This window comes from Mytilus californianus, unplaced genomic scaffold, assembly GCF_021869535.1.
Source record: "Mytilus californianus isolate M0D057914Y unplaced genomic scaffold, xbMytCali1.0.p SCAF_15, whole genome shotgun sequence".
Taxonomy (NCBI): Eukaryota; Metazoa; Mollusca; class Bivalvia; order Mytilida; family Mytilidae; genus Mytilus; species Mytilus californianus.
Window position 1 is genome coordinate 2,706,223 of NW_026262637.1, and position 72,089 is coordinate 2,778,311.

Here is a 72,089-nt window from a genome sequence, read left to right on the forward strand (position 1 = left end):
ATTTCTTTCTGCAGAGGATGATGATTAATTCTGATTAAATGGTACATAATCACTTGACTATACATGTATTATTTATAATAAACAAATAATTTAAAAATTGTATGTTTTCGAATATCATAAATATAGTTGTGAAAATGAATAATCAGTCCCTTGCTTTAATGAAAATGAAAAATCTTGCTTTAATGAAAATGAAAAATCTTGCTTTAATGAAAATGAAAAATCTTGCTTTAATAGTGCAGAAAATGAATAATCTGTCCATCTGTCCTCTTAGTTTACAAAAATAAATAACCGATCATAAACAAATCCTCCTCCCCCCCCCCCCCCCCAGAATACCAAATGGTCTTCCCCTAACAGGTCGAACAACTTATGTTCTTAAACCCTGCTGACTGCCATTGACGATTGCCAAATAAATGGATTACAAGATGTAACAAAGACATAAGTGGATCTTTATATACTAGTAATTAATTTAATACAAAATGGAAAACAATAAACTAGCGGCAAAGATGGTAAACCACAAACATGAGGGGCTAAAATTTGTACACCATATCCGGATTTCGACCTTCACAATATAAATACCTGCTTAACTCGTTGATAGATCTTTTAGCGGGAGTACAACTATATTTATTGTATGGAATGATTGTAACCTATAATCAAAGCAATGAAGTACTGAACATCGGATGACCGCAAGTTCTTGTGTATGGTCTGACAAGCACTTGTCTCAGAAAAAAATTCACATCTCTATACCAGAATGTGAGGTTAATGTACAGATATCATTTTTTTCTCAGACAAGTATAAGTGTGTATGATAAATTAATGACAGGGAATTCAACCTCACCATAATAACTATTATATTGTAGCGATACAAATCAGTATACTCAGGTTTTATGATTTCTGCGTATTTATCATGTTTATAGATCGGTTAAAAACTCAACACGAAAGTTACGTAATGGAAATCTAGGCGACTGCAATACACTGGAATGCCCTCACGGTCATCCGCTGTAAAAATCACTGACTGAGACATTAATTGATCTTTTATCAATACAGAAGAGTTGTCAAATTGTCAATCATACCACGTCTTCTTTTTTGTAAATGGAATGATTGTAAGCTGCATGTATATATGTCTTTCTGGCAGCCAGCATATGATCTTGGCTTCATGTACAATGTTCAAATGTCAGTGTCAAGTTTCCGTAGTTCAGTCATTTTCCAAGATACTATAAGCAACATTTACTATGTATACATATCTGTCTGGGAGGGTTAATCTCATTTTCAAGGTTGATTGGTCAATGTCGAGTATTCCTGGTTAAGTTTGTTTCTCAGATATTGTAAGCAATATATTAACTACTTTTGATATATGGAATGACTGTAAGATGTACATTTATGTCAAGCAGATATTTTTTTTACCCCGATCCCATCTTCATGCATGGTTCTTGGGCCGAAGTTAAGTTTGCATGGTCTGGTTAGTTTTCCCCCAATACTATAAGCAATAAGAAAACTAAAGTTAGTCTATAGAACGACTTTAAAGCGTAATGTCTGTCCGGGAGGTATCCATTTCGTGGTTCATTGGTCAATCGGTTAAGTTTTCGTGGATAGGTTCACAACTATATTTATTGTATGGAATGATTGTAACCTATAAAATCACTGACAGACACATTAATTTTTTGGGTGTACATAAACTAATCATAGACGTGTACGTCTGAGATATCATTTGACCTTGACCTCATTTACATGGGTCATTGCAAATGTTTAACGCATATGATTATTGTAGTAAAATCTTTCAACTTGTAACATAAAAACAACCACGACCAGTTAAGCAGGTAAAAGTTGTCAGCCTGTGCGCACTTGTTTTACACTTCATACATGTAGATTTAAAATGTCCATTCATATATATTGTTTACATTCAATCTTTAAAAACAGCTTTATTTACAATTCATTTGTCATAATAAACATTCAAGTGTGTGAATTTTTTTTAACTGTAAGCTATATGTTAACTACATATCTGTCTGGGAGGGTTAATCTGATCGTGACCTTATTTTCAAAGTTTATTGGTCAATGTCGAGTATTGTCAGTATTCCTGGTTAAGTCTGTTACTCAGATATTGTAAGCAATATGTTAACTACTTTTGATATATGGAATGACTGTAAGATGTACATTTATGTCAAGCAGGTATTTTGTGACCTCGATCTAATGTTCATGCATTGTTCTTTGGCAAAAGTTAAGTGTCAATGGTTGGGCTAGTGATTTCCCGATACTATTGTCAATAGGTCAACTACTTTTGATATATGGAATGACTGTTAGATGTACATTTATGTCAAGCAGGTATTTTGTGACCTCGGTCTAATGTTCATGCATTGTTCTTTGGCCAAAGTTAAGTTTAAATGGTTGGGCTAGTGATTTCTCAATACTATTATCAATAGGTCAACTACTTTTGGTATATGGAATGACTGTAAGATGTACATTTATGTCTAGCAGGTATTTTCTGACCTCAATCTAATGTTCATGTATGGTTCTTTGTCTAAAGTTAAGTTTGAATGGTTGGGCTAGTTATTCCCAATACTATTATCAATAGGTCAACTACTTTTGATATATGGAATGACTGTAAGATGTACATTTATGTCAAGCAGGTATTTTATGACCTCGATCAAATGTTTATGCAAGGTTCTTTGGTCAAAGTTAAGTTTAAATGGTTGGGCTAGTGGTTTCCAAATTAAATTATCTATAGGTCAACTATTTTTGATATATGGAATGAATGTAAGATGTACATTATGTCTAGCAGGTATTTTCTGACCACGATCTAATGTTTATAGATATAGGAAGATGTGGTGTGAGTGCCAATGAGACAACTCTCCATCCAAATAACAATTTATAAAAGTAAACCAATATAGGTCAATGTATGGCCTTCAACACGGAGCCTTGGCATAGTTCTTTGGCCAAAGTTAAGTTTGAATGGTTGGGGTAATGATTTCCAAATACTATTATCAATAAATCAACTACTTTGATATATGGAATGACTGTACATTTATGTCAAACAGGTATTTTCTGACTTCGAACTCATGTTCATGCATGGTTCTTTAACCAAAGTATAGTTTGAAAATTGGGCTAGTGATTTCCCAATACTATTATCAATAGGTCAACTACTTTTGATATATGGAATGACTATAAGATGTACATTTATGTCAAGCGGGTATTTTCTGACCTAGGAAATGTTCATTCATGGTACCTTGGCCAAAAATAAGTTTGAATGGTTGGGCTAGTGGTTTCCAAATACTATAAGCAGTTGGTCAACTATATAGTTAGGGAGCTACCATTTGATTTGTAGGGGGCTAGCGCTAGCTAGGATGACAAATTTTGTACTGCTTTTTTTCAGTTGTTATCTCTGTTCTGCCTTTTTATTTTTTACTTGTTTATCCTGACCTTTTTTACACAAATTGTCATCGTGACTTTTTTTTAACAAGTTGCCCATCCTGCTTTTTTTTTTTACTCAAACTCCTGTTCTGCCTATTTTTTCCAAAATTCATTCTTCAATTTTATTGTATGGAATGATTGTCGGATGGATATGTCCGTCTGTAACATTGCTTTTGACCTTGACCTCATTTACATTGGGTCAATGTTAATGTTTAGTGTATGTGATTATTTTAGGTAAGCATTTAACTTTCAACTTCGAACAGAAAAACAACCATGGTCAGTTAACTAGGTAACAATTGTCAGCCTGTGCACTCTTGTTTTACACTTCATACATGTAGATATAAAATTCCTTTCATATATATTGTTAACATTAAATCTTTCCATACAGCTTTATTTACAATTCATGTTTAACAACAAACATTCAAGTGTGTGAAAGGTTTTTTTACTGTAAGCAATATTTTTACTACATATCTGTCTGGGAGGGTTAATCTAACCTTGACCTCATTTTCAAGGATTAATGCTCAATGTCGAGTATTCCTGGTTAAGTCTGTTTCGCAGATATTGTAAGCAATATGTTGGCGGCTACTTTTGGTATATGGAATGACTGTAAGATGTACATTTATGTCAAGCAGGTATTTTCTGACCTCGATCTAAGATCATCTAATGTTCATGCATGGTTCTTTGGTCAAAGTTAAGTTTGAATGGTTGGGCTAGTGATTTCCCGATACTATTATCAATAGGTCAACTACTTTTGATATATGGAATGACTATAAGATGTACATTTATGTCTAGCAGGTATTTTCTTACCTCGATCTAATGTGCATGCATGGTTCTTTGGCCAAAGTTAAGTTTAAATGGTTGGGCTAGTGGTTTCCCAATTAAATAATATATATAGGTCAACCACTTTTCATATATGGAATGACTGTAAGGTGTACATTTATTTCAAGCAGGTATTTTCTGGCCTCGATCTAATGTTCATGCATGGTTCTTTGGCCAAAGTTAAGTTTGAATGTTTGGGCTAGTGATTTCCCAATACTATTTTCAATAGGTAAACTGCTTTTGATATTTGGAACGACTGTAAGATGTACATTTATGTCAAGCAGGTATTTTCTGACCTCGATCAAATGTTCATGCAAGGTTCTTTGGCCAAAGTTAAGTTGAAATGGTTGGGCTAGTGGTTTCCCAATACTATTATATATAGGTCGACCACTTTTCATCTATGGAATGACTTTAAGGTGAACATTTATGTCAAGCAGGTAATTTCTGACCTCGATCTAATGTCCATGCATGGTTCTTTGGCAAAAGTTAAGTTTAAATGGTTGGACTAGTGGTTTCTCAATTAAATTATCTATAGGTCAACTACTTTTGATATATGGAATTACTGTAAGGTGTACATTTATGTCAAGCAGGTATTTTCTGACCTCGTTCCAATGTTCATGCATGTTTCTTTGGCCAAAGTTAAGTTTGAATGGTTGGGCTAGTAATTTTCCCAATACTATTATCAATAGGTCAACTACTTTTGATATTTGGAACGACTGTAAATAAAGGCAACAGTAGTAGTATACCGCTGTTTGAAATTCATAAATCGATAGAGAAAAAACAAATCCGGGCCACAAACCAAAACCGAGAGAAACGTATCAAATATAAGAAAACTACGACACAACAGAAACACAACATTAAAATGTAACACACACAGAAACGAACTATAATATAACAATGGCCATTTTCCTGACTTGGTACAGTGCATTTTAAGAAAAAAAATGGTGGGTTGAACCTGGTTTTGTGGCATGCCAAACCTCCCGCTTTAATGGCAATGTTAATTATAACATTAAAATGACAACATTACATGACAGGACTACAATACAAATAAATGGGAGAAAATATAGGACAGAGAAACAAACGAATAAAAGCCAACAAAAGGTACCAGGTTAAAAATTCAATATGCCAGACGCGCGCCACGTCCACACAAGACTTACCAGCGACGCTCAGATGAAAAAAGTTTGAAAGCCAAAACAAGTACAAAGCTGAAGACCACCGAGGACCAAAAGTTCCAAAAAGTTGTGACCAATACGGCCAGGGTGTAATGTTCATAAATGGTCCCTGGGCCAAATATAAGTTTGAATGGTTGGGCTAGTGCTTTACCACTACTATAAGCAATTGGTAAACTACATAGTAAGGGAGCTACCATTTGATTTTAGGGGGCTAGCTAGGATGACAAATTTGGTCCTGCTTTTTTTGATTGTTATCTCTGTTCTGCCTTTTTATTTTTTACTCTATTCGGTCCTGCCTTTTTTACTTGTTTATCCTGACTTTTTTTACACAAATTGTCATCTTGACTTTTTTTTACCAAGTTGCTCATCCTGCTTTTTTTTAACTCAAACTCCTGTTCTGCCTTTTATTTTTCAAAATTCATCCTTCAATTTTATTGTATGGAATGATTGTCGGATGGATATGTCCGTCTGTAACATTGCTTTTGACCTTGACCTCATTTAAAATTTCCTTTCATGTATATTGTTAACATTAAATCTTTCCATACAGTTTTATTTACAATTCATGTGTAACAATAAACATTCAAGTGAGTGAAAAGTTTTTTTTTACTTTTTTACTGTAAGTAATATTTTTACTACATATCTGTCTGGAAGGGTTAATCTAACCTTGACATCATTTTCAAGGTTTATTGGCCAATGTCGAGTATTTTGAATGGTTGGGCTAGTGCTTTACCAATACTATAAGCAATTGGTCAACTATATAGTTAGGTAGCTATCATTTGATTTTGTAGGGAGGTTAGCAAGGATGACATATTTTGTCCTGCTTTTTTTTTAGTACTGTTGTAATCTCTGTTCTGCCTTTTTATTTTTTACTCTATTCGGTCCTGCCTTTTTTTAATTGTTTATCCTGACTTGTTTACCCAAATTGTCATCCTGACTTCAATCTTATTAAAATTAAATCTCTCACTCGCTCATTTTGTTATGCTTGGTCGCTGTGTGCCAAATGAGCGAGTGAGAGATTTAATTTTAATTAGATTGATAGAACCTCGATACTGAGAACCCCCTGATCTCCCTCCCCCAACTCAATCACTGGCTACAGTTGTATATGATATTTTATATATGATTTTACTTGAGCGATATATATGTTTATATTTCTAATAACGAAGTAAGTCATTAAGGATAACAAAGATCAACAAAGGTTAGATTTTTACATTTCCGGAAATTTTTACACATTGCTCGTTTCAGTTTCATTTTTAGAAAATTAACTTCCGGTACCAATAATAGTTTAGTGCACTATTGTTTTTCAAAATAGAATTTTTGCAAAACAATTAACTCAAGGAGACCTTTATATAAAACAAATAAGTATTATTCTTACGAAAGAGTCGGGGATTGTATTCAAGTGCATGCATGAGAATCTTCTATAGCAGAAAAGGATTTCGGTAATTCATTTTAATGGTGAAGGAGGCAGAGTCTGCATGAAGTAATTTGCTGATTTTGGCTAGTACAAATAATTATGACGTCTGGCAAGGCTTGTCACTAGAAAGGCGTCCCAGAAAAAAATTAAAATAGCCTTGCCTGACGTCATAATTATTTGGACTAGATTTTGGCATGCATTGATCTGATACTGCAGAGTGCAGACCCAAAATCCCCCAAAAGAACTTGGTATCAAAATTAAGAGTGTGAATAATTTCATCTTCTATCCAGATGATATTGGTTTATAAAGTTGGTCTGTTTCTAGAAAGAAAAAAAAATTCTTGTCATCACAAAAGAGTCATTTTCTTATCCCAGTAATAGATTACCTAAGCCGTATTTGGCACAACTTTTTGGAATTTGGGTCCTCCATGCTCTTCAACTTTGTACTTGTTTGGCTTTATAACTATTTTGATCTGAGCGTCACTGATGAGTCTTACATGTATGTAGACGAAACGCGCTTCTGGCGTATTAAATTATAATGATGGTACCTTTGATTATTAAAGGCCAAATAAAAATATATGTGTGGGTCCAGTTACCCGACCGACCCTAGTCTAAACCCCCCGACCCTAGAACCTTTTTTTTCATTTCTAAAAAATAAATTTTCAAAACGATCAAATTTTGAGGATTGTGAATTTATATAATTAAATTCATAGATTTCTGTCATCCAGAATGCAACAAAATCAACTAAAACATGATATGACTGTTTATTTTACAACCAAACACATGTAAAAATGGCGAACTTCCAGTAGGGGCGTGTATAATACTACAATCAATTTCGGTAAACACACAATTTTTTTCCGAAATTTGGAAATCCAAAATAAAAATTAAAAAAAAAAAAAAAAATTGCCGCCCTACCGACCCTTGTTTTTTTAAGTATGTAACTGGAACCACACATATATTTTCACTTGGCCTAACTATTGTAACATGATTTAAATTGTCTCATTTTATTGCCAGTCAATAATTAAGATATCCCCTTGAGCCATCGTTATAAATGAACTAATATATTTTCCCCAAATCCAACATTTCACGAACTTTTATTCCCAATTGCATGGGCCCTGGCTGGGATATGGGCCCCTTCCCCTAAATACTAGGAAAATCACTGATTTTTTTATAAAAACTGGATTCATTATTATTCATTGGACAACAATTTCGTTGGTATATACTGCAGGTAAACCACGAAATTAACTGATCAATGAGGAAGAAATTTTAAATTGGCATTTATACAGACTTTGTCAAAACCATGAAAACAAATATCCACAAAAATGCAATTTTAGCTCAATTCACAAAAAAATTGATATTCACGAAAATAAATGAATCCACTGTAAATGATCAATGAAAGAAAATAAAATTGCTACCAATAAACAAACATACACACATGATTTTAATGGTTCCTATCTCCTGGCAGAAAAAAGAGGTAATGGCAGGTAAAATCGTTTTATTTTTTAACACTATATAACATGTACAATTCATGGAGAATTTTGGGACTTAATCATTGTAAATTGTGCTCAAACAATAGAATGTTCATAATATCTGTTAGGGTCAGCATCAAAATTAAGGGAAGGGATAGCGAGGCAGATAATATAACTATATTTTGATTTTTGTTCCGGCCTTATCAGGATTTTAACCAGAAATGCAAAATGTATATCTTCTATGACTTGTAATAACTCAAGACTAGATGAATCTGATTTATTTATTAAAGCTATTTGCTACATTTTTAATTGCAGATAGACACAAAAGATAGCTACAATGTAAATAATGGCTTAAAAGAACGGAATGGAGATGTTGATGTAAATGTTGACGAAGATACTGAAGATAGAGGACAATGGGGCTCCAAATGGGAGTTTATTCTGTCATGCATTGGACTTTCTGTAGGATTAGGAAATGTATGGCGTTTTCCTTACCTGGCCTATGAAAATGGAGGAGGTATTACTGTTATTCATGTTTATAGCTGTTAAAGCTTATGTTAATTAAATGATAAATAGAACTATACCATTGAATGATACATTAATGCGTGATTTAAATTAACATAGTTAAGTGAAATATATCTGAGCGCTTATTTTACAATACTAGTTGATAATCAATGATCTAGATAGTAAGATATTGCATGGCCACTAGGCTGACTAGCCCAATGTTCATTTTTACGAACAAGTTACCACAGTTGACTGAAGGTCAATCAGGGTAAATTGTCATTGTCAATTTGAAGAATCTACTCCTACCTAATAATTACAATCATTTTAACAGCTGAAATGTATGGGAAAAATTAATGAATGCAATAATAGTTTATCACTGCATGTATATCATATACATGTAAGGACAAATTAAAGGAGTTGAATATTTTAAAGAATAAATGTACTGACAATAACTGGTATAACAGGTTTTGTTTGACTAAATCATTTAAGTTCATTGGTTTTTATGGCGTTGTTTTTTAAAAGACAATCATGTTTTACCCAAATATTTAAAATCTGATCGATCTTTACTGCTTCTTAACTGGGTGTATATTTGTACATTGTATAGTTATGACTCACTGAAAGAAATCTTTGGAAATGATTTGTAAATTGAAACGTAGACAACTTAATGACATGTCTTTCAAGTACATGTGTTACCAATGTGAAAACTGATTGAATTTAAACATGTATTAAAATTATTTCATATGTTATAGTGTAAAGATTAATTTTAATCTGAAATTTAGCATAATATTAAATGATTTGACAAGAAAACAGTAAGAACATGTAGACTAGATACATGTATGTAAATTATGGTTAACACCTTCACACTGCAGGTTTTTCATTAAATTTCTAGCTTGTAATAGATACATCTAGACAGAATCAAGTTATTCTAACCAAAAGTCTGACTTAAAAGTTTTTATTGTTCTGAATTAGTTAATTGCAAATTTACATTGTCTGACATAACTCTTTTTAACCCTTTCACAAAGCCAAAATTTATAGAAGAAAAGATTTACTGTTAGTCTGCAGAGATGGGTCCGATTACTTTCAATGTAATTGATTAAATTACAATTACTTTGTCATTTGTACGATTAAATTAAATTAATGATTACATCATTTCTGAAAGTGTTCGATTAAATTAATGATTACATTGGCAAAGTAATCATGATTACATCTGATTACAATGAATTTAAAAAAAAAACATTTTGAATGAAGTGAATGAATTACCGTTTAATATATCAAGAGCATATTAGAAAGGATTTTGTTTGATATATTATAAAATGATAACTTCAAACTTCATCTATTTAATAAACCACAAAAGTTCACTTCATACATACATGAACATTGTGCCACTGGTTATGACCCATTACACTTTATCATCATTGATCTCTGAATTATTTTGACTTCAATTGAATATAGCTTTATAAAGAGTTTGCTGTTTACCTTCTGACCTCTTCCAGACTTTATATGTATTTCAAGGTGCTGTTTATGGAAGTTAAAATATGGATGAAATAAAGTTGCCAGATAAAAACTATGTAAAATGTTAATAGAATTGTTAAATCAAATTGTAAACATAAACAAGTACTAAAATCATTGAATTTTACATGTCCAGTCCAAATACATACAAAAATTTGCTTATTTTAAACAAAATATTTGTCTAACTTTTAATTTAGTTTGTGCTAATTAGATAAATTTCCACCATGTCCACATGTCTGATTAATCTCTTATCATATATATTGTCCTATAGCTATTCTCAATTGGTAATTGCAATAAAAACAAACCTGAAATGGTTTCCTACCTGTCAATTCAAAGGTGACAAAAATCACAATATTAACAAAAGATTATAATTCAGGGTTAAAGAAAAGTATACTTAATTTATAACAGTTATTATCAAATATATATATGTACATCTTTAAATTGTGAATATATGTACAATATCTTTTACTAAGGCCAGAGACATATAATTGTATTATATGTCTGTTCTTAGGCTTATGATGACTTTTCAATACTGTAACAGTTTATTTTTTACTGAAGTATAATAATCAATTAACATGATTTATAAAGTAAACCAAACTATTTAAACATATTTTGAAAAGTAATTGATTAAATTAAATTACATGTAATCATATTTTTGGCTGATTAATGATTACAATGATTACTTGAAAAATTGTAATCAATTACAGCTGATTAATGATTACAATTGCAATTACCCCAAGTCTGTTAGTCTGTAAGGAAACTAAACATGTTAAATGATTAAAGTGTCATTAGCTGCCAGATTCATGTTAAAAAAATAGAGATTTATACTCTAAAATTTTTATTTATTGAGTATTTTATGTTTTTTCTATAGGCAACAATGCATAATGCATGGAATCATTATAAAGTATCAGCATCTCCTGTTTATCATGGTATTGTATGCCATTCACATATTAAATGTCTAATTAACCATCATCACAAGTCGCATCACACCTAAATATTTCTAATGAGAATGTGACACAAATATAAATAGAGACAAGTTCTAGTTTTGGATTTCATATCATAGATAAAACTATATTGTAAATTGTTTTATTGTTTTATAAGTAAAAAGATATTGGTGGAAGAACTCAATCAGTCAACGAAAAAATCTTCCAACTGCTTTAACTGTTGCAGATGACAATCTTTTCAATATTTGATCTGTGTACAAAGGGTCCACAACTGTAGCAGCAGGGTCCACAACTGTGGCAGCAAGATGTGTTACTTGCATACAAATTTTCAGTCCAATAAACCAACAAACAATCATATATCTTAATATTTGAGAATTTTATTCACATTTTTTTTCTTAATTTCAGCTGCCTTCCTGATTGCTTATTTAGTCCTACAGTTCCTGATAGGAATGCCTGCATGGAGTTAGTAATGGGTCAATTCTCTGGTTTAGGACCAACAGGGGTTTGGAAAATGAACCCAAGTGCTAAAGGTAATAGTGTTTTTGTAGTAGTATTTGTTAATTGATATTTCATGGTTTGAAGAAAAAAATCATTGGTTTATTATTTGTTTAATTTATAATTAGTGTTTCAATCTTTGAAGTTTGAGATGATGATGGAGAGACATTTTTAAAGGCAGTGCTTTAATGCCTTTCTAGTTGCCGGGTTAATCCTTCCTTCCGCGATATCCAACTTATCTACGTGGGGGGTCATTAGACTCCAAGTAGATCCGGAAATGTTGAATTCTCTCCTCTTCTTATTGCGATATAAAATGTTTTTTGTTTCATTTCATTTACATTGGGAAATAGAGAAACGATCATTGTGTTTTGTTAGTTTTAAAAACTTTTGATATATTAGTATTTTGCATTATAAGCAGTCAACCGATTGACAAACTAGAATTATTTGAATTCCGTGTGGAAAGATCTCGGGTTAATTTCGAGTGTTATCTGCAATCTAGATGTTTATAAATCATTTCAGTCGTTGATATAATATTTAAAGGTCGACTGAACATGAATTATATTATACAATTTAAAGTGCAATTCTGTTTATGCACGTGAACCCGTCTAACGTTATTTTCGCAGTTATATAAAGTAGCAAATTATCGTTCCTGAATAGGTGGCGCCGTGGTAGCGGATCCTGTTCCTCTACTTCCGGTTTCTGCACTGTGCAACTATTTCAGTTATATTTTTAATTAACGATGCCAAGTACTTGTTGTTGTGTACCGGGATGTCATTTAAGAGGAGGACATGCAATTTCCAAATGACTTAAAAAGAAGGAAAAGTTGGATCAACGCCATGGCCCATACGCAGATTGGACGAGAACACGATGATATCGTGGAGTCCATCTCAATCAGCTGTTGTTTGCAAGGCACGTTTTACTGAAAAAGTCTACGTGCAGGAAACTATTCATGGTAAAACTCTATTTTCTTTGTGAAATATATAGTTATATATGTAATCGCCATGCGAATAAACCAAAGTCTGTTTACAACCGCAATTATCGTTTTAGAATAAAAGGGGGTGGGTAATTCAAGACGTCATAATTTTTTGGATTACGATTCAATGTGATCTGTTTGAGATTTTTTGGTGATTGCTACAATTATAATGATTTCTTACAAGAGGTATATCATACTGAGAATTATTTTAGCAGTAATTATGCTAATGTAGTAATGACAGGAATGCATATGCTATGCCTCATAGACTTATCCAGATTGTAATGAATAAATCTAGTTAATATTTCGCCAGGTAGTACAAAGTATACATTGCTAATGGAAGTTCATTTAATTATAAAAAAACTAATGTTTTATAACCTTTTTCAGGGCGCAAACCCACCATACAGAGACTTAAGTCTACTGCAATTCCCAGCCTATTTTCCTGGACCAAGCAAGAGACTGAATCGTCCGCAAAAAGAAAAATCAGGGCAGTTTCCTGTGAAAACAAAAGAACTAAACTTGATGAATATTGTAGTAGAAATCTAGAGGAAAGTTTTGATTGTAAAGTTGGTTTTCCTGAAGAAGTCATTCATACTGCAGAAAGGATTTATGACTGTCCACCACCAACTGCCGAGCTAATGTTGAGCTTCACAGATGGAATTACGCAAACACCATCAATGCCTATGTTTTCAGCAGAGAATTTTGAAATGAAGACACGTGACACAGCCATGCATTTTTATACCGGATTAGAGTTGTATACTAAATTTTTATTTGTTTTGACCACACTTGGTCCAGCAGCACATTGTTTGAGATACATATATTTTCAAATTGATAGGGTGTCAGTTGAAAATCAGTTTTTTTATGACTTTGATGAAATTGAGGCATCATACAACCAACTTTGAACTGTCTAGATTCTAGATTGAATCTAGTGTTAAGAATATTGTGTATACATGGATTGTTTTTATGTCTAAACAGTGGTGTGAGGCTAACACTTGGCCATCTAGTGGTATAGTCAGGTATTTTTCACCATCCAACTTCAAATTAAAGTTTCCTACGACTTGGATTATTATTGACAGCACAGAATATCCCGTGATAAAACCTAAAGCTCCTAGAGCTCAGGCAACCTTTTCATCAAATAAAAACAGAAACACTGAAAATTCTTGAATGTTCGACACCTGGTGGTTTAGTCAACTATGTCTCTATGTCACATAGAGCGAATTATTGGACTTGGCAAAACATACAAAATTCTAATAAATCCTATGAATGGAACTGAAACAAAACTTTCATCTGAAATAACATTTAGTTGTTTTATGTTGTGTAATTTTAGAACTTGTATTGTGCCAAAGGATGCATAAATAAAAGTGACGCAATGAATTTTGTTCTGATATATATATATTTACAATTATATGCACATGTAAATTGTAATGCATATAAAAATAAGGAGATGTGGTATGATATTCAGTGAGTTTATCAAACTAAAGTGCATAAGAAATGGGTTTAAGCAGTTACAGGTGTTACTGTCACCGTACAATCTCCAACAATGAGAAAAACTCGTACCCTGTAAAAAATTTCAGAGATCTTACAACTAAGTTTTGTTGTCTCACCTTGACTTTGGTGAATTTTTTATATCTGTTGATGTAAATATAAAAAAGAAGATGTGGTATGATTGCCAATGAGACAACTCTCCACACATGCACAAGAGACCAAATGACACAGAAATTAACAGCTGTAGGTCACAGTACGGCCTTCAACAATGAGCAAAGCCTGTACCGCACAGTCAGCTATAAAAGGCCCAGAAATGACAATGTAAAACAATTCAAACAAGAAAACTAACGGCCTATTTTATGTAAAAAAATGAACAAATATAACAAATATGCAACACATAAACAAACGACAACCACTGAATTACACTTTTATAGGCTCCTGACTTGGGACAGGCACATACATGTACATACAGAATGTGGCGGGCTTAAACATGTTAGCGGGATCCCAACCCTCCCCCTAACCTGGGACAGTGGTGTAACAGTACAATATAAGAAAGAACTATAAAAATCAGTTGAAAGAGGCTAAACTCATCAGATGGATAAATACAAATACAAGTGGACGTGGTCGGGTAGTTGTACATCCAAACAACAAAAAGACACTAAGTACAAATCTGAGAGTACTCGCAGTTACTGACAGCTAGTTCAAAGCCACTAACAACTGATAAAAAAATCTTGCATCTAAGACTAAATTATCATTCCGTAAGCTCCCTTTAGAATTTTATAAATTTTAGATTTTACATTTCTGAGTTATGGGGTTTTATTCATTAAAAAAGGGGGGATTTTTCAGTTTTTGGACAACAACTCAAAAATGCTTTAAGCAGTTCACATGAAACTTTGGTGAATTATTTATAGCTATTGATGTAATCTCCCTATTGATTTTCATAAATTTCAAATATGACATTGAGAAGAAATTGAACTTTATTTGTTTATAGTCTGGCAACAGATTTATTAAGTATTGCACAACAGCACAGTGTATTGCACAACAGCAAGAAATCTTTAATTGAATATAAATTCAATTCATATAACCGATTTCAAGTTCATTGACTACATTTATTCAGAAACTATAATATGTCAAATATTTAATTACAATCCAAATTCAGACCTGTATCAAGCTTGAATATTGTGTCCATTTTTGCCCAGCTGTTCAGGGTAGTACCTCTGCGGGTGTATCCAGCTGCGCTCAGCGAATCAGTTTATTTCTTAATTAAGAACTCCTTTTTATACAACCGCAAAAAAATTTTTGTGGTCGTATATTGGTATGACGTTGGCGTCGTCATCGTTGTCGTCGTCGTCCGAAGACACATTAGTTTTCGCACTCTAACTTTAGTTTAAGTGAATGGATCTCAATGAAATTTTAAAATAAGGTTCAATACCACAAAAGGAAAGTGGGGATTGATTTTGGGGGTTATGGTACCAACAGTTGAGGAATTAGGGGCCAAAAAGGGGCCAAAAATAAGCATTTTTGTAACTTCCAGACATAACTTGTGTGTAAGTGTATGGATCTCTCTGACATTGTACCACAAGGTTCCATATCACAAAGGGAATGCTGGGATTGATTTTTGGGGTAATTGCCTCCAAATTTTAGGAATTAGGGGCCAAAAAGGGGCAAAAAACAAGCATTTTTCTAGTTTCATGACAATAACTTGTGTGCAAGTCTATGGATCTCTCTGACATTGTATCACAAGGTTCCATATCACAAAGGGAATGCTGGGATTGAATTTGGAGGTAATTGCCTCCAAATTTTAGGAATTAGGGGCCAAAAAGGGGCAAAAAACAAGCATTTTTCTAGTTTCATGGCAATAACTTGTGTGTAAGTGTATGGATCTTTATGAAATTGTACTACAAGGTTCCATATCACAAAGGGAAAGCTGGAATTGAGTTTGGGGGTAATTGCCCAAAAAGTTTAGGAATAAGGGGCCAAAAATAAGCATTTTTCTAGTTTCCAGACAATAACTTGTGTTCAAGTGTATGGATCACTCTGAAATTGTACTGCAAGGTACCATACCACAAAGGGAATGCTGGGATTGATTTTGGGGGTAATTGCCTCCAAATTTTAGGAATTAGGGGCCAAAAAGGGGCAAAAAACAAGCATTTTTCTAGTTTCATGACAATAACTTGTGTGTAAGTCTATGGATCTCTCTGACATTGTATCACATGGTTCCATATCACAAAGGGAATGCTGGGATTGATTTTGGGGGTAATTGCCTCCAAATTTTAGGAATAAGGGGCCAAAAAGGGGCAAAAAACAAGCATTTTTCTAGTTTCATGGCAATAACTTGTGTGTAAGTGTATGGATCTTTATGAAATTGTACTACAAGGTTCCATATCACAAAGGGAAAGCTGGGTTTGAGTTTGGGGGTAATTGCCCTAAACGTTTAGGAATTTGGGACCAAAAAGGGGCCAAAAAACAAGCATTTTTCTAGTTTCCAGACAATAACATGTGTTCAAGTGTATGGATCTCTCTGAAATTGTACTGCAAGGTACCATACCACATAGGGAAGGCTGGGATTGAGTTTGGGGGTGATGAATCATAAGGGGGTTCAAAAAATTTGGGGGGGGGGATTCTTTTTCCTTTTTTTTTCTTTAAAATTTTCCTTTTTAAATTGGTTATTTCTGATTTATATATAAAAGCAAATAATAATGATATGGTTTGAATAGGTAAATTAAATTTTTTTAAGTATCTTAGACCACTTTCATTCTGTGACAGAAACCTATGCTGTGTCAAATATTTAATTACAATCCAAATTCAGTGCTGAATCAAGCTTGAATGTTGTGTTCATACTTGCCCCAACTGTTCAGGGTTCGACCTCTGCGGTCGTATCAAGCTGCGCCCCAGCGGAGCATTTTATTTCATTCATAAATTACTTTATGCTTGGAAATATAATTTTGCTTTGAGTTGAAAGAGTTGACATGTTGCAATGTACATTTACTCTACATAGTTCTATGGTACCAAATCAAAAGTTTATATAAAGAAAGAAGTCAAAGGTTTCCCATCATAGTTTAGTTACATACATTTTTTTTGTACCTGAGGTCGTTGAATATAGATCATTATATAAATAAGGAGATGTGTTATGATTGCCAATGAAAAAACTAAGGATTTTCTTATCCAAGGAATAGATTACCTTAGCCGTATTTGGCACAACTTTTTGGAATTTTGGGTCCTCAATGCTCTTCAACTTTGTACTTGTTTGGCTTTGTTACTATTTTGATCTGAACGTCACTGATGAGTCTTATGTAGACGAAACACACGTCTGGCGTTTTAAATTATAATCCTGGTACCTTTGATAACTAATTTGACTATAAACATAGATAAAAAAGGTACAAACTGGACATAATGCACTAGTTCATAAACAAGTGAGAACAATCGCCTTCATAGAGTGCTCAGAATATGACATTCATAAAACTTATTCAATATCATTAGAGAACTCTAAATCTTAAATACTGAAAGCCACCTCTGATAAGTACACTGTACTATGCAAGATAATGATATAACTGGACTTAAAATACACACAACCTGTAATTAACTGCCTTTACAGCGCTTTCGTGCTTTGATTAAGATATGTGATGTTTGAAAGAAGAAAAAAATAGGGTTTTAATCCACCTACAAAAAACGTTTCATTGTGGAATTTGGCAACCTAGAATTATTTTTTTTTATTTTGATCTTATTTTGCCTAATGGTATTAAACACTTATATTGTTTTTCCACATCTGATGAGAAAAGTTTGCTGGTACATGTAATATTGAAGTATATCTGAAATACATTTACAATTTTCATTTGTAAATGTGAGAAAACTATAGGTGTAGAATTTTATACAAAATAATTTTATGCAGGTTTAATGTATTGTAAATGATGAATTTTGTACAAAGATTTATTACATAATACAAAATATTTTCAATTTCTTCATGTTATAAAATAATTTATTTCGTATTAAATATAAATAACACAAATGTATTAACTTTGCAGGTATTGGTATATCTATGGCTCTAATATCGTTAGTAGTCGCAATCTACTATAACGTGATCATGGCCTACATGTATACACTGAATATAAATCTTATACAAGTGTATTAACTTTGCAGGTATTGGTATATCTATGGCTCTAATATCCTTAGTAGTTGCAATCTACTATAATGTGATCATGGCCTATACACTGATCTACTTCTTCTCCTACATGCAGAAAACTTTACCCTGGACTGTTTGTGAAGATGTAAGTATGGTCTAGACTAGGGATTTGGAACAATTTCAAGATGGACATTATAAAAATGAGGAAACAGTTATTATTCAAAATTTTGCTCAATTTTCCATATACTGTGGATTCATTATTATTTGTTGGATACCAATTTTCGTGGGTTTTGTGGGTACAGGTGAACCACGAATATAAATGTACAACGAATTACACATTTTCTATAGGCTTTGTAAGCAGAGGTTTGCAAAATCACGAAATCAAATATCAACAAAAATGTAAGTTTTCCTCAATCCACCCTAATTGATACCCAAGAAAATAAATGAATCCACAGATAAAAATGAATTGTGGTATGATTGCCAATGAGACATAAAAGCTTTTTTCTCATTATGGGAATTTTCGAGAAGTAACTAAACTTGACTAAAATTCAGTTAGTTTCAAGTATATGCACTCGAGTCTCATAAAACATAATGGCCTTTTTCTGAACATTTGACTAAAATGAATGCCTGAAGCTGACCTAAACATGCTAAAGCTGCCATTTTGAGCATTTATACAAAACACTGCTTACTAGGGACATACTAATCAATTCATTTTGATTATTGATGGTATGAAAAATATTACAACATGTGAATTTGCAATATTGTGTAACTGTATATAGCAGGCATGTTTTGCGCTAAAATGTCAAAACCTTATTTAGTTATTTTTTCTAAGATATATTTAAAAAAAACTGTTCAGATCCCATTGCCAGAACCATATATGTTCTAAACTGCCATGATAAGTCCACCATAAATTTTGACAGGGATTGTTAAACCACTTGGCTCAAAGAGTTTCAGCCAAGTACTCATATAAAAATAAGTAGATGAAGTATGATTGCCAATGAGACAACTATCCACCATATAAATAAGTATAATGTGGATATATGCAATTAAAGGTCACCCAACAGTCTTAAAAAATGAGAAAAAAATACTTTATAGTTGACTATGACTATGGGTTTATAGATATCAATTCATATACATGGGTGTCTTCTTCTAAATAAAAGTTATTCATGTAATATTTGCCACTGGATGTTTAATTATTATCACAATTGTTTTTTAGTATATAGCCATTCTTGTAACAAGACCTAGATGTAGTTAACCTTCCAATGTTTGTATTGTAGGAATGGTTACCATTAGGATGTGTGGAGCAGTCGACACAGAGATTAGACTATTGCTCTATGAACATTACACAATTATTGACTGATAACAAAGCGTGTAGATGTTTTTTGAACAGTACAGATTCTATATTGTCTGACCAGGGATTTAACGGTCACATACCAAGGAGATGTCCCAGTACCTGTAGCACAGCTGTATTTTGAGTAGGTCATAGTATTCAAGGTCATAAATTTTATGGAAGGATGTTTGTTAAGTTTATAAATTTTACAGTAGTATATATAAAATCTGCTTTTTAAAAATGAAATCAGGTTAAAAAATTGACACGTCTTTAGGCCTGAAACTTTATTTTTGTAAAGAAAGATATAATTATATACTGTGGATTCTTTAATTTTCGTGGGTACCAATAGTCCATTTGCCAATTACCAATTTGATTCTGTTATTACACACTTTTTAAACAAATTACTTCCCTTTGTCAATCGTCGACTGGTTCCATACCGGACAAAATTGGCATTTACAAATGCAAAGCATGATGAATTGAAAGTGATGAATTGTCGGTTTAACTAATTTTTCATTAAAAAAAATTTCTGATGTCAAAAGTATTTAGCTGAACAACAAATTAATGTAATCATAAGATTTAAAAACCTTAAAGATTACTCACATTACGCACAGGTAAATTTGCTCTTTCTGCTGGCTCTCCATTGTAAATAAAAATTAATGTCCCTCATAAGGGAGACAACTAAAAAAGGGATCTTTAATTACAGGGTCAATTACGGGAATTGGCAAGTAGCCTATTTACCTGGGTATTTTATTTCATGATTTTACCAATGTCTGTGTTCAAGGCAATAGAACATTTGTACATGTAATCGTTAAGCATTTAATTTCCTGGTTCACCTATTCCAACAAAACCCAGAAAATTAATATCTAACAAATAAAAAGGAATCTACAGTAACAGTTGTCTTTTGTACAACTACAACAATCCAAATAGTTTAAATATGAAATGGATGTTATCTGTAAGATTAATACCACCCCTATTCTAAGAACAATTTCTTTTTCAGTAAAACTGTAATAAACAAGGCTGATGATTTCTACCCAGACACAGGAAATCCACAATGGAAGTTAGCACTCTGTCTGCTGTTGTCGTGGATTGTTGTTGTTCTCTGTTTAGTAAGGGGAATTAAGTCATCTGGAAAAGTAAGTTTTATGATATATATGTATGCAAGTCAATGTCTAATAATATAGAACACATTCATTTATATTTTGTGTGTTTAAGACAATATAATTTGATAGAGCACCTTTGAAATGGAAGTGTGTGTGATCTTATTTATATTTGTTTGATTAACCATAGTTTGCCTTGCAAATTTATACATCATATGTTTTGAAATGAATAGATTTTTAATCGGCAGTGATTTGCTCATTCCTAAGCTAACAAGATTTGTTTATTTTTGCCAGACAAACTATGTTTTACTTTACCAAGACAGATTGAGTAATTGTTCTGTTATTAGCATTGATACTGTCAATATAGCCTTTGAAATTGTAACATTTGGAGATAAAAGTTCTGTTAGAAGCTATTGACGCATTTTTAAAGTTTGTGCAGGATGCCATTAAGTCCATTTTACAAATATTCAATTTGGATGCATTCCGTAAAGGGGGATTGTTTTCGATGAACTTAGGTGGCTTTTGATATAACTTAGCATTTTAATATATGAAATTATTTGTAGGTTTTCAACCCATAAATCTTTTTTTATTTTTTGCTGGACTGGAACTTTTACTTTTTATCTTTTCAGGTTGTATATTTCACAGCCACATGAATCTTGTTGATTTTGTTGATCCGAGGAGCTACACTAGATGGTGCTATTGATGGAGTAAAATATTTTTTGATACCTGAATGGTCCAAACTAGCAGATCTAAAGGTATATATATGAGTCATGATTGTAAGATATACTTACAGAAATATTGGTCATTATTATCATAGACAATTGTTTTGAATTTTGTTTTAAATTCAATTCCCTGTGTTTGTCAATTAATTATAGTGGTTTTTTTATACCATGGGTACCTAAAATTTGAGAAGTCCTATATTTGATTTGTAACCCTTTCAAGTTGGTACCTAACACTACAGGGAGATAACTCTGTAAAAATCAGCCGAGTGTTTTAATAATGTATTATAATAAGGAAATATTAGCTTCTCAATGATCAGAATTAGTGTTTGTCTAACTGCTATATATCCAATGAAATTTTTTAATCAAGGTGTTTGGTACCACCTTAAAATAATTTGTAAATATTATTAAATTAAAATTCACTTCTATGCTGGGGGCAATTTGTATTTCAGCTTGTGAGTTTCAATGATACCTTATGAGGGGAAACTAAGGAGGTTGATATTCCTGACTGCAGACTATTTACTATGAGATATATTGTTAAAAGTTCCTTTACCCATGTCTGTCTAGTACCACAATATGTTTTAGGGCCTTCCATTGCTTTAATAGCCCTGAAAAAATTATAAAGGAAAAAGTTTTACTTTAATTTGAAGGACATATTTATTTTATCTTTAAAATTATGTATTACAACATATTTATGTAAGACTCAGATCGACGTGTGTTCCTCAAATCGACGTCCAAAGCTGACGTCACAATAAAATAAGATTCCAAATCGGCGGCAAATTATATCCCCCTCTAACCGAGGTCCAATGTTTAGCTCCTCTAATCTACGTCCAAGTTTAAGCTTCTCTAATCGCTGTCCGTTTTAATGGACCTATGGAAAGATGCAAACGCCGAGACATTTTTGGCCAACATGCCGTATTATACGGAAATATATATCTAAAACAAATGAACAAAACTGCGGAAATGGGGACATGCAAAGTTTATAACAAATCTGAAACGTGGATTGTCCGAGAAGAATAAATATAAAAAAGGAGTAAAGACAGTTCTAGGTCAGTATTTTTACAACCAAAACATAGCTTATGTGACAAATAAAATAGATTTAAAAATGTTTTTTTTTTTAAATGTATTACCAATGTTTACAGGTTGTGATATCAATTTTTATGTAATTTAAGAGCTTATTAAAAACAATGAGATGTGGTGAGATTGCTAATCGGACAACTATACACCAGAGTTCAAATGAAGTGAATGTAAGCAATTATATAGCCCTTTACCTTTATAGCTTGCTGTTCGCTGTGAGCCAAGGCTCCGTGTTTAAGACTGTATTTTGACCTATAATGTTTTTCTTTTATAAACTGGGACTTGGATGGAGAGTTGTCTTTTTGGCACTCATACCACATCTTCTTATATCTATACCGTACGTCCTTCAACAATGAATCATAGAATGATAAAGTCGGAAATTAAAGGTCACGACATGAAACATATAAAACAATTATTATAGAACTAAAAACTAACCTATAACAAAAAAAATTCTGAACAACAAATATGCAAGACATAAACCAACGACAACCACTAGACTACAGGCACATAAAATATTTGGCAGGGTTTAACATGTTTGTGAGCGCTTAAGCCTCCCCTAACCTGAAACAGTGGTGTAACAGCACAACATAAAAACATAATGCCAATTTATTTTGTATATTTTTCACTCCAGGTGTAAAACAAATGAATTTGTTGACAAAATTCTTATAGAGTCCAAATTATAATACTCTAACAGTTGGCATTTACTTCTTTATTTTGTCCATTGTTGAAGACTGAGTGTTGCCCTATATATATGTCGTTTTGTTTTCTTTGTCGTTGGGTTCTTATTTAAGTATACGCATATGCCATTTATTAATATGCATGTACATGTATAAGTGTAAGTGCAGCAATTTCTTTTTTTATTATTCATTGATATTGAACATCGATAAGAGAAGACTACAATAAATCGGACATCGTTTTGGCAATACATGACGGCACATTGGATGTCGATTAGAGGATCAAACAATAGGACGTCGATTTGAGAATGTGACGTCTGAATTGCACGTCGATTTGAGGAAAGGATGTCAGTTAGAGACCGGACGTCGATCTGAGTCTAACATATATATAATTTATTTATTATAGGTATGGGTTGCTGCAGCAGGACAGATGTATTTCTCTCTCAGTGTATCGTTTGGTGGAATTATAATGTTTGGAAGTTACAACAAATTCAGCAACTATGTATATGGGTAAGATTAATTTTCCTTGACAGAAAATTTAAGTCTTTATTTATATTTATATGATCAAATATGATGGGATGTAATGTAATTAACATGGTCAGTTATTTTTTGGTAATTATTTTTATTAAAGTTAACTATTACCTTCTGTCTGTCCAATTTTGTTTCTGCACTCTTAACTCTAAAGCTTGCCTCATCCAATTTTAATGAAACTCATACACAGTGCTACAAACTAATGAAATTCATACGCAATGCTTACAGACAGTTTGAATTTGGGTAGTGATTCATTTACCGTTCTAGAAATAGATCCCTTTTAACTCGAAAATTGCATATGTTTTAATAGTCATGTTTTATTATTTAAACACTGGTTTATATTTATAGTGATGCCTTGTTAATCGCTGTAATGGATCTGGTTACCAGTATATTAGCAGGTTTTGTCATCTTTACAACATTTGGAGGATTAGCTAAGAAAACAGGACTTCAAGTCTCAGAAGTTGCCAGGGGAGGTAAGCAAGGATGTTTTCCATTTTTAATCAAACGTTACTTTTCAATACATTGTAGAGATTATGGAATAGATTTAGATGAAGAAATAGTTTACCATAAATTACTTTGTAATTTTCTTGTAGCATGCCTTAGGTCTTTATTTGTAAAGCTATTTTAAAATTTAAATTCTAATATGACAAACTGTTATCGTCAACCAGTATAATCATAGTATATCTACTTTTAGCGCAAGCACATAACTACATAAAACTAGCTGTTCCGTGTTACGCCCAACTTAATTATACTACCAGGTATTCTCAAATTTTGACATTAAAACCCACAGATTATAGTCCAAGATTCAGATACCATTTAGTTATATCTATTCTAAAGCAAAATAAACATATCAGTCCATTTCAATTTATTTTTTTCGTGCTGAAATTTCATCAAAGGAAAATTTCATGAAATATTATCGTCTTTGCATGGCAATGAAACAAGGTGACATCATATGTATGTTTTCGTAATCAAAAAATCAAATGTAAACACTCAGTGTTTAAATAAAAGCTTCTATACATCTCAGAATGCAATAAAATTACATTAGAAGAACATATGTAGGTGAAAAATACGATTTAAATTTTTTTGTTTTATTAAATTATATAATATTATCATATTGGGGTAAAATGGAACAGCCAAAACAGTATCTTGCGTATAGGGCTATCACAGTTAACAAAATTACTGAATTTGTCCCATTAGAATCCAAATAATTCATGGCAGCCACAAATCTACAGCTGCCATGAATTATTTCTTAATTCATATTTTCCTTTAAGATTTTAATCAAAGATGATATTTGATATTGAATTTGATACCACTGAGACTATCACAACAATTCAGAAATGATCCTCTGTTCAGAATCTGTTAAAACAAACAAAAAAACTCTAGTAGAAAATACAATTCATTAATTATATTTTTTTCTGTTACAGGTTATGGATTAGCCTTTGTAGCCTACCCTGAGGCATTGTCTAACCTACCTCTACCTCAATTATGGTCTGTTTTGTTTTTCTTCATGTTGTTTACACTTGGACTTGACAGTGAGGTAGGACAGATAGTTGTACATTTTATTTAAAGGAAAAGGATTATCTCCCCTTTGCACCTATAAATCTGGTTTAATGGTAATATAAACTACAGGAGTTCTTTTCTAATAAATTTTGTAAAAGACCAGGACTTTTTTTCTAATTTTTGACTGGAAATAACCCATCTATTACATTAGTATGATAATTTTGTCTTATACTCTTAACAAAACTTGAATATTATTCCCAACATTTTTTTTAAAATTTGTGCAATGATTATAATACTGTGGATTCTTTTATTTTTTATGGATTTAGGAATAATTATATTGTTGTGGACTATTTCTATGCAAACCTATAGGCAAGTTTTATTTTATAAAGCATTGGTTCCCTATGAAATACCAACAAGTCCAGTTTGTAAGGTAGTCATAGATTAGTATGAAACAGAATCAACTGTTACAGCCGATTCCATTGAGTGTGTAGGCAAAGGTAATATCTTTGGTTAGCTTGCTTGCTAGCTGAACCATGAAGTCATTATAAGGTAAGGTATACTACCCTCCTTTCAAAGTAGCTTAGTCCTACAGACAGATAATCTATCGGACAAGTCTACTCTTAAAAGGAGGATAGTTTACCTAACCTAGTCTTCACGGTTCAGCTAGCAAGCAAGCTAACCAATACTATTACCTTTGCTTACACACTCATTGAAATCGGCTGTAATTCTTTGAGTTTTGTGATATGTAATGCCTATTTTTATTTTGCAGTTTGCTATATTGGAGACAGTTTTGACATGTATACAGGATGAGTTCCCAAAACTTAGAAAATATAAGAGTCACATGTGTATTGGATTGGGAGTGATATGTTTCTTTATGGCTTTACCATGTATAACACCAGTAAGTATAAAAGTCATATGTGTATTGTTGAATTGTGTGTTTCTTGGCTTTGAGGTGTGTTATGCAAGTGAGTATTATAGTCGTGCTCATGCATATGTTTTGGTGCACATGGTGGGTTTCTTCTTGGCCTTGACATGTTACACCAGTAGCTTTAAAGTCTCATGTGTATTTTATTCTTCTTGAACAGTAATTATTTTATTTTCTGCTCTTTAACAAAATGTCTATTTTATCTAAATTGATATTAAATGTATCATTGAAAATTCTAAAAAAAATAGTTACAATATAAGGGAAATAACTCTGGTACTATTTTATTTATACTATACAAAACAGACTCTACTTTTATAAGCAATTGTGAATAAAATAATGTAAAGAAGATTTAAACAAATTGTAACGAAATTGATATGGTTTTGAAGGACAATGCAAGATGTTTTTTACTGTGGCAAAGGGTAGAGGAGTACAAAATGTTTCTTGATAAAATTTAAAAAGATACAGAGAACATAGTATGAGGTAAAATAACAAAGAATTTGACAAAGTATAAAGTCTTTATAATATTTTTATATAGTTGTTAAAATATATTGAAGTATTTGTGCAGAGTTTTAGATATTAAGATATTGTTTAGTTCCAAAATTGGAGACTGATGCAAATTGACTTGAGATTATCTCTAAAGAAATTACCGTAGTCTAATTAGATGAAGTGGTTTGCATGCATTGAACTCCGTCTTGTTTGTAAATGATGTTTTATTATTTTTACAGACAGGAGATTATATAGTAGAATTGATGGACAGTTATGGCGCTGATTTCTCTGTATTGTGTGTAGCCACATGTGAATGTGTATCCTTACTATGGGTTTATGGTGAGTGATTTCTCAGTATTGTGTGTAGCCACTTGTGAAAGTGTATCCATACTATGGGTTTATGGTGAGTGATTTCTCTGTATTGTGTGTAGCCACATGTGAATGTGTATCCTTACTATGGGTTTATGGTGAGTGATTTCTCTGTATTGTGTGTAGCCACTTGTGAAAGTGTATCCGTACTATGGGTTTATGGTGAGTGATTTCTCTGTATTGTGTGTAGCCACATGTGAAAGTGTATCCATACTATGGGTTTATGGTGAGTGATTTCTCTGTATTGTGTGTAGCCACATGTGAAAGTGTATCCGTACTATGGGTTTATGGTGAGTGATTTCTCTGTATTGTGTGTAGCCACATGTGAAAGTGTATCCGTACTATGGGTTTATGGTGAGTGATTTCTCTGTATTGTGTGTAGCCACTTGTGAATATGTATCCGTACTATGGGTTTATGGTGAGTGATTTCTCTGTATTGTGTGTAGTCACATGTGAATGTGTATCCTTACTATGGGTTTATGGTAAGTCAGTCGTATTTTCTTTGAACAAGGAAGTTAAAAGGGTTTTAAATGAAGATGAACATCATGTTTCTTTATGAACATATGAATGAACCATAAACTTTAAATCAACAAAAATATTCATGGCCAAATGAATTTAAGATGATTTTTTTTTTTAACAATTTTCATGATTTATCATAAATCAAGCAGCTAAACATGAAGATCAAGAAATAAGATTTGGTATGAGTGCCAATGAGACAACTCTCCATCCAAGTCACAATTTGTAAATCATTATAGGCCAAAGTACAGCCTTCAGCACAGAGTCTTGGCTCACACCGAACAGCAAGCTATAAATGAGCAGTGCAAAACCATTCAGACATGATTGTCTAGTCGAAGTAGGAATGTTCAGTCCATGGCACAATTTAGAGAATGCCATGTTGTTACACGACAACACACTTGATGTATACAAAGCTATCCGGTTCTAACTCAAAAATTCTTCCCTAACGTATATTATTTGTTTTAAAATTTCAGTTTGAGTTATCTGCCCTTTATTCTTATCAACCAACTTTTTCATCAGATACTTTAAATTAATTATTATTCATACCAAAAAAAATTGTTCTTTTTACTTTTTTTCACAGATGAGTGACAAGATTTATAAAAGATATTGAATTTATGTTGGGTAAAACCCCAGCACCAACAACATATTGGTTGTTTTGTTGGGTGTTAGCTTCACCACTTCTTATTGGGGTAAGTAATATACTGTTCAGAAATTATTGCGAGGACTGGGTGCGATTGCAATAATTACATGCATTATGACACCTGATGCATATATATTTATGCAGATTAGACTTAATTACAATAAATTTCAAATTTTTATCCACTTTTAAAAAATCGCAATAATAAATGCATGCAAAAATTTATGAATATACAGAATTTCAGGTTTAATCATCTTTACTCTATGTATAAAACTTTTAGATATTTTTAAAATAATCTGTATATCAGGAAATATAAAAAAGATGTGGTATGATTGCCAATGAGACAACTCTTCACAAGAGACAAAAATGACACAGAAATTAACAACTATAAGTCACTGTACGACCTTCAACAATGAGCAAAGCCCATACCGCATAGTCAGCTATAAAAAGCCCCGAAAATAACAATGTAAAACAATTAAAAAATGTTTTTATGAGTATTTGAAATCTTTTCAAATATACTCTTCTTAACATTTTTATACTTCCTATTTAATTGTATTGTGCATAGCTATAGGTAGTGCACAACAGAGATCAAAATGCTCAATTGTCTAAGGGCCTATATTGTGATAAAAATCAGCACAAAATTCCACAACATGCTGTGAACAGTACAAAATACCACAACAACCAACAACATCCTACTTCTCTGGAAAAAAAGAAAGGTTCAAGCAAAAGTAACAAAAACATATAGTTAACTATTACTCAATTAAACACCATGCATCTAGGAATAAAAGAAAAGAGGAGGTCTTATATAGTGTAAAATAATATTTTAAGACTATTCTATATTTCATTCATTACTTGTTTTCACTGCTCATACTGAATAAATTTTACAGATTTTTGACAATTTATGTTGTTGGGAAAAGCAACATGGTCTGTTTGTATACTATGAGATTGACTATGTACCTAAATTAAAGTAATATTTTAACCATTGCTTATGTATCATGTTGACTTTACATTACAGGGTCTGTTTGCGTCTAATCGAGTATATACCACCTAAAGTAAAAGATGGAGTATTTTTCCCAGATTATTGGATGGTGTGTGACTGCCGTAGTGTTATGTCCTATACCTTTGTACTTTGTTTATAAATTCATCATCACTCCTGGGAAAGTCACTGAAGTGAGTATACACTGAAATATTCAATTATTTAACTAATTGTTTTTTGGCAGTGTTGCTTTATAAATAGCACAATTTTGGATTTAAAAATTAAGAATTTTATTCAATGAAACATTGGGTACATGTGCTAAATATTGCAATTGAATTTGCAAGGTAACTAAGTTGTATTTTGAAACAGGACAGAGACAGAGACCAAAAAGGTCTTCTTTGTGAGAGTTGCTCACTGTGAAATGCATTATTGTTTTCAAAGAATTTTTGGTTCAACTATCCATACAAAACTCATGAAAATTAGTACTCCATGAATTATAATTGATTCACAGTAATCTACATTTTTGATAACCACTGTAGATAACATTGCACCAAACGTCAACTTAACCACATATTATTGCACCAAACATCAACTTGACCACATATTATTGCACCAAACATCAACTTGACCGCATATTATTGCACCAAACATCAACTGGACCACATATTATTGCAACAAACATCATTTTAACCACATATTATTGCACCCCAAACGTCAACTTAACCACATATTATTGTACCAAACGTCAACTTGACCACATATTATTGCACCAAACGTCAACTGGACCACATATTATTGCACCAAACATCAACTTGACCACATATTATTGCACCCCAAACGTCAACTTGACCACATATTATTGCACCAAACGCCAACTGGACCACATATTATTGCAGCAAACATCCACTTAACCACATATTATTGCACCAAACGTCAACTGGACCACATATTATTGCACCAAACATCAACTTGACCACATATTGCACCAAATGTCAACTGGACCACATATTATTGCACCAAACATCAACTTAAACACATATTATTGCAGCAAACATCAATTTAAACACATATTATTGCAGCAAACGTCAACTTGACCACATATTATTACACCAAACGTCAACTTAACCACATATTGCACCAAATGTCAACTTCACCACATATTATTGCAGCAAACATCAACTTAAACACATATTATTGCAGCAAACATCAATTTAAACACATATTATTGCACCAAACGTCAACTTGACCACATATTGCACCAAACGCCAACTTAACCTCATATTATTGCACCAAACGTCAACTTAACCACATATTATTACACCAAACGTCAACTTAACCACATATTGCACCAAACGTCAACTTAACCACATATTGCACCAAACGTCAACTTAACCACATATTATTGCATCAAACATCAACTTAACCACATATTATTTATATTTACAGAGACTTAGAATAGTACCAACGCCAACAGCTGACTGGGGACCTAATACCAAGGAAAAATTATACAATGCTGACTCACAGTTAACAGACATTGGAAAAGCAGCTTACGCTTATGACAATTCAGCTTCACAACTATAAACTATAGCAATATTAGAATCATAAAGATTGTTTCTCTTTGAAGTATATTTCAAAATGAATTTATCACACATAGTTTCAGGGTACTTGTATAACAAAGAAATGCAGAGCTATTTTTAATTTTTACTCAATAGTGGAGAATTTTGTGAATATGACAGAAAACCTTCACAAATATATTGTAAATAGGTTTTCTCCCTGACTTTTTTCAGTATTTTAATCAATTCCAACATAATTTTAGTGCTGAATTTTGAAATGTACATAGTTTTACATCTGTTTACTATATAAATGCAAGATTTATAAAATGTTTTTAAAGTGAATTTATGGATTCAGTTTGAAAAATTACATTTCTTTGATTCTATATGACATTATTTTTTAACTTAAAACTCCTTCATTTTTTATAAGTGATTTTTTTTAAAAGGGATGAATTGAGTAATTTTATGATTTTAAATTTTGTGTTGGTTAAAGACTGCTTTTTTTTAAAGATGAATATTAAAGATAGAATTGTTATAAAACTAAATACAAAAATCTGCCTTTCTGAAAGTAGAATGAAGTTATAAAGTAAAATAATGATTTTGCTAATATTTCAAATGTTGCATACAATAGATACCTCATTTGTGTTATTTATTTTTAGGAACCAATTCATTGAAATGTTGTAATTAAAGTTTTGTCTTCTCTTGATTGTACTTCAATACAGAATAAACTGTGTTCTCAATGCAGGTTAACTTTGCATCTCAAACTTTAATTACACAAATTATTAATCATCCAGATTTACCTTAATTGAGAAATTTTAAATTTTGGAAGCAACGAAACAATATTTTCTTTTTTAGTTTGAATCATCAAACAAGATTTTTTTACAAATTATATATATCTACATTTGTACATATCATGTATATCATTTCATAACGAGGAAAGATCTATGTTTTGCTGATTAATACATATTAGGTCTGAATCTGTCTAGTTTTATTATATAGATTGGGCAACGGATTCGTGTGGTAATTTTCTTGTATTCGTTTTTCCAAATATTACATTAACTATTAAAAGTAGATTGAAACTAAAATTCCTATTAGTCTATATATTTAACTTTGTTTGGTATGACATGTTACAAAATCATTCTTTTACTGATAACTGTCCATAGTAATTACACTAAACAAGTAACTTAAAAAAGATGTAACAAAGCAGAATTTAATTGATAAAGTATTTTATTTTTTACTTGAGACAGAAATTGTTGTATTTTTTAAACAGAAATATTTTTAAGATAGTTTCCGTATTTTTATTATCATCGACATGTGATTTGTTGGTGATATTTTATTGTTATTGGTATTGTTGAAATCCATGAATCGATTGTTTGTACAGTTCTCTCATTAAAAATAAATAGATACAAACATTTGTACAATTTTTGTTTGAGTTTGCTGTTTCATAGATATATACACCCATTATCTCTATTCAATTGTATACAAACTAGACGTAATTATTGTCCTTTAAGTATCGCCTGCATCTGATTTGGTAGAATGTCGGACATAAGATGCTTAAAGGTTTGAAATGTCCATGTGGCATAGATAGTTTTACATCATTATCATAAAACAATACCTGCATAAAAATGACAATTTTTTTAATTTTTTAATTTTTCAAATTATTAGAACATATTAACTTTATTTGGAGTATAGAATCATTGCAATGTATAAATTGGACATGATTTTAACCTCGCCTGGCCAAAAGGCCTTGTGAGCCTTCAATGCCACCACTTTGCCTCCATTGTCTGACCAAAAGGCCTTGTGAGCCTTCAATGCCACCACTTTGCATCCATTGTCTGACCAACAGGTTATTGTTTGTTGTCTTTGAAACTTTGTTTAAAACCTAATGCCTGACACTAGTATGTGGATTGAAGTAAAGTTTTCTGCTTCATTTATAGGATGTCTTTGAAGTTTTAAGACTCATCAACAAACATGGCCAATATGGCTTAAAATAGAATATAATGGTGAAACTGAAATATTATAATAGATAACTAGAGCAAGGAGAGAAAAAATTAACAAGGTAAAACTGTTCATTACACAGACTGTTCAAACCTGGATATATTAGAAAAACATGTTGATTTGTTTGGAATTATTGCCCCTGAAATTAACTTGGGGGGGGGGGAGGGAAACAAGACAAGGGCATGCTGTTTCCAGAGTTGGCGGGAGCAGTGGCAACAACAATATTATTTTTGTGATTAGCTTACTTGATGAAGAACCTGCGTTATACGTATGAACTATGGCACATCTCATTTCCATGGAGGTTCTTTGGCCACATTCCCCTCAGTGAGTCTTTAGGTTTGCACTCCGTCTGTTTGTCCATCTGTCAGTCCACAAATCAATTTCCCACACTTTTTTTTCTTTGTGCTTGAAGATATTGGTCAAGTCCATATATCAGATACTATAAGCAGTAGGTTTACTATATTTGGTATATGGAATGATTGTAAGGTGTACACGACTAACTGGTAAGGGTCATCCGACCTTGAACTCATTTTCATGGTTCAGTGGTCAAAGTTCAGTTTTTGAGTTTTGGTCAACTATATTTGTTGTAAAGAAATATTTTATGATGTACATGTCAGTCTCAAATGTTTTATTTGACCTTGACCTCATTTTCACGGTTCATTTCTCAGTGTTGAGTTTTTTGTGTTCTGGTCTGTTTTTCTTTAACTTTAAGCAATAGATCACCTATATTTGTTAGATGGAAGGATTTTAACGTGTATGTGTCTGTCTGGCATATATCATCTGACCTTGACCTCATTTTCATGGTTCATTAGTCAATTTTTAGTTTTCCTGGTTAAGTTTGTTTCTAAAAAACTTTAAGCAATAAGTTAGCTATATTTAGTGTATTGAATGATTGTAAGTTGTAAATGTATTTCATGCTTGGTATATATGACCTTGACCTCATTTTCTTGGATCATATTAAAGGGGTACTAGCTGTCAAATTCATGTTCACCGATTTTAATCAAATTCTAATATTTGATTTATAACAATGTAAAACATTTATCCAAACTATTTAAAGTCTAAAATAAACGATTAACAGGGCACGGGTATGAAAATACGTAGCTTCGTTTCGTGTGTTTTTAGTCTAAACCGCCATCTAATTAATTATCGAGTTGACCTCTAAAGTCATCCGATGACCATATAAGCGATGTAAACATAAATATAGATATAAATAGATTAAGCAAACTCGTGCTCTTGAATTATTCTAGGTCTATTTAATTTCATATTATAGATGAAAAATAAGTGTTTATCATCGTTTTTACCTTTGTAAGAATGATTTTCTGTGGATTGAATCAGTCAATCAAATCTTAATGATTTACCTTTGTTTAACTTTCAATGTTGACATTCTTTTCCTTTAAATAACTTTACACATACAATTCACGTGTTATCCATCTCAAGCTAAGAGGTTAAATTGAAGTTCACATGAATACGGATTCAATGAGGTCGAATAATTCACTTGCAAGTGAATAATTCATAATCAATGTATTTTAGCTTATTTTGACAAAATTGAACCATACTGGCTGCTAAAAGCGAAATATTATTTCACAATTTGCATTTCATTAATGATTGAGCAAACAAAATAATATATTAGATTTTTTTATATATCTCGTAGCTAGTGCCCCTTTAAGTCTATGTAATAGTTGTAGTAAAGCTTTCTATTTAGGACTATCAACATAATATCAATGGTAAGTAAAGAAGGCGAGACATTTCAGCGTGTGCACTCTTGTAAGGACAAGTTACAAATCAAGTTCGAATTTTGGTCCAGTATAATGATTTAGTGCATAGTTATGCTCCTATGACTTAAAAAATTTACTCCATTAATCAATTTTCGATATTTTTAATCATCATGCTTGAAGATATTGAATGGATATTTGTTATATAGTTTACACCATGACAAGGTATAGCATTTTGCTCTTGTACAATGATTTTTTAACGGGTAAGGGACTATGTGTATTCAGGGCGGGCAATACTCACACAATGCTTGTTAATATGTAATTGTATAAGAACGGGATCATCTGATTTCCTACTATACAAATCCTTGTTATAACCCTGTCACATTTTTCGCAATAATAAAAACATCGCAGTAATTTCTGAATTTACAGTAGTAAAAGGTAAAAATCACAAAAATACTGAACTCCGAGGAAAATTCAAAACGGAAAGTCCCCTATCAAATGGCAAAATCAAAAGCTCAATCACATCAAACGAATGGACAACAACTGTCATATTTCTGACTTAGTACAGGCATTTTCTTATGTAGAAAATAGTGGATTGAACCTGATTTTATAGCTAGCTAAAGTTCTCACTTGTATGACATCGCATCAAATTCCAATATGCACATCCCATTTCCATGGCGATTACAGGTATATGGTTCAGCCTCCACGTTATTGTTCATTTAAACTTTCACATAGTTTGTGTTCAGGTATATTTAAAGGTAACATTGCCATGTGTTATTTCCCGAAGTAATTTTGCCCTACAACTTTAGTTATAGTACATGAGCCTTGACTGGTTTGCATAGTTTCCTTGTTAAAGCAACAATTTATTAACTTATCTTTATTAAAACCAAAGCAACCTAGATTAAAAGTGAAGATTGCATTAATGATCCACATGACCAGATATATCTACTCAGAAACAGGGAAAAAAATAATCAACTTGTTTTGGAGTTATTGCCCCTGAAAAATCTATTTTGATCCGACACACCCCAGTTTTGAAAGTTGTCATGAATCAATGTTGTAGGACTTAATAGTAAAAGTTTGTTTTAGGAAAACAATATGTGTCTAATTTGAGAGTTTCAGAAAAAATCAGTTAACCTGTTGAAGTTATTGTCCCTGAAATACCAATTTTCCAATTTTCATTTTTTTGTGTGCTCAGGATAGGGGCTCATTTAAACTAGGGGCTCATTTAAACGAGTAAAAAGCTGAATTTATCTTCTTTAAAAATTGCATAAATTTGTCCAACTGTTTTGGAGTTGCTGCCCCTAAGATGTAAATTTTAACAGTTTTTTTGTGGTTATCTCGTAAACTTAAGGATCTGGTTTGAGAGTTTCAGAAAAAATCAGTTAACCTGTTGAAATTATTATCCCTGAAATACCAATTTTCCAATTTTGTGTGCTTTTTTTCTAGAAAGGATTAGGGCTCATTTAAACGAGTAAAAAGCTGAATACTGTTTTGGAGTTGCAGCCCCTGAAATGTAAATTTTAACAGTTTTTTTGTGGTTATCTCGTAAACTTAAGGTGAACAGCAAAAGATAAATACATGTAATATGTGTTACACAGTAATTAGAGGTTTTATTTCCATTTTTCTCCAGGTAGGCATGATCTCGTTTGTACTTTTCAACAATAGCGGATGAATAAATCTAGACTTAATTAATACTTCATACTGTATTTTGTTTTAGTAATTTGACTTTTGGTTTGACTAAGTCCGCACTTTTTTCTGTTAGCAAAATGATGCCTGATACATCTCTGCCAAACAGGGCTCACTTCCTATATACAGGGTTCATTTTTCCTTGTACACTGTACATTTTTAACTAGGATCTTACCTTGACTTCAGTTTCATGGCTTACTCTTTTTATGAGGCCAGTTTTTCAAAAACTGTAGATAATTGATCATCTATATTTGGTTTATAGAATTATTATACGGTATACTAGTCCGTCTTATAGGGTTCATCTGACCTTGATCCACTAGTAAATATTAAGTATGAAAATAAGGAGATGAGGCGTGATTACCAATGAGACAACTATCCAAAAAAGTCAAAGAAGAGAGATGATTACCAATGAGACAACTATCCAAAAAAGTCAAAGAAGAGAGATGATTACCAATGAGACAACTATCCAAAAAAGTCAAAGAAGAGGGATGATTACCAATGAGACAACTATCCAAAATGGTCAAAGAAGAGAGATGATTACCAATGAGACAACTATCCAAAATGGTCAAAGAAGAGAGATGATTACCAATGAGACAACTATCCAAAAAAGTCAAAGAAGAGAGATGATTACCAATGAGACAACTATCCAAAAAAGTCAAAGAAGAGAGATGATTACCAATGAGACAACTATCCAAAATGGTCAAAGAAGAGAGATGATTACCAATGAGACAACTATCCAAAATGGTCAAAGAAGAGAGATGTGAACAAATACAGGTCAATTTACCATCTCCACCAAAACCACACCGTATGCGAGTTATAAAAGGCTAAGGTATGCAAAATATCAATTGTTCCAAAACTAAACCACCTGCCTGATTATATTACAACAATGTACACCAAACAAATACGTCTGATAGCCACGAAACACAACCACTGGATTGCAGGTTTCTGAGTTGGGACAGGCACGTATAGAATGTTACGGGGTGCATGTTGATGAGCACTCAACCCTCCCTTAGCCTACTAGGGCAATGGTGTATCAACACAAGTACAAACTGTAAATATCTGTTTGACAGAGCTTGCTTTTTCATTAGATTTGTGCTAACTTACTAAGCCAACAAGCAGAGATTCAAAGCTTTGGCCAACTGTCACGGTACTTGGTTACTAAGAAGTAGTTCAAAGCCAAATTTCAACTACTAGTAATAGATACACCATATATATAAGAATAACAATCTAATTAAAATTAAATCTCCTCACTCGCTCATTTTTTATGCTTGGTCGCTGCGTGGGAGCGACCAAGCATAAAAAAATAAGCGAGTGAGGAGATTTAATTTTAATTAGATTGTATGAATAAGAAGATGTGATATGATTGTCAATGAGACAACTATCCATCGCAGTTCAAATGAAGGGGATGTAAGTAATTACAGGCAACCGTAAAGCCTTCAACAATGAGAAAAACCCATACCGTATAAAACTGATATGTTAAATATAAGACCATACACTATAAGCATGAGGACACATTCTACAGCATTCATACAGCACGAACAACAGACTCTGCAATCAACATGTTCACCCAGACTAAAATGTCTATTCGTAAATTTGGTACAAACCAATCGGATATATTTAACTTGAAATGACAGGAAAGCCATTAGCTTGTGCAATGCCAAAGCTATGTATAAACAAGACGTATGACTAGATATAAAACATAATTACATTGTGTAGTTTTAACTATAAAAACCCTAAAACTGATGAAGAAAAAAACAAAGATCTTTAACTTTCAGCATATTCGCTAGCCAACAGTCCCTTCCTCATAATCCTTGGCCAGCGAAGATGACTTTCACAAAATAGATAGTATAGAGAAAATAAACTCTCCTGACCAGTGCTATATAATTCAACACTGCTTTTTAGAGTTTACCGACATAATCCAAAATTATAGGTTATTCTATCTTTTATCAGATTTCCACAAGTACAGCCACACTTCCTACATCTTTGTAACTATTAAAGTGATTTGGGACAAGAAAAAACCCTTACTTGTTTCTGTTAAACTAGTATTCAAAATCTAAAATGTCACTACAAGACTTTGGGAAACATTAGTTTTGCTTGACCCTTTCAGAATTTTGCCTCCTACTCCACACACCTTTTAGTCTTCATGTATGCCTCTGCAGGCGTAACGTCCTTCGGTTTCACCGAACTGATCCTTTTGTGGTGACATGGAATCGTTTGATATCGCCAATCATTTAAATTTATGGTCAACATTCTTTTATTCTTATGGTGTAAACAAGTATCACTCCACTGCGGTGGAATTGATTTTATTAGATTAACAATTTATTTGATACTGACGCAGAAGTATAGATAGATAGATAGATATATAACGATAAAAAAGGACTGGTTTCACCTTTAAAATTCAGTTGCTGGTTAAACCCAAATAGAGAGCTTCTACTCCGAGGTTGTGTCTGGTGGAGGAGAGTAAATTCCGACTCAACGATAAAAACGTCGGATACGGATGTTCGTGATAACGACATATTCCTAGAATAGCCTACAACAGACATCAGGGGCGAATCAAGGATTTTTGAAAGAGTTCGTAATTCCATAAAACGGATTATTTACCGCCGATCGAATCGATACGAAAAATCTTGGACGATTTAAGCTAAAACATCATGTAAATCGTAAAAAACATTATGAAATCACTTTTCGGTGATCGAAAAGGGGGTGTACGCCCTTTACGCCACTGATTATTAGAGTCGAGCGCACCTGGCACTGCTGATTCAGTCGAACTCGCAACCTTAGTGATGCCCATACCTTAAGAAATCCTTTATACTTTACGCGCATTCCAGGATTGCTAACTGTATGCAAAAGGTTCCCAACGATTAGGGATAACAGATCATTGAAAAGACAAAATTAGATAATAATCTCCTGAAATGCCTTCGCAAAAGACAGATTAAACTATAACAAACAATATTGAGCCAGATCTGTATATACCGAAGCAATCAGTACCACTTCAATCTCATCTGTTTAAATACACGTCTATAAAATTAAGGGGAAAATCAAATCCAGCGGTTTTAGCCAAGAGTAAAGACAAAACATATGATTCTGATCTTAATTGCTTGATTTTAATTTGTATGATACTGATGTAAAACAAGTGGAATCGTTAAACGAAGCACAAGAGTAATTCTTGAAAGTGTTATTTGTCACTTTGTGTGCCTGAGAAAGCTGTTAAAAATAACAATACACTTTGACCTAACATGACGATGATGTTGAAGTTCAAATATTTTTAATATAACTAGATGATAATTAAGGCTTTTTGATAAGGACACTACTGCCGGTTACATCAACCAGAGATATATAATACAATTTGTATGTCTCTGCATCAACCGACCAGATAACATAGTCCAATTGTACTTGCAGTTTGTGTTCATATAATTCAAATTAAGTATCACCTGAGATCTCCTCGAGTGTTTTTGTATGGTTCATGTTGCTCGGTGTCTTGTTTTTTGTGGGCTGTTGTTTGACTTTTGGTCGTTTTTCCTATTTGCAATGGCGATTTCATCTTTTGTTTGAAACTTCGATTCTCTTGTTGCAAGATGGATACCTCCGCGCACAAAATGCCAGACATACTTAACTTACAAAATGGAAAGAGACAGCAACATTACCAAGCCCCCCTCAAAACACCAAAAGAAATTCCAAACAAAACAAAAATGTGCACCATTATAACAAACGAAACCGCTAACTTGAAAAATGAGTTCTATAGACAGACCTTACTGGTATTCTCTTTCCTGTCAAAACTAAGTTAGATTTGTTGTTGTTTTTTTTTTGGGGGGGGGGGGGGGGGGTCTTCCTGATGTTCTGCCCTTTACTATACTGATTAGATTATGATTATCGTTCTTCCATCTTTCAAGCATTTAAAAAAAAGAAAAAAGAAATAAGAGTCAGTCAATTTCTTATGGTTACTCCGATCCTTTTAAAGCAGGGAACTAGAAAATCGGAGTATTTTCTGAGTTATCAAACAAAGTTCAAGGTCAATTGCGATTGAGGCAACCCATTTCTTTTAAGTTGTTTGCAAACAGGTTGAAATTAACATTTTGATTAGTATTTCTATTTATCATGATTGTTTGTTGATTTTTTTAGTGGAATTTGAACTCTGTTAATTGCGTATATTGTTAAGTATACACTTTACGGTCCAAAATTGAAAGTTTTGGTCATGTGATCTCGTGGTATAAAAGAGATTTCGCGCCCGGAAATCATTGCAAATTAAAATAGGTTAGTTGAAGTGGTCAGATGTTCATTTTTTTGTTGTTGATTTTATGCATGCGATTTCGTAAAACTGATGTAGATGCAAAAATGAACATTAATATGGTTGATGTGTACATGTGTTGTAAAGAGATGAAACTTAACAGAGATGTGGACATCTTCATGATTTTAGACTGCTGACTACTTGATCCATTTCATGAGTATAGCTCTATATTGTTTTAAATGCCATACAGAGGAGGGTTTTTTTGTGTGTTTTGTGGAAAAATATAATACACATGAAAATAAAAAAAAATATCAAATCTAACTGCTTATTTGGTCTTATGTGGGGAGTTGTCTCATTGGCAATCATACCACATCTTCTTTTTTATATTAACTTTGGTGGATAGTTGTTTCATTGGCAATCATATTTTTACCACTGTAATCTCCTTATTTCTTTATCTGTAAGGAAAAGCAAATTATGCAGTTCTAATATTTCTGATGCTTAATAATACTTTGGCACAAATTTGCTAAAATTTGATCTCAAGCAACACTTTTTCATATTAATGTTGCTTAATTAAAGATATATTTTAATTATATAACGGAAATTATTTTACTCTTAAGACCCGTCTTTTTGTTTCCCTTCTCTGTGGTATTTAAAATTTCATTGAGAGTTGTGAAACTTATTTTTATGCAATTTTTTATTATTAATTTTCAAATTTTAATGAACAGTTAGTTTACTTTAAATTTGTTTTGTGCAATTTGGACATAAATATTTTTCTTTAATTTCTGGCTTCACAACCCTAAACAATGATTAAAAATATATTATGTGATAAGTTTTTCTTTAAGACTTATCAAATATTGAGCATATTCAGATTTTGTACACAAAATTCATAAAAAAAATGAAATATACATATGTAATGTTGTTGAGAGATATATATGAGATAACTGTTATTGTAAAACAAAAAAGGTTGAAGATAAAGGGAGAATTAAAACTCAACAAGTCAAAGAGGAACGGACAAAATAATGTCAAAATCACCGACCACTAGCCGAAGAGAGACGACAAATTATATGCAAAATCACTGACCACAAGTCGAAGATGGGCAGACAAAATAATGGCAAATTCACAGAAATATTAAATCAATTCATAACAGGGCTCGACAATAACGCTTTTCCGATTGTCCGGTACCAGAGGAAAAAAAGGTCGAACAAGTGAAAGCCATATCAAGCTTGTCCGATGGGACAAGTCAAATCATTCTATAGAAAATAAATTATATCCAACTTCAAAGTAATAAACAAAAAACAAGAAAAGAAGATAAAAACAAATATTAATTTGACATGTTTACTTGCGATCGATCGATAATTTAAAACTGGTTATTTGTCAGATACTTTATAACAGATAAAACGCATACTCATCTTGGAAACCAGTCTTACCAATGCGCTTTGTAGATAAAGTAACGACAGTTTGGCGTCGGCACGGAAACGAATCGGCTCCATGTTTAATAGACAGTTCGGCACCATAGGAGACATTTCGGGACCATGACAAACTAGGACCTGTTTCCCTACCTTATTCTGTTGCTTTATGATGAATATGATAAATTTCATTTAACAAAAATATTTTAAAAATAAAAATGAAGAAATTATTGACCATAAAATGCATAAAATCATATTTGATCATATGTAGACAAAACAATACTTTATTTCGCGTGAATAAACATTTTAATATATTTAAAACAAAGCTGATTGTAGTAAGGCATTACAGCAAAATGACTTGAGTGTGTAGGTAAAGGTAATTTCTTTGGCTAGCTTGCTTACTACCCTCCTTTCGGAGTAGTCTAGTCCTACAGACAGATAGCTATAGATTGGTTTTCTGTCAGAGTCTACTCTTAGAGGAGGGTGACATATGCGAACCTAATAATGACGTCATGGTTCAGCTAGCAAGCAAGCTAACCAAAGATATTACCTTTACCAAGTCATTTGGCTGTAATCATAATAATCAATATTTTATCAACATAAAAGACCAGGATACAAACCAAATGAGTGTAGACTGACAGGCCTACCAGACTGTGCCTGATGTGCAGAGTCTGATGAGACTTTGGCATTGATGAAAACTAGAACCTAAGTCCTGTGACATGACTAGATTCAGTTGTTCACGACTCATATTTTTGAAAAGGATATCAGGAGATATATAAATCAAATTATGTTCTATTGTTTTAATTCATTTTGTTCATTGAATCAACTTAAAATGCAAAAATGGTTAATATTAAGATTTTGTTTGGACAAGTTACAATTCCATTCGGACAAGTAAGTTTTGGTATGTACTTGTCCTATTGAGCAAGTTGAAAAAAAAGTTATTGTACATGTAGAGGCAGGTGCATAACAAACTTAAATCTATGCAAAAGAAACCTTTAAAACACACAGTTAAATGAAATATACACACAAGCAAAATACTTCTATTTTACTGTGTTTAATATATTTATTTTTCGCTGTCTTTATAATTTTTTGTATAATGCATATTAGCAGAATAACATGTACATGTACAACTACCACTGGCTGGAGATGTTTCCAGCTGTTGTAGAAAGTTTGGAGACCACTGACAAGCTATGTGAATGGTAGCTGCTGTCCATGGCCTACATATTCATCAAAGAACTATTGCATCAGTTTTAGGAGGAGGAATATCTCATTTAAAAACTTCTTTTATAAATAATTTGGTATCATTTAAATCCTTTATTTTATGCTTGAAAATAAAAACAGAAATTGTAAAAATTAAATCTCCTATAGGAAAATTAATAATTTTGATATTTATAACAATCTGCAATTGTTTTCAAAAACAATCAATTCTTAATTTTCTAATTTTGTGGTCATTGAATTGGTAATAAAATAGTTTCTAAATTTTATTTAACAATTGTTTTAGTAAATATGTAGACTGGTCAATAGAATTATTGGAAGACATATTTTTATTGGTATCTTTTTTTGGGGAAAATTACATTTTTTTTTCGGTGTAAACAGAATTCTTCTCCTCCTTAATTCCTCAGTTACTGTGGTTTTGGGTAACAAAACAGGATGGACTGCCATATGATTGGTTGAATGCAGTGGTCGGGTGGTCAAATCTTAAGAAACAATCCTTGAATTTAAATCATTTTTTGTTTCTTTTCAGTTTTGCTCTTGTCACATTTATTTTTTTAATATCTAATATTTTATTTTGGTTGGGAAGATTAATTAATTATCTTTTTGGGTTTGAGAAAATTAGTATTTTTATCAATTTTTTAAGGGTGGTGAATGGTGGGAAAATTATTTTTTAGTTGGGATGAACAGTCAATAAATTGGTTATAAAAAAGTAAAAACTTAACAATAAGTGGTTACATTTAAGGATTGTTTCATATTTTTTTTTGTTTCATATTTTTTTAAGATTGTATTTTTTCGTAAACAAATTTTCACCATTGGTTTCAATTTTTGTTTTCAGCCCACATAGAGAATACAAAGCGAATAACATAAAGACATGGCAATCAACGCATTAGACGTAGTAGCAGTAGGTCAGGGAAACCGCCTACCTCCAGTTGCTCCACGGTAAGTTATATTATTTTACAATCTCTTTTCATAGAAACATAGAAAAATGTCTCAATGAATTAGTAAACAAGTAAAAAGTGGTACTGACCAATAGATTATTGCACATTTATTATGACAAGCTGAAATGAGTGCTACATTGTATGTAAGGTCTCTTGATACATAGTTCAAGGGTGCAAAATAAACTCCCTAGAGGAACACACAAAATATATACAGTGTAACCTGACTTATCCCACACCTGAGTATTACTACATCCTGGTTTAACAGACGTTGTCTAGGTCTAAATCATGCCGATCCTAGCAGAAAAAACCTCAGTATTCCAACACACTACTTAATCTGACATTTTTTCTGGTCCCCCAATTTGTCAGATAAACACAGGTTACCCTGTACTGGAAGTTTGGACCATGGTCATTCTCAGGTTAAGTTCTACAAGAAAAGGAGACCTTTGTATTTCGTTTATTGTTGTATTTTGCCAGAAAAAAAATAGCTTCACATGTTCCTGGACAAAAAAGTTATCTATATATACATGTAACAGTCTCAAACTTGTTCATTTCCCTGCAATGTGTCCACAAAATGGTATCTAGACCAAACATGTACAATTTCTTTTCCCCAAATGTGTCCTACAATTATCTTCACTCAACTTTGTCAGATTTTTTCTTTGCCCAAACCAGTCTAATAATTGTTTTCTGCCAAAGCATGTCCACTTTCAAAATGCTGGATCGTCCAAAAAATGTTGTCATGTGTAATGTGACATCAGTAATTTCTATAGCAAATTCATGATCTGTAACTTGTCATAGTAGACTCCATACTAAAAATCAGATCAATATGTGAAAGCATTTAGAATAAAAAAAATGTCTTATTGTTCATTTGGGGAATAACAGTATGACAGATGAGGATAACTCTATGTGGCCCCAACCTAAGTCAGTGGGGCCTGAGGTCCAAAAAGTGAATTGAAGCTATTTCAAATTGTCAACTTTGTCATAATTTGATAAACAAAAGAATAATCAATATTTGTGGTGTGAGCCTAGCTGTGGAAAGCATATGGTGGCCTATAATTGATTTACATATCCACTTCATTTAAACTCTGGTGAATAGTTATCTGATGAGCACTCATACCACTTCTCCTTATTAATATATTGGTAAAACTGAGATGAAAAAAAAATAAATCATGTGAACTTTGTAATACAGTGTTATATGTCTTGACAGTGCCCACACTTTTTATTTGACCTTCTATTTTGCTTCAAATTAAAAAAATCCCTTAAAAAGCTACTGTCCTTAATTCTGCCCCCTTTTTACAAAAAGAAATGCCACTACATGGCAGCACTCACATCCACAAAGTGGAAAGGGATTAATATAAGTTGCAACAACTTGTTTCCCAATCCACTCTAATTAAATATGTTTAAACTAAACTTAGAAAAGAGCACCTTTTAAAATAACACAAAAAAAGAACATTAGATAACCTAATCCAAAAATATTTCGTTTTGTTCACTTTGAGTCTTGACTGGCATGTCCTGTGGTTTAATCTCTACTGAATTGGATTTCTAAAAACTGTTATAACCAACACTTTTAAATAAAGGTAGGCAGCACTCTTGGATGTTTTTTAAATATGTACATGATTAGGCGTTCATGAAAAAAACCCACCTCAAAACAGAGACAAAATTTACAAATCTATTTTACCACGGTTAAGACTTCTGAACTTATTTGACAAATCCACCCAGCCTCACCAAAAAAAGCATTTATTACTAATGTGTATATAAGGCAGTATTGAGTGAGAGAAAAAAGTTTTGACATGTTTTCACTATCAAACTTTTTCTTTGATGTAGATATTTAATTTAAGAAGCAATATAGGTTACAATTCGACAGTAAAAGTTGAAAAAAAATCAAATGTTTAACAAAATGTTTTAAAAGATTTAAAGGAATTTCAGACATAAATATGTTATTTTGCTAGGACTAGAAAATAAGGGGACTTAATTTGTAAGTTTCATTTGTTGTCTCCCCTTTAAACAAAATATTGCTTTAACTAGTCATTTAATTTTAAACAAAATATATTTGACCTAAATAAAAAAGTTGCCAGTTATTATGGACTTATTCAAGTCGATAATTTAGCAGCATTGGCTAATTTGATGACTTGTGAACCAATATAAAAGTTTGAATGTTTCATGGGTTGTCTTCCTAATAACTTGTCAATTAATGTTGAACAAAAAATATTTGACATGGAAATATTGACTTAATCCAGTCAATAATTAGTTTCCAAACTTGGCTGACTTCATGATCCAATTGTATGGTATATAAAAAGCTAAAGAACTGCATAAAATTGTGATGACTTTTGTCTTCTAAAAAGGAATCTGAAAATATACAAAAATGGACAGTCAGTATTCTACTTAGTCAAAATTATCTCCCCATTATGCCAGCTAATTTTTACAATTGACAAAACGGAAGCCATTGTAGGAATAAATAAGGGATGCTAATTTAGCTCCTGAAAACCCATAAATTTATCCACATAGCACCATTATGATCCTAATATATGCCAGTAATATTTTATGCTGCATAATCACACGTAATTCAAATTCGATTCGCTGTAACTAATTTGAATTAGTATAATTCGCATTCGAAATGTTTTACTTCCAAACGAAAATTCTACTTCAAATTGCAATGGATATCAAACTCGCTTTACTGTCTGAATTATAATGACGTTAACTTTTAATTCGTATGAACAAAACCGCATTTCTACTGCGAATTGGATAATGTAATTTAGCCAATTCCAATCAATTCGAATTAAAGAAAAAGAGTGTGAACCAGATTAATTCGCATTCGATTTGAAATCAATCCAAATTAAATGTACGTGTGAACGAGGCATCAAAAGACAAATGTATCTATTAGCATCATTTAATGTACTCTTCTGCAATTAGTCAATAAAGACTTGTCTTATTGGTTGTAGGTGGAATTTTAGAAAGTTCAAAATCATTAATTTTTTTTTTAAAATATTTGGTGAAAAGGCAGACTGTATAATTTCAGAGATTGAACACTAATATCCCTAGATAACACACAAGAAATAGAAATGTTTTTGATGTTATGTATTTTTAAGATCCAATTGTAATGTTTGTCATCTAGTACTTTTAGTAAAAATTGGTTATACTAACACACCTACTCTGTAACGTTATGACTCATTAGAAAGGTATTTCACATGACCCTTAGTTGACCCATATCTTTCAGTTTTTAGTACTGGGGAATTTTTAATATTATTAAATCAACCTGTAGTCTAAATATGTAAAAATAAAGGAATCTGAAGCAAGATGATGTATCAAATATTTTTGCTTTATACATTTTCATTACAGAAGAGTCAACTCAAACACTCCCGAACATAAACAGGTGCACTTGACTTTCTCTTTTCTATGAAATAACATTTTTAGGATTTTTTCCTAATTAAAATGTCGCCGGGTCTAAGATGCAAATTAATTTCTTTAAAAAGATCAATTGCAATCTATTATCTTTCTGTGAAATTGTTTTTGGTGGAATTTATGTTTCTGCACAAAAAAAAGATTTGTATTTGCACCCACTACAATTGACTGTTTTATGAAAATTTTATATAATATAAAAGGTTACAAAATATCTGGAAGCTCCATACTATGATTTAAGTAAAAACATGTATAAACAAGGAATTATTTGAATCTGGAATAATTTTGAATTCTGGAAAATTGATGAGAAATATATGATGAAAACTAATTAACCCAACTAAATAGGGTTAGCCATGCGCGCATGGCTAAGGTGGGTTAGTTAGTTCATACTGAAATGATAGTGAAAGTAAAATTAACCTTAGCCATGCACGCATGGCTAACCCTATTTAGTTTGGTTAGTTTTCATCATACATTTCTAATCAATTTTCCAGAATTCAAAATTATTCCAGATTCAAATAATTCCTTGTCTATATGCAATTCATAACATCCTAACCTCCTAAATTATGCACCTTTATTAAACTTTAAAAGCCCATAGAAACAGATGTAAACAATTCAAATATACCAAGTTTTTTTTTTATACACCTGTCAAAATTTTGACAGGATGTATTATGGTATATAAATAAATGTCCGGCATCAGTCTGTCTGTCTGTCCAGGGTGGACATGTGGCAGCACCCTAACTTGATAACCACTTATCCAAATTTCATGAAACATTGTTGTTTCTTATGATGATTCAAAATTTTATTTTAGAGTTATTGAGTGTTTTGTTATAAAAGGGTGGGGGGGGAGGGGGGGTTCACATGTCGCGCCGTATCTCAAAAACGATTCATGATTATTGCTTAAAACTTTACACACTTCTTAGTTATATTATTCTTAAGATTTGTATACTTTTTTGTGATGATTCAAAATTTTATTTTAGAGTTATTGAGTTTTTTGTAAAAAAAAAAGGGGGGTTTTCACATGTCTTGCACTATCTCAGAAATTATTTATGATTATTGAATAAAACTTTACACACAAGACACCGGGCATATCATGCACTCGTGGCGAAGCTGTTTATTAATCTCTCTTACAAAGAGTTCCATTTCTATTTTTTGCCCTATTTAGGAGCATTATGTTTTCTGGTCTGTGTGTCCATTTGTTCGTGACTGTCCGTTCATTCCTCTCTTCACCCATCTGTCTGTCTCGCTTAATGTTTTTGGTCAAGGTAGTTTTTGATGAAGTTGAAGTCCAATCAACTTGAAACGTAGTACACATTTTCTCTAAAATATGATCTTTCTTATTGTAATGCCAAATTGGAGTTTTTACCCAAATTTCACAGTCCTCTGAACATAGAATTTAATGATCGTGCAAGTGGGGCATCTGTGTACTATCGACTCATTCTTGTTTAATTTCAACTGGGTATCCGCCTGTGGAGACAATTTTCATTCACTTTCTAATGCAACAATTTATAAACACTCACAATGATAAAAACTTAATGGTGAGAAAAAAAAATGTTCATCATATTTTAATTTCAAATTGTTCAGGTCCTTGTTTATTCGAAGATTTTTTTGTTGTCATAAGTGATGTACATTAGCCTGTTTTATTGAAACATGAATTGACTTTACAACAAATCTTTAACTTGACACTTTTTGTCAAGCCTGCAACTTTTATGTCATGAGAGCGTCCATAGATTCTTTTGTGAGAAGGGTCAACACTTAGGTTTCGATCAGCCTGTGGTTAAAAGTTTTTTTCAACATCAATAACTCATTGCTTCATGAAATTTTAGAAATATGGACAGATGCTTATTATTGACCAAAAATAAAGTATCTAGAACAAAATTTAAAAAAGATTTATTTTTAGCTCACCTGGCCCAAAGGGCAAAGTGAGCTATTCTCATCACTTGACGTACTTCGTCTGTCGTCGTTCGCTTTTTACATTCTGAACTTCTTCAAGAGAACCACTGAATGGAATGGAACCAAACATGGCATGAATGTTCCTTATGAGGTGTTGACCAAGTGTTGTTACTTTGTAGCCGATCCATCATCCAAGATGGCCGCCAGCAGGGGACTTAGTTTAACATAGGACCCTATGGCAAATACATACAAATGTCTTCTTTTAGACATGTTAGAGAACCACAGAATGGAATAAAACCAAACATATTATGAATGTTCCTTATGAGGTGTTGAGCAAGTGATGTTACTTTGTAGCCGATCCTTCATCCAAGATGGCCACCAGCTGGGGACTTAGTTTAACATAGGTCTGTGGGAAATGCATACAAAAGTCTTCTTCTAGAATACCACTGAATGGAATGAAACCAAACATAGCATGAATGTTCCTCATGAGGTGTTCTCCAAGTGTTGTAACTTTGTAGCCAATCCATCTTCAAAGATGGCCGCCAGCGTGAGACTTAGTTTAACATAAGACCCTATTGGAAATGTATACAAAAGTCTTCTTCTAGAGAACCACTGAATGGAATGAAACCAAACATAGCATGAATGTTCCTTATGAGGTGTTCTCCAAGTGTTGTAACTTTGTAGCCGATCCATCATCCATGATGGCTGCCAGCAGGGGACTTAGTTTAACATAGGACCCTATGAGAAATACATACAAATGTCTTCTTTTAGAGAACCACAGAATGGAATGCAATATTGAACCAAATTTGGCCTCAATCATTGTTTAAGTATCTGTTATGATTTTTATCTTTTTTTATATGATTTCAAAAACCCAATTAGTGTCAGGTGAGCGACACAGGCTCTTGAGAGCCTCTAGTTCGTTTTTGTCGAGCCTTCGACTTTAGTCGAAAAAGTGAGACATAGCGATCCTACATTCTGTCAGCGGTGGCGTCCACAAATATTCACTCTGTGGTTAAAGTTTTTGAAATTTTAATAACTTTCTTAAACTATCCTGGATTTCTACCAAACTTGGACAGAAGCTTGTTTATGATCATAAGATAGTATCCAGAAGTAAATTTTGTAAAAATAAAATTCCATTTTTTCCGTATTTTACTTATAAATGGACTTAGTTTTTCTGCCAGGAAACATTACATACAGTATGCAGTTAAAGTTTTTAAAGCATTTATAAGATTCATAAACTATTCTGGATTTTTACCAAACTTGGACAGAAGCTTTTTACAATCAAAAGATAGTATCGAGATGAATATTTTTATTGATTGTTTTCCTCATTTTTGTTGAGTGTGCGATTAACAGCAAAAGTAGGCGAGACACTGGGTTCCGCGGAACCCTTACGATTTTTTTTCGTCTTTTACTGATAAATTGGCTAGTTATTTTTACAGTTAACATTCAGATTTAATCTTGAGGTTAAAGTTTTTCATTTATCAATAACTATGTAAACCTTCATCGAATTTTAGGATATTTGGACAGAAGTTTGTTTATGACCAAAAAACAGTAATCCAGAGCAATTAAAATTTTGAAAATAATAATTTTCATTTTCCCGTAATTTACTGATAAATGGACTTAGTTTAAAAACTAACATGTAGATACAGTCTGAGGTTAAGATTTTCAATCATCAATAATTTTGTCAAATCTTCATGGAAATAAGGACAGAAGCTTAGTTATGACCAAAATACAGTAGTCAGAGCAAACTTTTCTAAATATATTTTTTTCCTTATTTAACTGATAAATCATGATAAATGGACTTGTTTTTTTTTTACACTTTACAAGTAGATACAGTCTGGAGTTAAAGTTTGTTGCACATTAATTACTTTGTCAAACCTTCATAGAAATTTATAAAACTTTTGCAGCTTTTTTATGATTAAGAAATAACAAGTCTGTTATTCAAGATCTATAAGCATCCAATATGTCAAGAATTTTTTTTTATAGTATTTTAGTGGTAAATGGACTTGCTTGTGTGATCATGCATTACACTTACAGTTGCCAAACCCATTATGAATTTTGTGTGTGTGTATCTAGAGGAATATAATAGCTTTTAAAAAATACTGCAACGGAGTAGGCATTAAGTGTTATCCTTGCGAGTCTGTTTGTACTTGCTGAAATTGGTTGCCGTTCTCTTAAGTTTGCCTCAACCAATTTGTATAAAACTTATACACAATGCTTATAACCACAAAACTCTGATCAAATTTATCACTTTTATCATTCTTGAGTTATGTCCCTTTATTATGTTACATCATCTATGTCTCATGGACACATTCTTCATTTATTTGTAGTTAACATTTAGGTAAAGTCTTGGATTAAAATTAATTAGACATCAATAACCATCATAGAATTTTATAAAATGTTGACAGAAGCTTTCATACTTAATGCATGATTTGGAGAACATTTATAAGGAAATTATTTTTTCTGTAATTTTTGTTGAGTCTTTAACGTTTTGTTGTGGAAGATAGATGTAGAAATCCTACATAATCCATCTGTATCCCTATATTATAACTTTAAGACTCGGTCTGTGGTAATAGTTCATTAAGACATCAATAACTTTGTCAAAACTTATGCAATTATTATATATACAAATTTTGAACAACCCTTAGAAGCTTTTCTATGATATAAAGTAAAATAACAAAAATAACCTGTTCAGCATGGTTTCAATGTGCATCTGTCTGTCATCACAAATTGTAGGAAAACTCAAATTTGCTTTTAAGAATTATCTTTAAATCTTAACAAGAAGCAAGAGAAACATAACAGGCAAAACACAGGGTTCATGGAACCCTTTAAAATATTTTATAAAGTTTATTTTGCATTGTTTCTGACTGTCAAACAACTAAGATGAGATGGATTGATGCAAATGAATAAATTTTGTCTCCAAAAAACCAGACTAGACTAAAATGTTTTCAAAGTTGCAAATAGATATATTCCAGAAGGGCAGAGAAAAGTCTTAAACATTTATGTATTCATATATAGATATCATTATTATAAATTTGTTTTCTTTCTAAATGCAATATAATGAGTAACCAAAAAGATTTTTTCATCATGTTCAGGATACAGACAAAATGTTTTGTTTATTTTAATTTACCTATCAGAAAATGTATGCCCAATAATTCTAGCATTCATCAAGTTCAAGATTTACAAGTAGTCTTTTGAATGCACTAACCTGCCCATAAAATAATTGAATAAAAAAAGCACAGCAACAATTTGCCTCTTTATCATTCTATGATAAGATGATAAACTTGGGACCTGTAGAGAGACTGAATAAATATCTGACATTAAGGTGATACCCAACACTACAGGGAGACAACTCTGTAAAATCAGATAAACCGTTAATCGCATTGTATTGTTTTAAAGAAAATATTAAGCTTCTCAATGATCAAAATTAGTTTGCCAAACTGCTATGTATCCAATGAAATTTTTCCGATAAAGTGATTTGTTGAAGATTTTTGAAATTTTTATATTTCTTTCAAAGGATCAAATCAAATATTGTGTCAAAATTTTATAAAAATTAAACGAGCCAAATTAATGTTAGTCAAGGTCTTGGGTACAAGCTTAAGGTGACTTTACTTGGGCATTCTAATGTAGAAGTTTTGTGTTCAAATATCTTGTATAAGCAGACATGGGGATCAACAGAATGTCAAAAATAACAAGTAAAGTAAAGACACTTATCTGTTTTGAAATCAACAACTGTTGACCTAGATGTCCTTTAGTTATTTGTTTTGTTGGGTTGCTGTAGTTTCATTGTTGTTCACCCTTTGAATTTTTTTTATTGATATGCTGAAGATAGACCAGTGTTCCCCAAGATACATTGAAATTAACGAAATCAATTATTTTATTTATATAGGGGAAACTTAATTTTTATATGCACATTTATGGGACGTATTATGGTATACCATTGTCCGTCAGTCTGTCCGTCATTCATCAACATGCTGGACATTAACTCAAATACGCTTGAACCAATTTGCATAAAACTTTGGTGAATTGTTAATTTCTATTGACATGATATAATATATTTTTATAAATTTTAGATTATATGTTTAAGAGTTATGGGGTTTTATAAATTAAAAAAAGGGGGATTTTCCAGTTTTCATACAATAACTCAAGAATGCTTTCACCAAGTTGCAAGAAATTGTGGTGAATTGTTTATATCTATTGACATGAGCTCCCTTTCGATTTTTATAAATTTTAGTTTTTAAGTTTCTGATTACAGGGTTTTATTCATAATAAAGGGGTATTTTTCAGTTTTCGCACAAAAACTCAAAAATGCTTTCAGCAATTCTAATGAAACTTAAAGTGAATTATTTACATCTATTCATGTAAGCTCTCTTTTGATTTTTATAAATTTCTAATATGATATTGAGAATAAATTTAACTTTATTTGTTGAGTCTGACAACAGATTTACTAAGTAATGAGCAACAGTGTATTGCACAACAACAAGAAATCTTTAATTGAATATAAATTCAATTCACATGACCAATTTCAACTTCTTTGACTACATTTATTCAGAAACCTATAATATGTCAAATATTCAATTACAATCTAAATTCAGACCTGTATCAGGCTTGAATATTATTTCCATTTTTGCCCCAACTGTCTGCAGGCATACCTAGTTGTCCTCAGTGAAGAAGAGGAAACATTAAACAATAGAATTGGTAATGATTCAATGAGAGTATTTTATTTTATAAATTGCACAGAAAAATATCAAATAAAAAGACAAAAGGGGGTCACATGCCTTACTTTTTTGAAGAATTCAATTTGTCCTGTAAAGGAGTGGGGGCGGGGCATTAAGGCCTGGTTTTGGCCCAAGAAAATAAAATGTTAGATAACTATTTCAAATTGGCACATTATGTTTAGAAATGCATAGGGTCAAGAAATATAAATGAAAAACACAAAGATTTTTATCTGATGACGTCACAATTACGTCATAATATGTACTGTTTTCACAAAAACAATGAAAAATACAGAATTTTTGCAGTTTTCTATCTTTATTTCCATTGTGGAAAAATCGTGTGCAGCCAAGAAATAACAAAATAATTTAACAGAAGCTTTATTATAACATTGACATAATCTCACCAAATATAAAGTTGTTTCTTGGGTAAGCACATATTTTTTCAATCTAAAATATACTTGAAATTTAATGAAAAATAAGAAATATCACGAAATTTTACAAAACATGCAAATTAAGTCATGATTTGTTGCCATGGAAACTTGTTAAATGTCTAACTTATTTTGTTTTTCTGAATTCCTTGTACCGTAGTCAAGTTTTCAGTAAGTTTAGAATATGTATGACAACTTTTAAATTTGCAGTAATTTTTGGGCCAAATATGTGCCTTACTGCCCCTACTCCTTTTAATACAATTATCACCCCTTGATTTTTTTGTTGAAAAACAACACTTGATTTTTTTACAGTTTAATCCTTTAATTTCAAGTTTTAGATGGTCAGATAATTACCATTAAACTTACAAAATTTCATGCCTTCTAAACTGGAATCTAAAGCATTCATGGTAATATTTTCAAAGGCTTACACCAAATTAATTTATTACAACTACTTATAAAGCTTAAAACAATTGAAAACTAAATCACTTATATGAGGTATTTTCATTTTGGGTACAGACGGGGGAAAGCATGAGGTTTGATGAGATTTCAAAACGGCTAAAATTTTAAACTACAATATATTGTCATTATGAAGCACACAATTATTATATATATTTATATTTCTCTAATTCTAAGCCGATTTATTGTTTTCCAAACCGGTTGATCATTTTTATTTAATCAACGTGTGGTTCATTTGATCTCAGATCATTCATTGGTAAAATTTCGATTATGACGTCACATTTTCTTGCTTTCCTCTGAATCTCTTATTGTGACGTCATTAAAAAAGGGGACCATGTCTGATGACGTTGTATAGAAAGAACACATCTTTTTCAGATAAATCATGAAAAAAGGAATAAGTTTGCTTGCATTTTAGCATAAAAATCCCTAGAGAAACTGATTCCACCACCAAATCTGGTATAATTATAAATCATTGAGTGTGATATGATATTTATCCATTCTTGACAGTTAAATTTTAAATATTAAAAACGCTCTGGCAAGCCTTGCATTTTAAATTTGAAAATTTAACTGTCTCGATTGGATAAATATCATATCACACTCAATGATTTATAATTATAGCTAAATCAATGACCAGATTAATGAAATATGTCAATTTCGTAAAACTTTATGTATAAGTGTTTTCATGACATCACAAATAACACAAATTCAGACTTTCAGCAAACTTGAATGAAAACTTGTCAATATTAGATAGGAGACAATACAACTCGTATGTTGACAATAGATAACTTTAAACATCAAATTGACCTTTCTGACTTTGATATTAAGTATGTTGAACCCTAAGCTCTGTTTTCAATTGTCTTAATGTTGTGGAAACCGGGACGATTTCTCAACTTATTTTTATGCCCCATTTATTTTTTCTGGTCTGTTCATCCGTTCCTCTGTCTGTCCCGCTTCAGGTTAAAGTTTTTGGTCACGGTAGTTTTTGATGAAGTTGAAGTCCTATCAACTAGAAACTTTGTACACATGTTCCTTATGATATGATCTTTTTAATTTTAATGCTGAATTAGAGCCTTTACCCCAATTTCAAGGTCCACTGAATATTGAAAACGATAGTGCGATTGGGGCACTTGTGTATTATGGACACATTCTTGTTTTTGCCTGTTTTGTTAATGTCCAAACTTAAGAAAACATGCATATAAACTTGAAAAAAAGCCTGTTCTTAACTTGCTTCTTATTTGGCTATAATAGCTTATTTTCTGAAACTGAATTATTTCTATTTATTTTCTTTGTTACTGTAAATTTAGAAATTAGTAATATTTTTTTTTAAATGAATAATTTAGTACTTTCTTAAAAAATCACAATTATAAATTGATGTAATAATTTCTGAATTTACAGTATCTCAATGATTTAAATTCATAATCAAAGTTTGTATAGTTTGACATGTGAATGTTATGTTAAAAAAAAAGTGGGAAAGCAGAATATGTATTATATTCAATTTATTATATTTCAGTGTGAGGACCTACGTGGACAACCATATGAACAGGCGTCTCCGACGAGTTGGTATGCCATACGGCTATGTGGCTCCACGAGTAGAGGCACCACGATGCTCTCGTCGTCTTTTAGGGTTGGAGCCTGAACCAGTACTTGTCCCAGTTGCCTCTCCTGAGCTGCCAAGAAATGATCAACCTGAACATTTCGAAGCAGTCGTACCTCGTGCACGATTATTCTCGGTCATGGTTCCTGAAGCAGCTATACAAATAGCTGATGAAGTTATCATTGACGAGGATGATATGGTCGAGGTGGAGTTCGCTGGCGAGGAGCTCTCGGTTCTGGAGTCAACTCTGGAGGAGGAAGAGGTCATTGAGCTGTCTGTGGAGGCCTCTGTGCTGTGTGGTATGGACACAACGGTGGAGGACCCAGCCGACTGGTTCCTGGAGGAGACTGTGTCTTTCCTGCCAACAGAGGAGGAGACTGTTGTGTTCGAGGAGGTAGTGGACGAGGATGCAACAACCAACCACGCTGAAGAGACTGTTTGGTATGGTCCTGAAGAGGTTGAGGTTCCAGCCACTCCAGTCACACCATATGTTGTTATAGGTAATGATGTAGGTGTTCCTTTGGACTGGGAGGTGATCCCTGCTCCAGTGGTTGAGGTTGCTCCTGTCCCTGAGGCAGCTGGGAGGTTTGCTGGGTGGAGACAGGTGGCTAGAGTGCTAGGCTGCCTTGTTACTTCATACCAAACTATCTCAGCTGTCTTATTTTTTGGTTAATTTTTGATAAATACATATACATTTTGTATATTTTCTTTGGAAAAAAAAAATTGGAAAAGTATAAATTTTTGCTTTAGTTTAAAAAAAAAAGTTTGGAAAAGTATAAATTTTTGTTTTAGTTTAAAAAAAAATGTTTGGAAAAGCTAATTTTTGAAACTTGAAATTTTTGTTTTGATTTATGGTCATTCAGTTTATTTTTGAAAGATTTTCATTCTTTGCTAAGTAACACAATTTCTTCAAAACTTCAGAATGAGTGTTTTAATAATTTTGGCTATTTAATCATTAAAGTTTTATGAAAATATTTTGTTTTAATTTAAATGAAAGTTTTTAATGTTTAATTTACTTAACTTGGAAATTTATAAAGAGTGTGTCTGTCTTTTTGTAACCACTGTTCTTTTTATCCAACACACGTTAAACTTTCAGGCTGGACAACTGTCAAAATGGATCACCATAATTATCAGCCAGGTCAAGGTCAATCAGTATAGATATCCAATCATTTCAGGTCAACATTTTCTTTTAAAGTTTGGTCATAGGTTAGAGGTTTAAAGTTCAGGTCAACATTGACAAGAATAGAATGGTCATTACTCCTTTAAATGGTAGAGGTCTACTAGATTTAAGATCAAACTATTTGTAAGAATGGTTATTTGTAAGGTCAAAGATATGCAGTGTCAGGTCAAGGCCAATGTTTACTTCTACAGAATGATTATATCTGTTAGCAGGATCACAGATATGATTAATTGCTTAAAAGCAACAAGCACATGTAAGAAGCATTTTCCTGCTAAACAGCTTTAAATATATGTGTACCTATTTTCACAAAAATAACTCCCTTCCCCAAGGGTTGACTGGCGTATAAAAATATGGTCATCCCTTGGTCTTCTTCTGACCGTCAGTAAAACGCTTGCCAAAGATTAGCCACCGTTTAGTTAATACATAGCCACATCCTGTTAAAATTTAAAATCTAAAAGTTGCATCTAATACCAGAGTAATTTTTAACCTGAAGTGTGACAGACGAACGAACAGACAAACAAAAGAACGGACCGACAAACAGAAGACCGGGTAAGACCAGAAAACATAATGTCCATGTATGGGGCAAAAAAATCCAGCATAACAGTGCAACATTCCATTTAGCTTTTGAAATTTTGATGAAAAATACAAAATATTTCCTTTGACTCATTTAAAACATTAAATTGTCACCCCCCTTTAGAAAGAAAATGAACATTAAAGTCCCCTACATAAATTTCATAGTTTAAATAAAGGAATTTTTTTCAGCAATTTTCACTTCTGGATGAAGGATAAAATGACCACTTCTGTTTTATAATTCATTGAGAGCATTTATAAAAAGTAACAGATCAGAAGTCAAACAAAAAAAGAAAATATCACTAATTTCCTATTAAACATCCCAAAAATTTCGCATTTGTTCATTTTAACCTTGACCACTCTCTTAAAATTTAAAAAAATATTAAAAAAGGTTTCTGTATCTTAATTTGGCAGCTTCTGATAAATTAAAGAATATATTTGGTATACATCAATGAGGGGTACTTAACAAACAACAAAAACAAGGCGTCTTTAGGTCAACATAGTCTTCAACAAAGATAGGCATCTATACAATATGTTTAGTGTTTATAGTTCAAAATTAGTCAACAAAATTTACTAAATATCTATAAAAAAAAAAAGTCGACAAAATTTACTAAATATCTTTAAAGAAAAAAGTCAACAAAATTTTACTAAATATCTATAAAGAAAAAAGTCCACAAAATTTACTAAATATCTTTAAAGAAAAAAGTCCACAAAATTTACTAAATATCTATAAAGAAAAAAGTCGACTAAATTTACTAAATATCTATAAAGAAAAAAGTCCACAAAATTTACTAAATATCTATAAAGAAAAAAGTCCACAAAATTTACTAAATATCTATAAAGAAAAAAGTCCACAAAATTTACTAAATATCTTTAAAGAAAAAAGTCCACAAAATTTACTAAATATCTATAAAGAAAAAAGTCGACTAAATTAACTAAATACCTATAAAGAAAAAAGTCGACTAAATTAACTAAATATCTATAAAGAAAAGAGTAGACAAAATTAACAAAATATCTAAAAAAAATAATAATAAAGCAAAATAATTAAAAATTCTTTTTTCTTGCAATGAAGTAAGTTTAAAATTTTTAATTCAGCAAAAGATTTGGGCTTTCAACAACTTGATGTGAATGATATTGCATTATTATAGTGTCTGAGTACAACATTATTACATAACTTGCTGGGTTAAAATTTCTTTTTTTACAAAAATATAAAGTATATCCAAAGTTAACACTGGCAAGTCAAGTATAACAATGTATCTAACACTGCACAATCTGCATAAACCTGCATACCTGCATAAGATAATTAGCATTGCATATATAAATTAACATGTAAAGCTTATGCTGGCTTGCTGATGTTTTCTTTCATTGTTCTATTTAATTAACTCCTAGCCCAATATAGCAACATCTATTTAAAATTGACCTGGGACTTGGATTTTGGGCAGGTAGGGAGGAATAAGGGAAATACCTTGGCCTGGGATTTTAGGGCTTAAAGAAAGGGGAGGGGAAACCCAGGGACTCTGGTGAAGTGGGGAGATAAAAGGAGAGGGGAAACCCAGGGCCTGGTGTATTTGGGGAGATAAAAGAGGGAGAAGGTTACATCCATGGCCTGGTGAACTGGGGGAGATAAAAGAGGGAATGGGGAAAGAGTTGCTGTCCATTGAATGAAGTAAGTTATGTGTTAATGTTGTATTCACATTGTTGTGATGATTTTATTGTTGCTTTGAAGTTTGTGGAGCACAAATACCCCAGTACTTTTGGATAAAAATGATAATGAAAAAATATTCCCGTTTAAACTTTCAGTTTTTAATAAAGATATTCCAGTGTTCAAATTAACCATTAAAGTGGTCTTTCTTAAAGTTGTCAAACAAGAACCAAAGTGTACCTTTTAAACTTTAAAACATCAATTGAACATTTCATTAGAAACCTTTGGTTTAAACACTTATGCGTGTTTCTGAATTCCTTTCATTAAAATTGAGTAAATAAAATCTCACTCTATTTAAACAATTTTGTGTTGTAAAAAAACCACAAAAACATACAATTAAGTACTTGACCTATAGTATAGAAACTTGTTTTTGTTGGAGACTATATTGACCTCTGGAGTCCAGGTTTTTTGTGTTGTTTAGTTGCTGTCTCAAAAACATAATCCCTAAAGTCATTTTCAATTAATAATAGACAAAGGACAAATTATAAAAAACCCAGAATAACCAAATCCTTCATATTAACTTATAATAACTGTTAAATTTTCCTTCAAATTAAATATATGTTTCACACATCTCCTTCGTTGAGATAAATTTTGATGTGAAACAGAGATTGGAAGCTAAATATTTAAAATTTAGATTAATTGAAATAGCCTCCCCTCTTAAAAAAAAATAAAGAACAAATTTTAACAGAAAAAAGGGGGACGGAAACCTGAAGATACAGAATTTAAATAAAGTGATAAAAAGATCCTCCGTCCTTTTCTAAGCTTCTTTTTAAAGTTTTAAATTTGGTAAATTAGATGTTCCCTGAATTTAGAGTATCCATGGGAACATGTCCCATTTTTACCAGAAATTAATATACCCATAGGAACATTACAGTACATGTTCCTCTTCAAAGTAATAAAGGTATCCATTGGAACATCGCATGTTCCTCTCCAAAGTAATGAAGGTATCCATAGGAACATCACTTGTTCCTCTCCAAAGTAATGAAGGTATCCATAGGAGCATCACATGTTCCTTTCCAAAGTAGTGAAGGTATCCATTGGAACATCACATGTTCCTCTCCAAAGTAATGAAGGTATCCATTGAAACATCACATGTTCCTCTCCAAAGTAATGAAGGTATCCATTGGAACATCACATGTTCCTCTCCAAAGTAATAAAGGTATCCATTGGAACATCACATGTTCCTCTCCAAAGTAATGAAGGTATCCATTGGAACATCACATGTTCCTCTCCAAAGTAATAAAGGTATCCATAGTAATAAAGGTATCCATAGGAACATCACATGTTCCTCTCCAAAGTAATGAAGGTATCCATAGGAACATCACATGTTCCTCTCCAAAGTAATAAAGGTATCCATAGGAACATCACATGTTCCTCTCCAAAGTAATAAAGGTATCCATAGGAACATCACATGTTCCTCTCCACAGTAATGAAGGTATCCTTTGGAACATCACATGTTCCTCTCAAAAGTAATGAAGGTATCCATTGGAACATCACATGTTCCTCTCCAAAATAATGAAGGTATCCATAGGAACATCACATGTTTCTCTCCAAAGTAATGAAGGTATCCATAGGAACATCACATGTTTCTCTCCAAAGTAATGAAGGTATCCATTGGAATATCACATGTTCCTCTCCAAAGTAATAAAGGTATCCATAGGAACATCACATGTTCCTCTCCAAAGTAATGAAGGTATCCATAGGAACATCACATGTTCCTCTCCAAAGTAATAAAGGTATCAATAGGAACATCACGTTTCTCTCCAAAGTAATGAAGGTATCCATAGGAACATCACATGTTTCTCTCCAAAGTAATGAAGGTATCCATAGGAACATCCCATGTGTCTTACCAATGTAAATAAGGTATCCATAGGAACATGGGAGCCTCGGTGGCCAAGTGGTCTAAGTAGTTACTACTGTAATCACTAGCCAGTCAACACTGAGGTTGTGAGATCGAACCCTGCTCGTGCGGGTGCACATGACTCCAATCTTAATTGACTTAGGGTTGTTAGTTTTCCTATTGAAGGTCAGTGGTTTTCTCCAGGCACTCTGGCTTCCTCCACCAATACAAACTGGCCGCCATGAAATAGCCAAAGTAGTGCTTAAAAGTGGTGTTAAAACACCAAAAAAATCAAATTCAAATCCATAGGTGCACTGCATTCTCCAAATTTACTGGTATCTGATATCCATTGGAATCCAAATTTAGTTGTTCAGTTTGTATTGATGACAGAATTGGCTTTACAATGAACTTTGAACTCAAAGAAATGGATACACATGTTTCAGAAAAGTAAGTTTGGTGCCTATATCTCTTTTCACACTTTTGTTGTTTTTAAATAATTTGTAAATTTTATTGTAAATGTAACATATTTAAGTTGTCAAATTTTTGTGTAAAAAGGGGAATGACCATTTCAAAACTGTTTTTCAATATTTTTGTTAAAGATTTTCAGAAGGAAACAGAAAAATTATTTATGAAAATGTGGTACGTGTCAAATGTGTATATAGTTTTAAGAAAAATAGAAAAAAACAAAAAAATGCATGGGTGATGGTATTTAATGATTTTAAGAAAAATAGAAAAAAAAAAAAAATATGCATGGGTGATGGTTTTTAATGATTTTAAGAAAAATAGAAAAAAAAAAAAATATGCATGGGTGATGGTTTTTAATGATTTTAAGAAAAATAGAAAAAAAAAAAAAATATGCATGGGTGATGGTTTTTAATGATTTTAAGAAAAATAGAAAAAAAAAAAAAATATGCATGGGTGATGGTTTTTAATGATTTTAAGAAAAATAGAAAAAAAAAAAAAATATGCATGGGTGATGGTTTTTAATGATTTTAAGAAAAATAGTAAAAAAAAAAAGAAAAAAAAAATATGCATGGGTGATGATTTTTAATGATTTTAAGAAAAATAGAAAAAAAAAGAAAAAAAATGCTTGGGGTTTAATTATATCGTGATGCAGAAATGGGTCCATTATTTTAACTTGAATTTGGGATTTAATTATATCATGATATGGAATGGATACATTCTTTTAACTGGAATTTGGGATTTAATTATATCATGATACGGAATGGATACATTCTTTTAACTGGAATTTGGGATTAAATTATATGATACGGAATGGATACATTATTTTAACTGGAATTTGGGATTTAATTATATCATGAAACAAAATGGATACATTCTTTTAACTTGAATTTGGGATTTGATTATATCATGATACAGAATGGATACATTCTTTTAACTGGAATTTGGGGGATTTAATTATATCATGAAACAGAATGGATACATTCTTTTAACTGGAATTTGGGATTTAATTATATCATGATATGGAATGGATACATTCTTTTAACTGGAATTTGGGATTTAATTATATCATGATATGGAATGGATACATTCTTTTAACTTGAATTTGGGATTTAATTATATCATGATACGGAATGGATACATTCTTTTAACTGGAATTTGGGATTTAATTATATCATGAAACGGAATGGATACATTCTTTTAACTTGAATTTGGGATTTAATTATATCATGAAACGGAATGGATACATTCTTTTAACTGGAATTTGGGATTTAATTATATCATGAAACGGAATGGATACATTCTTTTAACTGGAATTTGGGATTTAATTATATCATGAAACGGAATGGATACATTCTTTTAACTGGAATTTGGGATTTAATTATATCATGATACGGAATGGATAATACATTCTTTTAACTGGAATTTGGGATTTAATTATATCATGAAATGGAATGGATACATTCTTTTAAATTGAATTTTGGATTTAATTATATCATGAAACGGAATGGATACATTCTTTTAACTGGAATTTGGGATTTAATTATATCATGATATGGAATGGATACATTCTTTTAACTGGAATTTGGGATTTAATTATATCATGAAGGACATGATACGGAATGGATACATTCTTTTAACTGGAATTTGGGATTTAATTATATCATGATACAGAATGGATACATTTTTAACTGGAATTTGGGATTTAATTATATCATGAAACGGAATGGATACATTCTTTTAAATTGAATTTGGGATTTAATTATATCATGAACCAGAATGGATACATTCTTTTAACTGGAATTTGGGATTTAATTATATCATGATACTGAATGGATACATTCTTTTAACTGGAATTTGGGATTTAATTATATCATGATACGGAATGGATACATTCTTTTAACTGGAATTTGGGATTTAGTTATATCATGAAACAGAATGGATACATTCTTTTAACTGGAATTTAGGATTTAATTATATCATGATACGGAATGGATACATTCTTTTAAGTGGAATTCAGGATTTAATTATATCATGAAACAGAATGGATACATTCTTTTAACTGGAATTTTGGATTTAATTATATCATGATACGGAATGGATACATTCTTTTAACTTGAATTTGGGATTTAATTATATCATGAAACAGAATGGATACATTCTTTTAACTGGAATTTGGGATTTAATTATATCATGATACAGAATGGATTCATTCTTTTAACTAAAATTTTGGATTTAATTACCGGTATATCATGATACAGAATGGATACATTCTTTTAACTTGAATTAAATATAATTAAGAGTATACATTTTTATTTCTGAGGATTGTTTTGATATATGTAAGTGAACAGCAACCAACAACACAAACAAAAAAACGTCAAAAGATTAGTTAATGCATTTTAAATAAAGATAAATAATGTTAATACCTTTTGTCCTTCATTTGGAAATTTCAAGATAAATAATATGGAAATTTATAAATGAAGACGAATAATGATATATTCCCTTTAAATTTTAATAAAACCATAATTCATGTCTGATGTTAAAGATAAAGTTAAAAAATGGTGAAATAATTTTTCAAATTTTAGATCAAATTGCCCTTAAAAATCAGACGTAGAACATATATGTATCAGCTATTCCTAAACCATTTTACAGATTTTTAAAGGAACTTTCAGAACAGAACATTTAAGATAACAATTTCGTAATGCAAGGTTTATCAGTATAATTTTGGGAATTTCCCAAAGTAAAGGATGTTAGTCTGAGAAAGATCTCCAACCCTTCCGGATACATTATTCTGACTCAGAGTCAACTAGACTTTGCTCTTACTTTTAAATACTACTTGCTTAAGGGAGAAGCAGCAAATACCCCTTTTAAAGTCTTTGGTTTGTCCATACATGGGATAGAGCCCTTTACCTCCAACACATCAGGCAAGCATAGGACCATTGAGGTGGTTATAATTGGTAGTGAAAAGTATTCTTTTTAAAATATTCATATTCATTTTATTTTTGTTTATTTGTTCATTCTGTTGTTCAATTCCTAGTAGTAACAGAAAACATCAATTTTTATATTTGGTTTAAAAATATTTAATTGAAAAGTATGTCTCCATGCAAAATTATCCATCCCTCTACAGGTTGTATCTTAATATAAAAAACATCTTATTCTTAAAGTATCAACACTAACCATTACTAACAATTGGTACTTAATTAAATAGGTTGGAAGGATGGAAGACAAGAGAGGGAGAGAAATGAGAAGGGAGAGGGGAGGGGATAGGGGAGAGAGAATAGAGACTGATGGAGTGAGTTTTCAGATAAGGGTTTAAGGTACTAGTCTTGTAGAGGGATAGGTTTTTAATATCTTCTTTTAGAAAGAGAACTTCTTGTTAACAATATGAATATGAGTAGGAATACAAACCAATTTTTATTTTTGGTATGCAAATCCAGTCTGAAAGTCTTTGTTTTAAAATAATGGGTCTATTACATATCAAAATTATTTCCAAGTCTGTAAAATTTTTGTGACCCCAGTGGCCAATCCAGGGGTTGGGGTTGGAACCCCCTTTTTTTTTTAATGATAATGCATTTGAATGGGGATATATATTTAAAACCCGCACTTTCTCCTGGGTTGGACCCCCTTTTTTTTAAAGATTGCTGGTTCCGCCCCTGAACCCTTTCTCCCTTCCTATTTGGTAAAGACATATAAGATTGTGTCCATAGTACACGGATGCCCCATCCGCACTATCATTTTCTATGTTCAGTGGACTCTGAAAATGGAGGAAAAAACTCTAATTTGGCATTAAAATTAGAAAGATGATATCATAGGGAACATGTGTACAAAGTTTCAAGTTGATTGGACTTCATCAAAAACTTTAACCTGAAGCAGGACGAACGAACGGAGGCACAGACCAGAAAACATAATGCCCATAAATGAGGCATAATAAATGTTTGCATTGGAAAACTCCCTTAATAATTTGTATAACAACAGCCAGTCTAGCCTGTCATAATTCAGTAACTACAAGCTATTTATCTATTCTGGAAAGATATGACTGTTTCAACGCCACTTGTAGTACTCCTGGCTATTACAAGGCTGCCAGTTTTTATTGGCGGAAGCCATATAAATGGCACCTGAAAAAACACCGACCTTCAGTGTCTTTTAATGTTGTCCAAAGTTTCTGTTGAAATGTTTGTACTGGTTTGAGGTATTGCTGATTAAAAGTGTAGATGTCTGAATAAACAAAAAACATCCTTTATCATGTTTTAGATTAAAAAGTAATTATATCCAAATTTCCAATTTAGTTTCAGCACAAACGTTAAAGATAATTGTTGCAGAATTAAGCTCTTTTTTATTTAAAGGAAACAATATAAGATTTTAAATTTTGAATCTTCCAAAATAAATCTTTTCAGTTTTGTAAAGTGGTACATTGTGAAATTTATAATTAAAAAAACAAATCTTTTCTAATAATAAGGGACATAACTCTCCAATGGTAAAAAAATACTAAACCCATTAAAATAATGTAAATGCTTAAAGCAGCTTTCAGATTTGTTAGTTTGTAAATACAAAATTAGCCTCCTCCTGGCCAAATGAAACTTAATTAACTTTGTAATAGAATTTTCCATGCCAAAAACACTTTTATTGGATAAAAAATATGAAGTAAAAACACTGACCTTTATAATCTTAAGCTTTTTTGGTACGAGAAAAAAATTTATCAAAGATACTTATTATTTGGCCACATTTAATAATTTTTTAGACACCTATTATCACAGAATAGAATTTTTGCCATCTTAATTATATTGTTAAGTGTGTTGTTGGCATGCTGTCTCATTGAAATATACCTCAAATCCTCTTTTATCTTATTCAAGATTTTCAGAAAAGCAATTTAAAAATCTGTTAAAGGTTTATTCTCTAAATAAATAGAATAATTGGTCCAGTGGTCAATGAAGAATGCCAATGAGATGTGGTAAAAATGCCATTGAGATGTGCTTAGAATGCCATTGAGATGTGGTAAAAATGCCAATGAGATGTGCTTAGAATGCCAATGAGATGTGTTAATACAACCAATGAGATGTGTTAATACAACTAATGAGATGCGCTAAGAATGCAAATGAAATGTGGTAAAAATGCCAATGAGATGTGGTTATAAAGCTAAAGATATGTTGTAATAATGCTAATGAGATGTGGTAATAAAGCTAATGAGATGTGGTAATAAAGCTAATGAGATGTGGTTATAAAGCTGATGAGATGCGCTAAGAATGCAAATGAGATGTGGCTATAAAGCTGATGAGATGTGCTAAGAATGCAAATGAGATGTGGTTATAGAGCTAATGAGATGCGCTAAGAATGCAAATGAGATGTGGTTATAAAGCTAAAGATATGTGGGAATAATGCTAATGAGATGTGGTAATAAAGCTAATGAGATTTGGTTATGAAGCTGATGAGATGCGCTAAGAATGCAAATGAGATGTGGTAATAGAGCTAATGATATATGGTAATAAAGCTAATGAGATGTGGTAATAAAGCTAATGAGATGTGGTAGTAAAGCTAAAGAGATGTGGTAATAATGCTAATGAGATGTGGTTATAAAGCTAAAGATATGTTATAATAATGCTAATGAGATGTGGTAATAAAGCTAATGAGATGTGGTTATAAAGCTGATGAGATGTGGTAATGGAGCTAATGAGATGCGCTAAGAATGCAAATGAGACGTGGTAATAGAGCTAATGATATGTGCTAAGAAAGCTAATGAGATGTGGTAATAAAGCTAATGAGATGTGGTAATAAAGCTAATGAGATGTGGTAATAATGCTAATGAGATGCGCTAAGAATACTAATGAGATGTGGTAATAATGCCAATAAGATGTGGTTAGAATTCCAATGAGATGTGGTTAGAATGCCAATGAGATTTAGTAAGAATGCCAATGAGAACTATCCACCAGAGATTGAGCCACAAGGCTGCAAGAACTATCTATCTTTCATGTGAATTTTGTGTATAATTTGTAAGCTCCCCTACAGCTGATAGTTAACATTTTCATCAAATTATGATTTAAATTATCCTTTCTTTAAATAAAATTATTTGGTAATTAAACTTTTTTAAATAAACATTGAAAAAGCTTCTAAATTTTCTGAAAAAATTACATTAAATAGGCACTTTTGAATTTTTTGCCTACCGGTATTTAAAAAAAAATATACCAGTAATGGCACAATGATAGAAGATGTGTGGAATCAAATAGGTAACTATAGTGATAATGAAATATTCTAATAATAACCAGTTTTTTAATGTCTTGACTTAATGGACTTATTGTATGATGATATATGCGACCAGTTAGAAAAGTGGACAATGAAATATTCAAACATGGAACTGACTGAAGTTAATAGACTTAAAATTCAGAATTGAAACCAGCAAGTGAATTATTGACATTTGTTTTGATGTGACCAGTATTCATGTGGATGGACAGTACTAGTGGACTATAAACTGATAAATCTCACAGAAAGGCACATCACAACTGAGTCTGAAGCTGTTACATACAAAAGACAAGGTAATTATACTAAAAAAAAACATGGCAACATTACTCTGATTACATGTTGCAATTAACCTTATAGCTCTTATTTTATTTTTGGTGTGTTAATTCACTGTGTTTTCAGAAAAGCTATCAAGATAAATGCATAAAGCCAAAGGTCTACATTAATATATTCTGATAAAGTGTTCAACCAAATTTTTTTGCACCGGTAGTTTTTGCATTGGAGCAATAAAAAAAAAAATCATCCTGAAAATAGATTAGTAATACAAACCCCACCACAATGAAGGATATATACACTTACTTGCTCTGAATAGAAAATAAAGGATAAGCAGCTTTGACTCCACTGGTAGCGACTGTTGTGAAAAACTACTCATTACAAGTCAAAAATTGACCTGTAACATTAAAATCATGCATAACCTTAAAAGAAATAAAAATCTGAAACAGTACTTTAAGTTTGCACAGCCCAGTAAAGTACTTAGTGGAAAATTTTAAGGATGAGACTACATGATTTTTTCTTCTTCAGATATCCAGGAAATAAGAATTGTATGTGATCTATTTAAAGATCTTAGGACAGTAGGACCTGGAAGTACTATATTACCAACTTCAAGGTAAGTTTACAGTAAAAACAAAATGGTTATGAAATATTGCTTCTTCAATTATACAAATTAATGGAAACTTGATTATCATCATACCTTTTTTATCCATAATACTGTTAATATAAAAAAATAGAGAAGATGTGGTATGATAGCCAATGAGACAACTCTCCACAAGAGACCAAAATGACACAGAAATTAACAACTATAGGTCACCGTACAGCCTTCAACAATGAGCAAAGCCCTGAGCCACAGTCTTGACCAAAATATTTGAAAGTTTGAAATTTTGATAAGAAACATTGATACTAGCAAGTTTAAATACTCTCGTTTCTCAGTTATATGTTATGTTTAATGCTTATAAATGTGATGCAAAAATTAAAATGACATGGTAACTTTCCTTTAAGGTGGTATGGGAGAGTCTAAATTAAAAATGATAGAATTTGTTCATACTTTGCCAAAGCGTAGTAAATATTAAAATATGTTCAAAAATATTATAAAAATGATAGGTCACAGCACATTTTTTCAAGCTACAGGTTGTTACAAAATGACACATTTTGTATGAATTATACAGGAAAAAACATCATTATGTGATTAGAATCTAAACTAAATGATAGAATTGTAAAATAGAATATGAAAAGTTAGCTTTTAGAAAATGCTTTGAAAATATCAAAAGAAAATAAAGGGTCACAGTGCGTTTTATCTGGCTAAAATTCAAAATAGCAAAATTCCAAGTAGATTCCTTCAGAAAATGCACTATTTCAGAGTTACTTCACTTAAAATGCCAATTTGAAATTATTAAAATTCAAGCAGAAATAATCTTGTAAAAATATTAATATTTATGAGTTATAATCTTATAAATTTGTTCTTTGAAATGCAAATTCACATAAGTTATCTACATTTCTGCATCTAATTTTGCTAACTTGATTGAAAATCTGGACCTTAGATTCTCTGTTTTTTACAATCCAAGATGGCGAAAGACAACCATACCACCTTAAGCATGTTCAAAATATGCATGATATATTGATCACTGGACATTAAGCATGCAACAATCAATCAATCAATCCTATATGTATATATGGTATGAATCACTTCTGACATATCAAGAATTAAAAATGTTATTTTGTCAATTTAATTGCCATGTTTTAATTGACATTCTGTTTTTTTCTTTGTAGATTAACTGAGCTTGAGAAATTACAAATCAACTGATGCAGAAGAAGAGACTTTGCCATGTGGATGGACTTGGAAACAATTATTGACAAACAATATAGTGTATTAGTATTCTTGTAAAAATCAATAGAGAGAGAGAGAGAGAGGAAGGATAGGAGAGAGTCAGTTGTAAAGATTTATGTCTTTTCAACCAGACATGTCGATTACATTAGAATTTCAGAGGCCTACAGTTCTCCCTTAAATGATCATAGTTAATACATGAAGTAGTTAAAGTAGAGGACTTTAGTGTGACCAGTGAGAACAATCAGGCAGCTGCCATTGGTTTAAATCTCTTTTTTCGAAGATGTTTTGGTTACATTAGAATAAATCTGTGAGGAATGACAAAAAAAATGTTAAAAAAATAATTTGTGGTATTTTGTACAGTTTCATTATGCAATCTTGAATACATTTATGATTACTATTTATAAAGAATGAGGATGGAAAATGTTTAAACATTTATTTGAGACAGAGTTTTGCATTATTTCATTAAAATAATTAAATTCTTTTTTGGGGAATGAAGGACAAACAGGGAAAACAGACAAAGCTGCTATTCTATGAATTTTAAATTGTATTTATTTACATTTGATTGATTAGTTGAAGATTAACCACAAGTATTCAGCATAGTACAAAATTAAGGATGCACTGCAAGTGTATATTATCTTTATAGTTATCATCACACTATGTCCAATCTAGATGTACAACACTCTTTTTTATAGTGTTCTGTAAATTATTTAACAGGAACACCAGTTGTGATGAATGGGAAGACTGGCAGGCTGAGAAATGGGTATAAGGGGAGGGAATACCCCTGCTTATCTTTTCATACTGGTTAGTTCCTTTGGTAAAAGTTTTGTACAAATGTTGTTCATATCAGATGTATACGATTTGAAGAGAGTTGTTATTTGGAGCTCTGTAAAAAAAAAAAAAAAGAAAAAAAAGAAAAAAAAAAAAAAAAAAAAAGAATTGTGATCAGAGTTCTAGATAATAACTGGGTGGTATGAAATGTGGGTTAAATATTTTCGGTATATTTACAATGATTTTTTTTTTTTTTATGCATCTGATATTTTTTGTGTATAAAATGTTTTGTTATTTTTTACAGAATTGCATTAGTTGCCTTCCTGACTAACATTTATTGGTGAATGGAGAGACTAGCAGGCTGAGATTGAGGCGTAAGGGGAGGGAATACCCCTGCTTTTCTCTTCATACTTGTAAATTCTGTCACTGCACGGAAGGTCAACATCTAAGAATATATAAGTTATCATTTTTTTATGTATCAATGTAAGTTAGATAAGTTATATCAGATGTATATAAAGTAAGATGAAAGTATTCTTTAGAGCTCTGTAAAAAAAAAAGCTTGTAAACAGAGGTCTAGATAATGCATTAAGGGGTTTGGTTTGGCATGGGGATTTCAAATTTTATTTACAAGTCATCATCTACAAAAATGCATCTGATATTATTTGCCCCAAGCCCAATTTCGTGTCCCAAATATAATGACTACAGAATAATGGTGACAGCTTGGTCAACACCCTTATTTTAAGTTTGATTCACCCCTTCTTTCGTCACACACCTCACCCCACCCCCACCCTTTTAATAAGTAGTTATAGGTTAAGGTTTCTTATTGGGATTAATGATTGATTGATTGATTTTAATTAAGTGTCACAGAATTATTAAAATACTAATTTCTGTGTAACAAGA

General features: G+C 31.9%; 1 long non-coding RNA gene and 1 pseudogene across 15 annotated transcripts; both read left to right on the forward strand.

Annotated features, from left to right (window-relative positions):
- The first annotated feature begins 4,001 nt into the window (after positions 1 to 4,001).
- LOC127725939 (sodium- and chloride-dependent neutral and basic amino acid transporter B(0+)-like) lies at positions 4,002 to 31,990 on the forward strand (annotated as a pseudogene).
- Positions 31,991 to 57,143: 25,153 nt separating this feature from the next.
- LOC127725209 (uncharacterized) lies at positions 57,144 to 71,357 on the forward strand. Of its 15 annotated transcripts, none has more exons than XR_007992853.1 (7): positions 57,144 to 60,777; positions 60,821 to 60,863; positions 60,950 to 61,182; positions 61,312 to 61,397; positions 61,441 to 68,616; positions 69,122 to 69,206; positions 70,364 to 71,357. It is a non-coding gene; the product is annotated as an uncharacterized LOC127725209 (long non-coding RNA). The 15 variants fall into 15 exon arrangements; XR_007992857.1 differs by having other exon boundaries at positions 57,144 to 60,734; XR_007992860.1 differs by having other exon boundaries at positions 60,679 to 60,691.
- Positions 71,358 to 72,089: the final 732 nt, after the last annotated feature.